This window comes from Camelus dromedarius, chromosome 3, assembly GCF_036321535.1.
Source record: "Camelus dromedarius isolate mCamDro1 chromosome 3, mCamDro1.pat, whole genome shotgun sequence".
Lineage (NCBI taxonomy): Eukaryota > Metazoa > Chordata > Mammalia > Artiodactyla > Camelidae > Camelus > Camelus dromedarius.
In genome coordinates, this window is record NC_087438.1 from 86,511,667 (window position 1) to 86,583,755 (window position 72,089).

Sequence of the window (72,089 nt, forward strand, 5' to 3'; positions counted from 1 at the left end):
CAAGGTGAAGAATAGATGAAGGGAGCTGATACTCAATTATCTGTGAATCTGTCATTGAGGCTTTATGATCTAGCGGGAGGAGCCTGGACTTCTGCTATGGCAATACTTTAGATTAAAAAATCACTCATCACATTCACATGGCGCAGTCTTTATATAATGTAGCTAAGTTCTCAATTTCTGAAGGATTAAACATGACTATTGTGGCATAGCAATATAAGGAAAAGTATTTTTTTCTGTTTTTTTGGGGGGTTTTGCTGGGGGAGAGTAATTAGGTTTATTTATTTACATATTAAAAAAATTTTTTAGTGCAGGTGCTGGGGATTGAACCCAAGATCTCATGCCTGCTAAGCATGCGCCCTACCACTGAGCTATACCCTTCCCCCTGTTATAAAGAACTTCTATTATAAACTATTTGCAAACAGGGGAAGGTAAGAATTGTTGAATAATTAACAGCACTTGTCATTGACAGGAGGCTACTGTGGGTTCCACCCTTTACAGACAACCTCTAGAAACTTCATATGGAGCCTGCGAAAATGGATATTATTACTTTCATTTTTCAGAGGAAGAAACTGAGGTTACACACCAGTTAGTGACTGAGTCAGGAATCAAACCCGGGCACAGACTCTGTGAACCTCAGCTCTAAGGCTTTGTCCTCCTAATGAAGGGAACTGGAGACAGGGAGGGGGCAGGGAAAACCTTTCCATTCTCTTTTTTCCTCCTGCAACCCTTTAAAAAGAGAGACAGGACAAAAGAGGAATGCGCGTTCGATATGCGCGATTCTTCGCAGCGCTCTGACGAAGTACCTCAAAAGCTAAGCTCCCATCAATCCTGGAGAGATAGGATCGGCGGAGCATAGTGATGGAGTGAATGGTTTAAAAGAACAGCGGCGACCAAAGGATTTTTTATGCAGAGAAACCCCAAATCTGAGGCAAAGCCCTCTTGTTCATTTGATCTCACTAAAGGTAGGGAGGGCTGCCTGTCAAGGTAATGCATGACTACACTATTTGGAAAAACTACAGTTCTAATTAGATGAGCAAATAAATGTTCATTTCAATTTATTAATATAGCTGTAGGCCTTGTTACAATTTATCTCTTGGTTCTGAGACCAATCCATCTTGAGCTGGGAAGCATTGCGGTGAAGTAGCGGGTTTTAATAATGGATACAGGCGGTGAATTATTCAGGCAGATGGGAGCCAGCCTTGATGCCTTCACTCACTTCTTTAATTAACTGTGAGATGCTGACGAGTCTGGGCTGTCGAGGCTTTCTAAGTTTATCTCCATCAGAACTGCGAATTTTTCTGGAGCCACAGATATGTTGTGTTCCGGCTCATCTTTACCCGAGAAAAAAGGAACACCAGTTCTCCTATCACCATTTTGTCTCCTTAGAGTCTGAATTTTTTGTCTGCTTCAATATTTTTTTCAGGCAACTTTTTGAGGAATGAACATTATTCTTTCTTTTTAAATAAATTTTATTTATTTTTATTTTTTTAATGGAGGTACTGGGGATTGAATCCAGGACTTCATGTGAACATTTTTCTTGATAAAACCAACACCTTTGTTCAGCTGCACCTCTGGATAAGACTTCAACGAAAGAAGATCCAAAATATTTCAATCCTGACTTAAATTTGGGAACTAACTAATAAACTAAACAAAATCCAGATCTGGTCACTTAAGCCCACTGGCTTGGTTTAAAGCCATTTATTTAAGTGGCTTAGAAATCAATGAAGTGCTAGAAAAGAGTTTTGAGTCTCCATTGTACATAGCGTCAAACAAACAAAACTCAAACTCCTATGAGAGGCCGACTGTATTATTTTCATGGAACAGGGGATATTAGTTATGCTGATATGTAATGTGTCCTCGTGTTTCCTGCACATAGAAGTCTCTCAGGGCTTGGCTCTAAACAAATGACAGGACATGGCCTTGTCCAGTGAATTTGCTCCTTTGCTTAACACAGATTTTCTGAGGGGAAATGCATCTAGCTTGTAGACTTTGCCCCAGTATAAATCAATAGTTTTGCTGTGAACACATTAATAACATGCTTAGATAACTGACTGCCCTTATGTGGGCAATTTACTTTGCTGTTACCTGTTACCACAAAAATTTTTTTAAATGCACATAAACTGTTATACGGCAATTTATTAATGCTGTGACAAGAGAGTTCCTCTTTCAATTGTGTCATGTCAGATGGGGAGGTCTGAGCTCACCACTTCTTGGGAGAAATTGAATCACGATTTCTATAAATCAAAAGTCATGTTAAAAGCACTGTGAAGTAAACAATGATGTATATGAATTAGCAGCACAACCAGAGTCAATACAAATCAAAGTGGCTTTATGAAGGTATTGATGTTTTCAGCTCTTCTAAGGTTGAATACATTAAAGCATTTATCCCCCAGGGCATTGTTGATCTAAATGAATCTATTCACTTTGAAACCAGACCATGGTTGTGCTAAAGACACAACTACACACACTGACCAAAGGTGGTTCTGACCCAAACCGAGTGACTTCATCTATGCCCCGATGCTCACGGTAAACTGATGTTAAATGAGTGATACCCAGGGCAAAGACACGAATAAAAAGTGGCTACATCAGTGTGTGTGGTTTCTTTATATATTAATTTCAAAGCCTACAGTTTCTGGAATGCAATATAAATGCTTTTTCTAAGGATTTGGCTCAATAGCACTCATCTGGATATGAATCCTCTCTCAGGATTTAACTTAAACTCTGCTTTTAAGAGACTGATTCTGTACCTTCAAGTTGCATCAATACATTCTGTTACTGGATATTGACTAATTCATTTCCATCGTGCCATCGGCATATCTTGCTTGTCTCAAAGGCAAGTTTATTTTTATACCAAAATGCCACATTTAAAAAATCAGATAATACACATATCCTGTTAGGATTTACTAGATTAGCTAAAGAACATAAAACATCAGATTCTAATTAGACAACTCCAGAGAAAAAACATAGGATGCATATTTCCCCAAAATATCAGGCATCTTTTGGCATATTCAAAGTAAAGTCATCTATTTTGGCCTCTCTGTGGTTTGGAAGAGGATTCTTTGCACAGTGGATACACACTGGAATTCATCTTGCTTTTCTTAGAATATTAGAGCATCTAACTACGTCTCCAAAAGGACCAGCCTCAAATTATCTCACCAAGGGCACTTACAGAGACCAGCAGTTAGAAAGAAGCCTGAGAAATGAAACATAAACGGGTAAGTGGGTGGAAGTCATTTATCTTTTAAGGTCCACAAAGAAGGGGGAACTGTAAATTAAAACGTCGACAATGGGTTCAACACCTCTCTCTCAGGCCCTCCCCACCCTTTGTCATGGAACAGCATTCAAGTGTGGGAATGTTTCTCTTAAACATGTGTAAATCACACATTTAGTCATGCTCCTCGAAGGAGCACCTACCAATGGATCCAGGGGGAGGGGAAGCCAAGGATATTAAATACTAGTCCAGCAGTTTGTTAATGAAACATTTACAACAAGCATTTTGTGTGGCTGTAATAAAAAGGGTGGGGTTCTTTCATCACACTCTTTCATTACTTAGCACGATCTTTAAGAGGATTAATGCTGGGGGAGGGCGGGGTGAGAGAGTGGGGAGAGTGTGCTTATCAGTTGAGTCTCAGGATTGGTAATGCTGAGTTCTTAAGAGATTGCCCCTGGATGTGGGATTACTGAAGTGCAAATTCTTCCAGAATTTCAAGAGACTGGAAAGCAGTTTGTTTGCTCCCCTTCAATGAGAAGAGCTACTGACTTTGTGATGAAATGATCTGGGACTCAGTTTATTCATACCACTTCCTTCTCCTTCTGTCATTTCCAACAGAGAGACTTATTTAATTTATTTAGGCTATTGATGCCCAGTGCATCAATATATGCACTCATGCCACTGTTTCTATGATTAAGCAACAGCTGAGGATGCAAGTTTAATAGCAACCCACTGACCTTTATGATGTTCACATCAAATATCATAACAACAAAAGAAAGTTACCAAGAAGACAGACCCACATTTTAGAAGCTGTGTGTTCTCTACACCTCATTTTCTGCAAGGTTTCCAAACAGCTCAGATAAACTACATCTTTTGGAGGACGCTGAAGCTAGTAAGTGGCCCTTTTATTTTTCCGGGGAGTTAGAGGCAGCTTTTGTTGGCAGTCTTGTGAAAGAGTACAGTACGGATGGCTCATGCTGCCTGAGGTCCCGTGGCTTGGCACTATTTTTAGCACAAGGAAGATGTTAGTTGAAACAGTGTACAATGGACTAATCAGCCGTAATAGAACTCACACTGTTTCTTACTTCACATTGTACTTCTTATGTGCCTTGAATGTAAACAGCTCTTTGCTCTGACAAAGATGGCAGTTTGCCATGGTGGGATTCAGCCTTCCCTAAAGCTCAGCAAACACTGAATAGAAACAAGCCTGAGGACTCTGAAAAAGCAATTGTTTGAATGGATGTCACTTGCAGCCTTCGACAAAATTATTTTTGTTACTTCCATCCGTTTCTCCCCACCTCCCTCCTCAAATTAGCAGGCATTCACAAATGCCAGCTATCTGTGTATGAAAAATTATTTCTATTATTTTTCCACCCACATTTCAAGAAGCAAAAAAATCACATTTTACATAAAGCCTTGAATGATGATGACACCCTATACAGTTTACACTCATTGTGAAAAATGTGGAACATAATGTAATAATATAAAGCTTGATCCGGTAAGTAGATTGAAGTCCCTTTCAAGCATGATAAAAAGGATTCTATTTAAAATTACATCCAACACCAAAAAGAAGTTTATTGTTTTGTACCATCTGTATCTACCATTCGCAGATTCAATAGTTTGCTCCCAAAACATATTTAGAGCAATTTACTATAAAGCAAATTGTTGTTGGCTAGCCTGCCTACACTGTTATCATTCCATGATTTTCCAGCCATGTTGGCTTATTTAAAAGTATTTTGAATTTTTATCATAGTAATACACGTTCAAGATAGAAACAATCAAATAAGGGAAGAGGGTTTTTAAGAAAAGCATCCCTTTCCCATGTAGCCTTTTCCACGTTTAGGCCCATTTCCAGCAGCAATTTTTTAACCTTTTTGATTTTTTAGTTCTTCTGGGAATTACCTTTAAAAGTCTAAATAAGTAATAGGCTTATAATGGTTTTTCCTGTCTCAGTCAATGAATGATTCAACAAATATTCATTGTGTGGTGGGAATGTAAATTGGTACAGCCACTGTGGAAAACAGTATGGAAATTTCTCAAAAATTCTGAAAATAGGGCTACCATATGACCAAGCAATTCCACTCCTGGGTGTATAGGTAAAACATCTAAAACACTAATTGGAAAAGATATATGCACCCCAATACTCAGAGCAGCATTATTTACAATAGCCAAGCTCTACAAGCAACTTAAGTGTCCATGAGTTGATGAATGAAGATGTGGGGGGTGTGTGTGTGTGTGTGTGTGTGTGTGTGTGTGTGTGTGTATATATATATATATGGAATATAAGGAATGGAATACTACTCAGCCAAAACCCCCCCAACATTTTGCCATTTGTAGCAATATAATGGACTAGGAGGGCATTGTGCTAAGTGAAATAAGTCAAAGAAGGACAAATACTGTATGGTATCACTTATATGTGGAATCTAAAAAATACAACAAATTGGTGAATATAACAAAAAAGAAGCAGACTCACAGATACAGAGAAGAAACTAGTGGTTACCAATAGGGGGAAGAAGAGGGGAAGGGCAAGATAGAGGTAGCGGAGTAAGAGGTAGAAACTGTTACTTATAAGCTACAAGGATATACTGAACAACATGGAAATTTAGTCAATATTTTATAATAATTATATATGATAGAACCTTTAAAAATTGTTGTTTCCGCCTTGGGCAGAAATGGCCAGGCTTTAAACTACTGCCTTGCTCTCTCACTGGCTGAAAATCATCCTGAAAATAGTGAGCCTTTAGCTCAAAAGCTGAGGTAAAACCTGAAAGGCCTAACACCTGGAGGCTGCGGCTAAGCATACACCTGGTCACTGGGCAGAGTCCCTTCTGGAAAGGCCATCTGAGTAACACACAAGCACAAACGAAAATATCAAAACATTTTTTTTAACTTCACAAAAACATAATCCTCAATATGCAAAGATATAAAACATGAAAGTTATGAAAAAACCCATGACTTGTAAATATCGTAACTTCATAAAAGGCTAACACCCTATCTTAACATTAATCAGTCTTTTGTAAAAAGAATCTGTAGTGTATGTATTATATATATATTTAACAACTAGCTAAACACTTAAGATCCCAGTGAATACTCAGAGCAAAGTTCTCAAATCGAAAAAGTACAATTAACTAAGAGGTATGAAAAAATATTCAGCTGACCTCACAAGTTGTGAAATGAATGCATATTAAAGCAATACGTTTTGACGGACTATTAGATTTCCAATTTTTTAAGTAAATGATTTAGTTTTGGCAAATGAGCTTTAAGTTAGACAACTGCACATGCCTGGCAGGAGTACAAATTCCTATTTCTGTATATCAGTTTGGCATCAGGTTTCAGGAGTTGTAAAAACAAATCCTTTAAACTCAGGAATTCTACTTCAAGAGTTTATCACCCTCTGCTGTGGTGCCTCAGAGGCTGTTTCAAGAGAAAGCTGAACATCTCTTTCCCAATGATGGGCTGCCAGAAACTAATTGAAGTGGACAACGCATGCAAACTTTGAACCTTCTATGAGAAATGTTTAGCTCCAGAAGCTGCCGCCTATGCTCTGGGTGAAGAAAGGAAGGGCTATATGGTCTGAATTGGTGGTAGGAACAGGTTTCTCCACAAGGCTGGGTGTTGTGACCCACAGCCAGTGCACCTGCTCCTGAGTAAGGGGCACTTCTGTAATAGATTAAGGAGCATAAGAGAAAGAAAGAACAAATCTGCTCAGGGGATGCCTAGTATATGCCAATCTGAGTGTTCTCAATTTGGTTACTGTTTAAAAAAAAAAGGGGGGGGGAGAAAGATATTTTTGGCTGCACTTGTATTACTGTGCTTGAACGCCTAGTACCCCAAAGAGCTGGCTGAATCCACAAATTTTTCAATCTGTATAAAGAAGATGATGTTCCCAGTATGCTGTGGAAAGCCCCTGAACAGAGAAGGTGAGAAACCTTGGTGCCCAAGATTCAGTGTTACATTATTCCACCTGTCCTGCAAGACCAAAGTCAGCTTGCTGCTCTAAAGAAACAGTGTACTAATTAAAAAAAAGGAAGAGGCCACAGGATATGCTAACCACTGGCCAAGAGGATGAAGGACACCAAAGGAAAATGTCAGGAACAAATTGCCAAGAGATAGAGGCTGTCTTGTCTGAGAGCTTCTAACTTGAAGTCTGAGGCCAATCAAAAATCAGATTTTCTACAAGTAAGAAATAAGATCAGACATTGTTTTTTAAAGTTTACCTTAAGTAAATAATCAGAAATGTGGATGAAGATTTATACATAAAGATTCATCTTAGCAAGATTTGTTGTATCAAAAGCCAGAAGCAACCCAAGGGCTCAAAGTTAGCAAAAGTTTTATATCAACTACATCCTATCTATACGATAGTGTGTTGTGTAGCCATTTAAATGAAAATCTCTGATGAGTCTTTAACGTCAAAAAATAATGTTGATGGTGGACATACTAAGTGGAAATAAAAACAATCACATTTATAGCATTACTTCAAATATGTAAAAATCCATAAAAAGATGTGTAGAAGAAAATATGTCGGGAATATAAACATTGATTTGATCATCTTCAGTTGGGTGATTTTATTTTCTTCCTTTTACTTTCCATTTTTACAAAATAAACATTCTTAGAGTCATTGCAAGAGACAACTGCTAAATGTGTTACTCATCCTTAGAGAAAGGGTTCTGTGCACCTCTCCGTGTGCCCCCTGCGAGCACTTACTGCAGGTGCTCAAGTTTTCTGTGTATGTATCTGCTGTGCCATTCTGACTTTCGCTATCTGGAGCTGGGTCAGATTTCACGGGTGGAGGGTGGAGTGCTCCACCACACTCCCCTCACTTCAGACACCAGTTGCAGGCTCTTAGGCCACTCATACTTCTGACCCACTGACTACAAATTTGGGGCTTCCCACTACCTCCCCAGGTTCTATAATCTGCAAGAATGACTCACAGAATTCAGGAAAGCATTATACTTAGGATTGTAACTTTATAATAAAGCCTACAAACTGGAACCAGCCAAATGAAGAGACACAGCGGGTGAGGTCTGAGAGGATCCCAAACAAAAACGTTCCCTGTCCTCATGATGCGTGATCCACCTGGCACATTGTTAAGTATCAATCACCTGGAAGCTCACGGGAGCTTCAGATGTCCAGAGTTTTTATTGGGGTTTCACGACCCAGTCTTGATTGACTGAATCACTAGCCATGAGATTAAACTCAATCTTAAATCCCCTTCCCCTTCTTGCAAGTTGGGAAGTTGGGCTTATAAATGCATGGCTCAAAGCCTCAACCTCCTCATCACATGGCTAGTTTCTCAAGCCTGCATCCTGAAATTACCCAAGGGCTCACCAGGAGTCACCTCATTGGCATAATTCCCAGTGTGGCCCAAGGGGCCCACCATGAATAACAAAGACACTCCTTTCCTTCTGGAAATTCCAAGGATTTAGCGACTCCCTCCTAGGAATTGGGGACAAAGGCTAGTCAAATTCTTTATTACACAACAATATCTGTCTCAACCATTGGCTGTGCCCTCCTATGTGGAGGATGCCTAACCCTGAGACTGGTCCCCAGCAGATTTTTCTTTTAAATCTGGCAGTTTAAGGAGGTTTGCCTAAAACCCATTAGTGACTTAGAGAAGCCCCTCACTGTGAGGTCATTTTTCCAGGAATTAGTAATGCACTGGTATTTTGGATATAATTTAATCCATTGCTGAGAACTGTAATACAACAACAACCATAAGACAGTTTTTTTTTCTTTCACCATTTTTCCCCCTCTTTGGTGATATCTATCTATAGAAACACACTAGCTAGTTTTGAATTAACTAGGAAATTAATAGAGAATGTATACGCTTTGTGCAGGGAAAGGCAACTAACAGAAGTGCAGGATTGGCAATTTCTAGGCTGTGTTTATGAGCATTTAAGACCATTAATATTAAGTAAGTTATAGAAGTAAGTGCTAGTATTTTCTTTTCTGTTCTGAATCTAAGGATTGTCTGGGGATTGGCATTTAGAACACCAAAATGGTTTGGGGGAATCTGACAACTTGGCTGATTACATTTATGCTTGCTCTTTTATTCCAAAAGCTATTTCCTTCTGATGGGTTATATAGTCAATGCAGAATATTGATTATTTAACTTAGTTCTTCAAGTCTTTGAAAATTTCTATTACACAATTTCCTAGATTAAAATTAGGACTGCTGCCCAGTTTGTTTGTTTGTTTGTTTTTAACTTCATAAGTCTACGTATTCAAAATTAGTCCCTTAAAATTGAGTCAACTTTTTATCGAGACAAAATAATCCACAACATAATTTTAAATGTTTTACCCAAAGACAACGGCAAAAGTTCCAGGCATCACAGTTCACTAAGCTTTTCCTCTAAGCACACAGAGGTGCCTTCCTGGCAGTCCTAGGGCAGTCTCCCTGAGCACTGCTTCACTTTCTCCAGGCCCTTCCCTGGTCTGAACCCTTAGTTTTTCTCTCCCTTTCTGTGCAGACTTCATTCCAAGCTTGTGGGAGAAGACAGGACTTGCTGTAAATTAGGATGAACAGAGGGCCTCCTGTGTTTATTGATCTTGTTGTGGTCTCCTGTGACTATGAAACTGAGCAGGACCCTGTGGGGCCCTCCTGGGTACAAATCCTTTCTGTGTCTCCCATTTCTTGTTTATAGGAAATAGGCTTCATTCAGCCTCCTTGACCTTCCCTGCGTTCCAAAGGGCACATTCAAACATTGCTCATCAGGGAGAGGATGGAATGCAGACACAAAGGAGCAGTTAGGAAAGAACAGTGCAGCCCTGGGGCAGGGTCCTGGTTCCTCCACAAGAAATAGACATAACAACATCTTTGAGTTCTTCTGTAGTAACTAAGGCCCCCACCCAGGTGGAGGATGGTGACTTCAGGCTGAGCACAAGATTCCTGGAACATCACTACCAATCAATCAGAAGAAAGTCTGTATACAGTGGAAGATAACAAAGACCCTGACCCCTCCTTAAATGATTCTCCCTTTAAAAACTTTCATGGTTGAGCAGAATCTTTGGAGTTGATTTTGGACATAATTCTGCCTTCTCTCAGGTTGCCAGCATCCTGAATAAAGCAACTTTCCCTTTCCAACCAATACTCATCTCTCGAGTATTGGCTTTTGAGCAGCAAGCAGCCAAATCTGAGTCTGGTAACAATTATACTCACAGTAATTCCTAGGTGTCATCCAGTACCCAGTATATATTTAAATTTTTCTACTAAAGCCAATGGTTGATTTTCCTTTATTTAAAACTGGGGAGACCAAGTATCACTAATTATCAGAGAAATGCAAATCAAAGCTACAATGACGTATCACCTCACACCAGTCAGCATGGATATCACTCAAAAGACCACAAACAATAAACGCTGGAGAGGGTGTGGAGAAAAGGGAACCCTCCTACACTGTTGGTGGACTTGTAATTTGGTGCAGCCATTGTGGAAAACAGTATGGAGATTCCTTAAAAGACTAAAAACAGACTTACCATATGATCCAGCGATCCCACTCCTGGGCATATATCCAGAGGGAACCTTAATTCAGAAAGACATCTGCATCCCAATGTTCATAGCAGCACTATTTACAATAGCCAGGACATGGAAAAAACCTAAATGTCCATTGACAGAAGACTGGATAAAGAAGTTGTGGTATCTTTATATGATGGAACACTACTCAGCCATAAAAAATGACAAAATAATGCCATTTGTAGCAACATGGATGGCCCTGGAGACTGTCATTCTAAGTGAAGTAAGCCAGAAAGAGAAAGACAAATACCATATGATATCACTTATATGTGGAATCTAAAAAAAAAAACAAAAACAAAAACAAATGAACTTATTCACAAAACAGAAACAGACTCATAGACATAGAAAACAAACTTACAGTGACTGGGGGGGAAGGGGGTGGGAAGGGATAAGCTGGTAGTTCGAGATCTGTAGATACTAATAGATATAAAATAGATAAACAAGTTTAAATGGTATAGCACAGGGAACTATATTCAGTATCTTGTAGTAGCTAATGGTTATTTATTCAATAAATGTATCTGGGTATTATTATTTAAAAAAAAACAAACTGGGGAGAGTAACAGAATGTTTGTATGTAACAAGATGATGTGGCTGAGAAGGGAAAATTAATGATGCAGGATTGAGTGGAGATCTTTGCAGGGGTGATGTCCCTGACCAGGACCCTGCACCATGCTCAGCATCCAGGGGGACCATCATGTGGTTTTCTCCGTGACTGGTTTCCTGACAGGGTGCATCAAGGGCACCTGTCTGTGCAGGCTTCAGGGGATGAGACTGAAGGAAGAGCAGCCTACCAAAGTGGTCTGAAGATTATTTTAAACTGAAAACCTCTGAATAGACAGCAGTCACAGAAAGACATTATCTAAATAAACAAAACCTCCTGAAAATACAGCTGCTCACTGACCCCCCTCTGAAGGAGTTTTCTGTTTGAAAGAAGGGTGACATACACTACTAGGAAACAGGAATTCAGCTGCCATACTCCCCATCCTCCACCAGGAGGAAGTTCCCAGCCAGGAAGGAGATAGATTGCCCATTTCCATTAGCACCAAAAAGCCCAATAGAAGCTTCCAGATCTTCCCACTGCTCTTTGTTAAGCTGGTATATAAACCTTCATCTCTAGCCATCTTGTGAGTTAGTCATCACTAAGCAACTCCTATGTGCTCTTTTTAAAGAAACTTCGTCTTTTCTCCAGTTAATCTGTTTATTTTCAGGCCTCTGAATATCTGTATCTAAGTTGGTAGAGAAAAACTTTTTCCTCCCAACAAGAACCTGGGTACATGTGGAGAGTTGGCCTTAGTTAAGAGCATGGACCCTTAATCTCTGGTAACAGGAGAGAAAGCAGAGGGACTGGTGTACATTCAGTCTCTCATTCTCAAACTGGAAGTGTATCTACTCTCACTGACTCTTGTCCTCACTTCCCATTCATTACTTGACCTCTTCCAGTACGGCTGCCAGGCTCAACACATAATCATTCAATCACTCATCAAATTTTTCTTTAATCCTACTATATACTCTAGGCCCTAAAGCTACAGCATTGAACAAAACCTAAGAATCCCTACCTCTGTGGAGCTAGCTTTCTGGTGGGGGGAAACCAGATATAATACAACCTACACAATACATTCAGTGGTAATAAATATGATGGATAAAAATAAACATACACACACACACAGAAGACAGGAAAGGAGTAATGGAGTATTCACTGCCTCACTGAGAAGGAGATATATGAATAAAGACCTGAGGAGGTAAGGAGAGCACTATGGATATAGTGGGAAGTCTGTTCCAGGAAGAAGGAGCAGATAAGCAGTGGAAGTGTGCTTGGTGCATGCAAGGAACAGCTAAGAGATAAGGAGTGAATAAGCAAGGGGAGGAGGCATAGCAAGAGATAAAACTAATCAGGTCACACAGGGCCAGATTGTGTGGGAGCTTGTAATTCGAAGTGCTTTGGCTTTATTCTGACTAAACCGAGGATACACTGGAGGGATGCAAGCAGACAAAATGGACTGTAGGGGAGCAAGGATGGAAGCAAGATGAGCAGTAACAATGTTGGTGCTGTAATCTTGCCAAGAGATAATGGGCACTGCTTTGGAAAGCAATCTGGCAGTTCCTCAAAGCATTAAACAGAGTTACCCTATGATCCAGCAATTGCACTCCTAGGTACACACCCAAGAGAAAGGAAAACATATGTTCAAACAAGACATGAATACTCACAGCATCATTATTCCTAAGAGCCAAAAGGTGGAAATAACCTGATGTCAATCAACTGATGAATGTATAAACAAGGTTTGGTATATCCATACAATGGAATATTATTCAGTCATAAAAAAGAATGAAGTACTGATATGATTCTGGGGTTTAGGAAAGAGCTGGACTAGAGTTTAGATTTGGGAGTTATCAGCATAGGAATGGTAAGTAACTGGTTAGAGTCATCTGCTATCTCCAGGCAGCCAAATCTTCATCTTGACTTCTCAATAGCACTGGACATTACTGACCATGGTCTTCATCTAAAATGGCCCCTTCTCTTGCTTTCAGTAGAGAAATTCTGCTGTTTTCTTCCTTCCTCTCTTGTCTCTCCCAATCTGTGTAATTTGCAGGCTCATCTTCCCCCCTGATCTTCAATTCAGAGCCCCTCATGATACTAGGTACTCTCTACTCTAGATCTTACCCATATTCTAATTTCATTTATCTCCTATACACAAACTCACAAGTGCACTTCAGATCCTTTACATAACCACTAAATATATATCAAAAGCATCTCAAATTCAGCTTGTGCAATACTAAACTCATCATCTCTACCTCCATTCCCAATCCCAAACTGGTCCTCTTCCAACATCCCTTACTTCAGTAAATGATTTACATATTCATCTAAACTACAAACCAGAAGCCTTCTTTGGTATCTTCTTCCTCAGCATATCTAATCCAGCAACAAATTCTCAGAATTTCATCTCCTAAAATATTCTCTAAATGTCTCTACTTCTCTGTGTTTTTACTGGTGAGCAAGGCAAATACATTTCCACTGTATAATTTTTCACAAAACAATCAATACTAATAATCAGCATTTTACCATTCTTAAGCCCTGGAGGCAGGCTAATTACAGAATATTGTGGATTTTTTAAAATGGTGACAGTGGGGGTATGGGTTCCTTGTTCAAGTTGAGGATTTTCCCTCCTCAATGTTCTCTACAACTTTCCTTTTTGGTTTTTCTAATTCTTGTCTCTTTTAAATCCACATCATCCTACCAGTTATCACCAGACTAATTCTCTTAACATGTAGTTGTTAGTTTCCCAGCTCAAAAAATCAAAACTACATTTTGCCTAGGAATTTAAGAACAAACTCCTAATACAGCATTATAGGTGCATCGCCAAGTCCAAACATTCTTCTTCTCTATGTTCCAGTGTTAGGGGTTGAATAGTGTTCTCTTCCAATTCATGTCCTTCCTGAAACCTCAAAATGTGACCTGATTTGGAAATGGAGTCTTTGCAGGTATAATCAAGTTAAGGTGAAGTCACCAGGATAGGCTCTAACCCAAATGACCAGTGTCCTAATAAGAGAGATTTGGAAACAGACCTATAGAGAAAACACCATGTGACAACAGAGGCAGAGACTGGAAGGATGCAGGTCCCAGCCAAGAAATGACAAAGGTTGATGGGTTTCACTGGAAGCTGGGGAGAGGGAACGTAGGAGTCTCCTTCATGAGTTACAGAGGGAACAGGGCTTTTCAATGTCTTAATTTTGGACATCCATCTTCCTGAACCATGAGACAATAAATTTCTGTTATTTCAAGCCACCCATTCACCCAGTGTGTGGTATTTTGTTATTGTAATCCTGGAACCTAATACATCCACTTACATTGGAAAATTCATGGTTCTCCTGAACCTGCATTCTGTGCTTTAAAAAAATTCAGGTGTAATTCATACAACATTTACCCTTTTAAAGTATACAATTCAGTGGTTTTTAAAATATTTTTCACAAGGTTGTACAACCAACTCCAGTACCTAACTTCAGGACATTTTCCTCGGCCCTATAATAAATCCCATTCTGTTAGAAGTATAGTTCCCCAATCCCTCCACCTCCCCGTTCACAAATCTTTCTCTGTGGATTTGCCTATTCTAGACTGCACTAATTTATTTGTTTCCATGCCTTTTCCTCATGCGCTCTTCCCACTACCCCTATTTGCGTTTTGTAACTATTTATGTCATTCACTCACGCACTAAATTCTTCCTACCTGAGGACAGGGAACGTGTATCCCTGGTCCTAGTACAGGACCTGGTACACAGTAAGCATCTGCAACATGCATCCTGAATGAAAATATGAATCAATGAATGCCCATCTTAAAGACCACCCTCTTTCTATCATCTGTCTTTTCTCATTTGGTTCAAATCTATGGTTCTAACCCATGTGGTTCTCCTGGAATTAGATTGGTTTTGATATGTGAAATATAAACACACGATAACACATGCTACAATATTCAGCGGATAAAAATTACTGAAGAAACTACTCTGCCCCTAGCATGGAACAAGACTCTCTCTACTAGGCAAAATAATTATGGTCATAAAGTAGACATAAATGAAAGTTTGAGTTTTCGTGTTTTTCAAGGCCATCTGCACCATTTACATTAAAGATGTTACAGTCTGAATGAGGCTGTCCAAGACTAGAAATAATGTGACATACAAGAGATCAGCACGTGGATTCTTGGTCTGAGTATAAATTGCTGATAGAAGATAAATGATGCTGCATGAAATTGTGACTTGAAAAGCAAGTAAACCATGAATCATTCCCATGTACAAGGTTGTAATCAGAACAATGGAGAACTGATATGTGAATTGTTGTCATTTACTCTGCTGTTGGCAAAACACTGGCCAATTCATGGCTATGCATATAGCTTAAATGTTGCAACATGAACACAATTCATATTATCTGGAACAGTGAACACTGTTTCCAATTAATTTTTTTTACCATATGTTTAGAAAAAAAAGATACCTTAATTAGCTAAAGTGAGGACATCACATTGTGCTTCTCTGTAGAAAGATACCATATGAATAGATATATAACTGTCGGTGTAGTATTGTATTGCACTTTAAGATATATAGACTATATTTTCCATATTAAAAAATATTGAAAACATCTGACGACTTAAGTATTATTATTACCCACATTTACAAATGAGGAAGTGTCTCTGGTAAAATGAATTGATTTGCTTGTGAATCTATCAAGGTAGTATAGGAGGCAAGACACAAACCCGTCTTTACCTTTGAACGTCAAACATGCTATGTTCACAATCCAAATGTTAGGCATGGCACAAATAGGCCAAGTTGCTCTATTTAATAACAATGATGATGATGATGTAATAGAAAATAGTAACGAGTAAATCTATGGCTCGATTTGTCTCTGTTAGAATGTAAGCACTACGAGGAGAGAGATTCAGTTTAGTTCACTGCTGCATCCCCAGTACCTAGCCCGGTCCCTGGCACATAATGGGCCCTCAAACAAAACGTCTTTATAAATCAAAGAATAATACAACACATTTTCAAAGATATTTCACACATTATTTCACTGTTGTCATATTCTAAGTTTTTTCACTCTGCTCCAATATTCTTTTTATTACTCCCCGTTGTATAAAAGATGACTCAAAAATCTTAAAAATCAGTGCTGAGAGATTAAAAATAGGATATACTAGTCATCGAGACCAGGCCCATAATAGGATCCCAGCTGATCTTACTTTGAGGATAATGAGTACTAACTTGAATAGGTTGGCTTCTCCATGGATGGCAGGTGTTGAAAGGCATGTAGAGAAATTCACCACTGAGGAACACAAACATCTGCCAAGATTAAAAAACAAAAAATATCTCTACATTGAAATTCTGAAACGTGGGAGAAGGTTGGCTTCCCTTCATAAGGGTGGGTAGTATTCAAGGTCATAGCCTGTTAGAGCTACTAAAATGTCTTTCTTTACTATTATCCTGGTTTTTACATTTATTATGGAGAATCAAAAAGTGATTAATCGAGTTTTAAAATGAATATTTTGTTTAGGGATAGAAAGAGAAGAAGGCCCTAGGCTCTGAGGAGTCTCTTTCCAAGGGGCCTCCTTGTTTTGAGAGGAGGTGCTGAGTTAAGTGGGATGTAGCTCTGTTTCACTTTCTTTAGCCTAGGAAGTTGGGAAAGGGATTCTGCTGCCAAAACAAGTTTGAAAACCACTTGTATTTGAAGTATAACAGCCCCAACTTTCTTTTCTTTAAGACAGTTTTACTTATGTTTTCCTCTCCACCCAGAAGCAATAGCCAATCAAAGGTAATGCAAGGTATTCTTAACGTCAGGGGTGCGTATCCAGCTGTCCCAGTTCACGGCGGCGCAATTAAGAAGCGGGAAGGAAGAGACAAGAAAGGCTCGCAACAAGCACAGGCTCCCTGATGCTACACCACTATTCTTGGAACTATTAAGCTGTTTACTCACAGGTAAGGCTCCAGTGTTCATCAGTACCCGCTACCTGGGAGGCTAAGAAATTCAGCTCTGGTTTGTCAGCCCCGAACAGTAACACAACTCCCGCGGAAGGGCGGGAGGCACGGGGAGCCGGATGCCGCTCCTCGCGGTAAGTTTACCGGAAGTAAAACAGAACAGGGCGTGATTGGCTAGGACAGAGCTCCTCCTCACCAGCCCCACCCCCTCAGATTTTGTAGAGGAGGCACCTGTGCATCCTGAGGAACTCACGAATAACTTTATGAGCTGCACCTGACTCATTTGCGGCAGAGACACAGCCTAGTAAAAAACATTCAAAACACTCTTGCAAATTAAGTATTATCATTAGCCCACATTTACAAAGGAGGGATTAAGCTATGTTTTAAAGATTAAACTATGTTTCATACTGCTTTTTAAATTTTTTTGTTTTGTCTTTTTTTGAGGGGAGGTAATTAGGTTTTATTTATTCATTTTAGTGGAGGTACTGAGGATTGAACCCAGGACCTCGTGTATGCTAAGAACACACTATACCACTTTGTTACACCCTCCCCGCAACACTGCACTTTGAAAAAAAAGATGGACCTATGTGGTACACTTCTAAGGAAATATTTGAAAAATCTTTGTAGAGAAAAGCCTCAGTTACCTGGAAAAATCTCACTGTTTGAAATAGAGAATCCCTGAGGGAGTCCAATAAAGGAGGTGTTACTTTACTTAGATGTAACCATATGTTTCATTACAGGAAGACACACTTGTGGAAAATCAACAAAATGTCCATAGATACTTCCATTTCATAAAGCATAGATGGTAGTGTGGGTTTCTGTAATCTTTTCCTTTAAGTCTAAATTATTTTGAATAAATGTTTTTTAAAACCAGTTTGTAAAAAGTGAGTCTGTTCTTTAAGTTCAGTGTTTTGTAAATAAATACATTATTTTAAAAATGCACTTCTACTAGAAAAATTAATGGTATTACCTACTGTTTTGCAAAGAAATATGTTTAAAAATAATTGCCCCACCTTTAAAAACTAAACAATTAGTAAGCGCTCAGGCTTTTCAGCCACCTATTATATGAAACTGCTTTATTATCATTAATATTACTTGTGATCTAAATTCACCTAAAAATTTCTGATCTCAATTCACCAGAGAAGTAATTCATCCAATAACACGAGTGAAGAGAACTGATCAGGTACACACACACACACACACACCTTGTGACACCACCCAAAACCCATAGCAGGTAAAACGCCAGCCCAGAAATACAACCACTATTAAGAAACAAATGTTCTTTTAAAGAAGTATTTCCTTTGCTTCCATCCTACTTTTCTTTAGAAAAAAAAATCTCTTATTTCATTGTGAAAATGAAGTCAAATGAGGTAGCCTTGAAAAAAAGAAAGCTTCTATATACTCCATATGAAGGAACTAAATCAGGACACATGAAAAAAGGGTAGACGTACTGTGATATAATGCAATTGGAAAAAGACTGGCTTTTTCCTTTGCTTTTGATGGAGAACTCTGAAAGAGTGCCAGTAAGAACAAGCTCCTCTAGCTGACATTTCATTTCTTAGCAGCGAGATAGATTAGTGCTTGCTTCTCTGCAGCTCATGCATTACTAGCCCTAGTACTTCAGAAATGAAAAATCATGTCCTCAATTTATTCTTTATTGCATAAATGTTATACAAAGAGAATGGAAATTTGCATTTGGCTCTTCATTCCTGTTAAAATATTGTGGTCTGGATAACAGGTTAAGAAATACCACAGTAGCCTTGTCCTTTCATATTTCGCCTATATAAAACAGCTTAATGGATATCTGGATAAGGTGAAGAGAAATGAGAGTAGAATTATGTTAAATTGGGGCATCTCTAAATAGCTTACAAAAATTTTTATCACCTTTTCAGGGCATGACTAAAGAGACCCACCTGTAAATCTTTTTAAATAGCTGAATCAAAGGGAACCAGAACCGTCTTCAAATCATCAGCAACACAAATCAACCAAAAGGTAACTGAACTACAGAATTCAAAAGAAAGGCAAAGTCTAAAGGAATACACAGTGAAGGATTGAGAGACTCCTAACAAAATGCTTGAAAGCCACTCTTAAGAGTCACTCCATAGGGAAAAAAAAAAAAAAGAAAAAGAAAAAAGAGTCACATCTGATCTATTCTCTTCCAGGGAAGAGAAAGCAATTTTCAACCAAGCAAATCCAAGGAGCAAACTCAGACTTTCATTTGTGGAGCCCACCTTATTCTGCCTTATTCTGTCCCTGTCCCATGAGGTTTCACACTTTGGTTAAACTTAAGCTTTTGTTCTTCAGATCTATATTTTTTGTCTTAGTTAAACCTGAGTGTTTGAGTTGGGATGGGGTGGGGGTGGAGGGGGACCTGGGTGAGGAAAGATGTTAAGCCTTTGCTGCTTCTCTCCAATTGTGTGTTTACCCCCAAGTAATCTTCAGTGCTTTGGAGAAATATTGTCTGAAAAAATTAAATAGAATTAAAATAATTCTGGCTGGTAGACTTGTATACATATGACAGGTCATAAAATTGTTATAAATATATTTGGAGGGTGAAATAAATTCTGGGCAAGTGCAAATGTTTTCGACTTAAAGAGTCAATATTAGAATCTTGAATTATGAATCATTTCTTTAGACTATTTGATCTGATCTGGGTTTTATCCTTAGATAAATTTTTGGATAATAATTTTACACAACTGCCTAAAATTCCTTTCCAGCCATACAAAACTTCCGTAAATAGTACCTCTCTGACCCCCTAGGAATCTTCAAGATGCACTCTCAACCCCTTCTCTCTCCACAGACACTCTGGCCCCCAGTGCACCCCCACAACTGAACATGGGCGATGCACTGGCGACTGTGTTGAACATATAAAACCACAAAGCCTAGCAGCATCTTTCAAGGTGTAAGTTTGAATTTCTGCCCTCTGGGGCCTTGTGGACTGCTTCTGGAAGCTTGCTGAGTTAAACTGAGTCTAACACTAAGAGGAAGAAATTGTTTGTGGTGCTAAGGAAGAGAAAGTGAAACACTTGAGGGTTTAATTTAAAGCAATATGACATTGGATTACTGCCAATGGAAATTTTTCAGAAAGCCCATCTTTTGTGAGAAAGTGAACTCCCAAATAGTTACAGGACGAGAACAATTTTTTGGGGGAAAAAAAAAAACTAAAAACCAAGTAATTGTTTTAAACAGTTCTCCACCCCCCCACCATGAGGTAAGATCTTTGTACTTTCCAAAACTTTCCTAAAATACAATGTAGAGAAATAATAAAATACAAAGAAATGCAATAAAGCTGAAAGTTAAGTCTTTGTCTTAGATAAGTTACTGCCATTTACATAATTCCTCAGACCTTGGACTTTAAGAAAATTGTAACAATGAGGTGTAAGCCTGAGGGAAATGAAACACGGCCTGCATCTCCTTTCTGCTCTGCTGCTGTTGACTTAGGGAGTTCAGGTAGTCAGACAGAGAAAGTGAACGTGCTTTTTCACAAAACAGAAACAGACTCATAGACAGAGAGAACAAACTTACGGTTACCAGAGGAGGAAGAGGGTGGGGAGAGATAAATTGGGAGTTTGAAATTTGCAGATACTAGCTACTATATATAAAACAGATAAACAACAAGTTACTCTGTGTAGCACAGGGAACTATAGTCAATATCTTATAGTAACCTATAATGAAAAAGAATATGAAAAGGAATATATGGATGTACACGTATGACTTAACTATTATGCTGTACACCGGAAACTGACACATTTTAAATATTACAGTACTTCAATACCCCCCCCAAAAGTACAAAACAGACAAAAAAATCCAAGGGTTTGTGTTTTTCTGAATCAGCGGGGGAGCAGTAAAACAAAGCTGGGATGTGCAGAATTACTAATGTGTTGATCAAAGGAGTGAGGTGGAACTTAAAATGAATTTAGAAACTATTTGTTTTTCAAAAAAAAGTAAAAGCTGCTTTTGCATATCTGAGCTATAAACTTGCCCAAAGGCAAAATACTTTCTGATGATTCTTCCTAAATACATTATTAGAAACAATTTGAATGTTTAGAGACCAGTGGGCAGACAGGGTAGGTTTGGGTGGCACAGTGAATTTATTATTGTTGACACTGTTATTTGCGATAATGTTTGTTTATGAAGGCCTTTAGGCAGGTTCTGCATTTCCCAGTTGACTGCTCCCCACTGCCTTATACATAATTGTTTTCATATGTTTATCCTCATTAGCCTTTAAGTTAGCAATTTTAGAAGAAGCCCGTTGTTGTTAGATAATAATAATAAAAGCTATCTTTTAAATGAATGCCTACAATATGGCAGGCACTTAACATTCACCATTGACCTTTACAGCAGTCCCCAAAAATGGCTGTTATTCTCCCACTTTAAAACTAGGAGCCTCATGAGTGGGAAAGCTGAAATTTGAACACAGGTAAGTCAGGCTCCTACACACCTCTTTCCATTTAGCCTCAACTTTGTTGTGATTCAGAACTAATGATGTGCATTGATTATGAATTTATGCCACTTCAAATAATACTCAAGATATATGACTTCCAGACCCTGTTAAGTTCCAATAGAAAAGAGTGCAAAAACCTTCTAATTCAACTGAAATTCAGAACAGAAAGAGTGATGCATTTGTTCTGCATAAGATCAGACTAGAAAGAACAGATTTTTCTCTTTTTCCTTTTGGCAATATGGCCCCAGGGCCCAAAGCGGTCAACCATTGTCATAATTCATTTGGCAGTCCTGTCAAAGATAGCTCGGTCATTGAGTCTAACAAAATATTTTTTAACAGTCAGGGTACATATTTGATTTGGATCCAGGGACAAATGGCTCTCCAAAGGCTTCCTGGCAGGTTGATGATGCGATGCATCAGCAGGATGTATCAGTGCTTAATAGTACTGAACCATGGAGTACATTGTAAAAGCTCACATACATTCTCAAATATCACAGTATATAACAAATTTCATTGTCTTTGACTCAATGATATTTAGAATACATGAAATATCAGGCTTTCTGCTCTGGGATTTAGTCATAGTCCAAGGTTGTCGTCTTCTGTTCAAATGTAAAAAGCTTAACTTGAAATATAGGTCATTTATCTTGGGCTTGGTTTGAAGTGGCATATATTCAATCATGTTGTAATGGATAATAGCTTATAATTTAACCATGTGTGGCTGGAGGAAGTTACAGCCACACATCATTTATCCAGAATCACTCAGAATGGAGATGTTACACATAAGGACATTTTCCTGAATACCTTAGGAGTATTTTTAAAGTCACAAAATCTGTTTTTCTTTTTACCTATTCAGGCTTGATTTGAACAAGGTCATCATCACAATCTGACTTCTTGATAACTTTAAAGTTTTTATATTATTGGCTTTTTTATTGAAAAACAAAGAAAAAAAAAAAGAGAGCGAGCGCGCTAAAGAAAGTCTCAGGGATTTCTGTCTGGATCCACATCCAACTTCAGCACTGCAGAGACAGGGGCTGTTTTTTGCGTTGCTTTCTTGCCAGTTATGTCTTCTCTTCTTCCTCTTCCTCTTCTTCTTCCTTCCCTTCCTCCTCTACATCTTCTAAAGACAATTTTTAAAAAAGACTTAACTTTCTAAAAAAATTTTTTGCTTGTTTTTTTAGGGGGAGGAGGCAATTAGGTTCATTTATTTATTTATTTAAATGGAGGTACTGTGGATTGAACCCAGAGCCTTGTGCATGCTAAAGCACATGCTGTACCACTGAGCTATACCCTCCCCCTAAAGCCGGTGTTTAAATCAGACTGTTTTCTTATTGTTGAGTTTCAAAAGTTCTTTGTATATTTTGGACGAATCCTTTATCTGGTCAGTATTTTGCGAATATTATTTCCCAGTCTGTAGCTTGTCTTCTCATTCTTTTGACATTGTCTTTTGCAGAGCATTAGTTTTAAATTATAAGTCTTGATGTTAGGTACCGTCAGTCCTTCAAGTTTGTTCTCCTCCAATATTGTATTGAATATTCCAGGTCTTTCATCTCTCCATAAAACTTTAGAATCAGTTTCTTGATATCCATAAAATAAATTGCTGGGATTTTGATTAAGATTGTATTGAATCTACAGATCAAATTGGGAATAACTGACATCTTGACAATATTGTATTCATATCCACAAACATGGATTATCTCTCCACCTAGTCCTTCTTTGATTTTTGTTCAGTTTTATAGTTTTTCTCATATATATCTTGTACAGATTTTGTTAGATTTATCTCAAGTACATTTTTGGGAGTGCTAATGTAAACAGTATGGCATTTTAAATGTCAAATTATACTTTTTCACTACTGCCAGGAAAGGGATTGACTTTTGTATATTAAACTTGTATCCTACAATCTTGCTATAATTGCTTATTAGTTCCAGGAGTATTTTCTGTCATTTCTTTTGGATTTTCTACATAGCTTATCATGTTTTCTGTGAATGTGTTTTATGTATTCTTGCCTTATTAGATTAATTGAAGAGGTTCCCATTAGCGTAAATAAGAATAATAAATAGAATGGATTAAAGCATATCAAACCTAGAAGTGTATACTGATCTTAAACAAAACAAACAAAACAAAACAAAATCCCATTGCTCTCCTTTGGAAGATGCCAAGGAAATAACTATTTTTAAAAAGTTGTGAATACAGAGAAATGTTCCAATATTTATACTGCCTTTCCTATATATGTATTCTGCAGGATATCAAAATAGCTTGCAAGAGGAAGCTACTGTTGATATAAGTACTGCAGCTAGTAAATGTACAAGCTATTCTAGAAATATATCCCATTTCACAATACCTTATGAAATAATGGATTTAGACAATGATTATCAATGGCTGCTAGCAATTCCAAAGGATGAATAACTCAACATAATATGCTTCATAATGGAAGTACACAATACAACCTAATAAGCACTGTTACTAAAAATTAGTACCTGAAATGACCAAGCAACTAGATCTAACTACAGGAAATACACGGGACAGAAGAATGTATTAAATATTATGACTACAAGGATGCAATTAGCAAAGTTCATACTGAGAAACTCTACAGGACAAATGATTTCGTTTTTTCCCCCTCTAAATAAGTTGAAAGAGAGAGAGAGAGAATCTATAGTTTAAAATAGACTGAAGAAATATTTCAACAATTAAATTTTGTAAACCTCATTTGGATCCTTTAAAAAGGCATTTAAAACATTTGACAATCAGGACAATTTGAACACTGACTGGATATTTTAAAATATTGCTAAATTATGATTGTTTTTAGTATCTAAAATTCTTACTGAACCAAACTTGGATCCTCTCACCTGCACGCAGTAAAGCCAATATACTGATACAGGGCTGTGGTGAAGAAAATCACAGCATTTATTATAGGCACCGTATGTACAAAGAGTCTGGGACACTTAATGCTCAAAAACCCCAAATTCCCTGATGGGTTTCAGCAAAGCATTTTTAAAGGCAAGGTGTGGGAGGGGCATCCGAGGGTGTGTGATCAGCTTGTGCACAATTCTCTGATTGGCTGATGGTGAAGCAACAGGGAGGTGTCACAGGGACTACATGCTCATGGTCATCAAGTAGGCTTCAAGTAGGTCAAGTTAATGCCTTCCATTTGGTGGGGGTTTTAGCCTCCGTAAAACAACTCAGGAAAGTGCATCAGATACTGTTATCTGGGTACTTCAGAGAGGAGTTACAGCAGAGGACATGGGGGGCGGGGTCTGTCTCAGGAAAGCCCCAAGGGTCCTGCCTGGTTACAATGTTGGTGTGATTTTAAAAAACAAAATAGTTCTAGTCTTTCAGAGATAAACTCTGAAATATTTAAGGATATAATATGAAGTCTGGTATTTGTTTTACAATAATCTAGTGGGCAAGGCAGAGTGTAGATAAATCAAAATTAACAGTTATTGAAAGTAGATGATAGTTATGTGGGATTCATTATTATTCTTTCTGATTTTGTGTATGTTTGAAATTCCCATAATAAAATGTTAACAATAACAACAATACAAAGCAAAAAAAATCCTTAAAGCCCAGATACATTCAGTTACTTGTCTAACACCATACATGTAATTAGGAACAGTTCAAACCTGAAATTGGACTCTTGACTTCCAATCAAATACTCTTTCCCTTATAACAAGCTATTTTGCAGGGAAGCCAAACTTCTGGGGTACCAGATATCTGCTCAAAGCTTGACAAGCCAATGGGTGAACTAGAAAATACACTATGGGGCTATCCAACACTGGTACAAAAGCTCATCAGTAAGCAGCCAAGTGGCAAATTGGGATTGACTGGGAATGCAGAGCAGCTGTTGACTTTTGAAGTACTGCCCAGAGTTCTTGACGTTCCCCCATTTGGTCTTTAAGGGAGCCATTTCAAAATCAGACCAGCCTTAAAAATGCCCACAGTTGAAAGGCTGCTTGGTCTATACCTAGACTTTTCTTAATTGCTTCACAAGAATTCACTTTTGCTAAAAGCTCTATAGTCAGACCAACATGGAGTTGTGAGGCGACAGCTGAGGTTACAGTGCCTGGGTACCAAGGATTAGAGGGTAGTTAGAGTACAATGTCATTTTCACATTGATAAAGATTGCTGTTTTATGAAAGACTAAAACTCAGATACCATTGCTTTAGGTTTTGCACTGTTGAGACACTGGGCTGGTGACTAGATCTGTGGGGAGATGGAGAAATAATGAAGATCAAATGGAAAATCAGAAAGTGATCAAGAGGTGGTCAGCAGTACAAAACCAGGAAAGGGCATTTAAAGCCTGCAAAGGAGGCAAAAAATGACCAATGTTACTGACCAGACCTTGGGTCTGCTCACCCAGTATGCAGCAACACCAATCTACTGACACCTGGTAATGGTCAAGGAAAGTAGTGTTTATTGCAGAACACCAAGTAAGGAAATGGGAGACAAGCCTCAGATCCACTCCCACTTGGTTTTGAGTTAGTTTTTTTTTTTTGTTTTGTTTTGTTTTGTTTTTTAAGGGGAAGAACAAAGAAGCTGGAATTAATCATTCTCTTATGACATTTCTGTGACACTTCTTAATCCCAGTTTTGCGAGTCAGGATGCCTCTGGTTTATGGTTCTCTGGCCAGGTGGTACATGGCTTGAAGGTCTGTTAGCTCATCTTGCCCTGGATAAACAACCTGAGCTGGTATGTTAATGATACCTATAATAGCAATTTTAGTGCATTAATGGTGTTATTGACAACAGCAATTTTAGCCATCAGACTGTTTGATTAGTGTTCAGTTAGCACAAGACTGAGATCAGAGGGGGCAAGACAGGGAATAAAGTTTTGGATAGAGAAATAAATCACAAAGTTGATAAGGGAACTCATTTTTAGGGGGTCTCAGTTTCACCATATTTAAATGCATCTCTTAGGCAGACATTCCCTGCCATTATACAACATCGTTATTTCTGGGTTTTACTACAATGTATTCAGAGATTGAGGATCTCCTTGGAGGTCATTTATGGGAACGAAAGGCAGCCTGAAATTTTTCTGCTGCCAGTGCTTATACTCTCACCTCTCACCTTTCCCTAATCAATATTCAGCACAGGTACATTTCAGGAAGTTGCTCTATTGGACATCTGTTGCTTTTCCCTGTTCAGTGTCCATTCCCATTTTTCTAATAGCACACATGCTTTCTTTGAAAACCTGTCACTTCCTCATCATGTGTGGTCTTAGTGGAACTGTTAATCAAACGGGCACCTGACCCAAGTATCACTAATGTGACTCTTTTTAGTGTAAGTCTGGCTAGTGAGGTTGTTATTTATCCCAACAGTGGCTTCCTAAAGAGAGTGGCTATTGAGTCATGCTCCCTAGACCCCTAAAACTTACTCTGCATCCTGTCCTTTCAAAGGCCAGGAGCTTATCTTCACTTCTGGGACTTTTACCTTTTCATCTAACAGTCTCTTTTTGCTTAAGTTGGAGTTGGTTTATATTGCCTATAACCCAACCTAAATGCCATATTGTCCACATATGATAACCAGCCACTGAAAGAGAACAGATCAAAGATACTGAATACTCATTTAGTATGTGACAGGTCAGTAGTTTGAAGCACATTTAATTCAGGTTATTTGCATACACTAAAATCAAATCTTCTATGCTCCTTAACTTGTTCTTAGAGAAAGATCAATTGTGTACTGAAATTTTGGTGTACTTTTGGTTTTCTATTTCCCTTGAAAAAAATTAAAGTTAGGGTATTTTTATCAGCTCATAATGTAATACATTGATATCATGTTCATATTTTTATTGCTCTGCCTTCAGAAGAATTAGATGCAATAGACAGCATGAATCTGACATAGAACACACTTTCTTAAAGCTGAAGAAAATTCATGATGGTAAGAATTCACACACTGTTTAAATGGTTTTCATTTGTGTCAGTGTAAGTGATGAATTCTTCTTTTGATTAACTAGCCACTAGACAAAAGGGTGAAACAAGACCATGTCTTGGAAACTCTGACAGAGGGGAATAATGGGGTTTTTACTTGATGCAACAGGACTTTCTCATCTACAGGTCATACACAAAGCCTTGAAGATGAATGATCATCATTAGCTCCCAGGTAGGAACAAGTCAGCTCCAACCTGACTGAATCTTAACTTCCTCTCTGTGTGGATGTCACTACCTTTATTCCACTACCAGCCCCCTGCCATTCCTAGGCTCTGCTGCAGATCACACTGACCCTGGTGGTGCTTCTGGCAGTGTCCCAGCACATCACCATTGCTGTTTTCAGGGAATCTGAATGGTGGTGCTTACCAGGTTTTAACCTTCACAACTTTAGGCACTCTGGTCTCTGTGCTTGACCCTGAGTTCCTTGACATTTGTGTATCCTTTTGGATCTATGGGTCTTTATTTAGTCCTCACAGCTACCTCTTCTCATTTTCTTATCCTACAACCACATAGAGCCATCTTTTCCCCAGCATATCCAGGGGATCTCTGAGGGCTATGTTAGGATGGATTTAAATTTAGTTTCACGCTCCACTTGGGTCTACTTCTCTGTTTGTTAGAGCTGTTTTTGCATCTGGTCCACAACGCAGAACTTCTTTCATCATTATGTTTCTTTTTCCCCTTCCTGAGGGATGCCATTGTTTCTTCTGCAGTTGGGGATCCAATGCCCTCACTTATACCCCATCGATACATGTCTGAATTGCCGAGTTCAAGACCTTTCCCTCGAATCTGCTGAGACTCAGGCAAATCAGAGCTAGATAGGGAGTCAAAAGTTGCCTAACTTTACAAGCTATCCTAAGCCTCATCAAGCCAGGTGGTTTGCAAAATCCTTGTGGGAGTCTGACCAGTTGGATTTTTTTACGTTTCATTTCACTTCACCTCAGTTCTTAGGGCAGAATCTCTGATCTAGAGATACACAATTTATTCAAATGAATGAGGAAAACAGCAGTATCACAGCCCAAAGAATCTTTGACAGCGTCTCCTCTCCCAGCATACTTTTTGTGACCCAGCCTGCAATGTCTTCTCCCTGACACCTCCTGAGCTCTCTTGAACACTCCAGTACCACCCGAACCTCCTCCTTCTGGTGGACTTTTGGACAAGTGCTTTTCCTCTGTTTGCCTCTGGTATCAAGTGGGTGTGTTTATATGATCTCTTACTCTTCGACCCTGTTCTTTCTCTTCATTTTTCAGAACATTCGAGAAAAGCTGCTGGGAACAGTAACAGCCTGTGTCCCTCTATCCCTTGCTTTCCCTTGTCAGACCAGATAACACTGCAGTTTGTCCAGACACCTCAGATCCAAGCCAGAATGAACTGCGTCTACTTCACCTTCTTACAGGGAACTGGTCGGTTTCCCAGAGGCAAAACGTGTGTACAACTGCATACCTCACACAGGTGTCTTACTTTTTTTTTCCAGTGAAAACCTAAAGGAGATAGTTACTGAACAACCATCATTCATTATCTGACATTCTTTCTCTTTTCAGAGAAGAGATATATTACTGAAAAGAGTCAAACAGATAAGCCAGAGATTACTTGAAATGACTCTCCCAGTTTATGTTGGCTAAGTCTTTACAATCAGATACAGAGGTTATCAACCAAGAAAGTGAACAGTGAATCAGTAGCTTCCAAAGAAGTTTAAACAATAAAAAAAAAAATCATAAGGTGTTCCCTAAATAAACTGGGGATTCTCGTTTGGCTAATTTGTTACAAATTCCCTAAAGTGAGAAATTTCACTGTACAAAACAAGTCCCAGGTAAGTGTTTCCCACTCACCACCTCATTTTGCCCGTTACTACAGGAAGTGGCACATGTTATTGTTAATTTGTTGATGTTAAATTAGCACTTACGTGCCTTTTTCTTTGTAACCGCAACAGAAATGATTATCACATGGAATGTTAGGTCACTGTTATTTGAACTGTGTGTTTAAACTCAGGAATATTTTATCTTCAACTCTAGTCCTACTCGGTGCCCTATTCTTGTTCACAGGTTTTCTCCTGATTTGTATTGCTTGGCTGTTGTGTTTTGACCACGTAAGGAACTTGTGTAAATTAAATAAATCTGTAGAGTCAAAAAGAGTGCTTTCCAAAGTCAGTTCTAGATTTTTCCATGTTAATATTTATATAACTTTTTAAAATTTCAGTCCTCAAAGTATTGATCCAGGAAAGAATCCCAGGAGTTTCTTCTGAGACATGCCACGTCAACACCCGACTCCTCATCAAGTTATCCACTTAGCTGGTGGCCCACGATAACGCGATGTGAAATCATCAGGATGATTTTTCACTCCGGGTCTTCCACATACATGTATATTTTGTGAACAGGGAAAGAGTTCATTTCCTTTCCATCCGTTCCTCAATTGTAATATGCCCCCCACCTCACCCCCCAATACCTATGCTTGATTTTCAAGAGTCATTACTACAAATGTTTCATTTTTGTGGGGAAAATTGATTTTCACAAAGAGTGATGGCTCAAAAAATAATGTATGAATTACCATAAAGCATTCCTCCTTAACTCTGCTCAGGTTAACAACTAGTTAGTGATTAGTCTTCCTAAAAAGGTTAAATCCCACTGGCACGTCTCAACCTAGGAGAGGTGGGACAAATCAGCCCTGTGTGTGTGTGTGTTTGCACGTGCAAGTGCGCAGAGCAACAAGAAAGTACCATATCAGTGTATTTCAAAATTCCAGTTCCTTTAATATATTCACAAAGGGTGCAAGGTCTTTCTCAGAAACTGGAACAATTACCAAAAAAAACCCCCCAAACACGAGTGGCTTTCACTCTTTTCTATAATCAGTATCTTTTCATTTTGATCAGGTGAACACGTTATTCTCACAACAGCAAACATTAAGAAAAATATTTAATAAAATATACTTTAGAACAACAGCAACAACCTACTGAGCACACTTTGTAATTCAGTCCTCATTGCTCCCTCTAATCCTATTTCTCTTTCCTTATGATTTTTAAAAGCTGTTAGGAACAGTGGTAAATACAAGTTTCCTGGAAGATGAGTTTTTTTTTTTTTTTTTTAAAGAAACAAAGAGTCTGGGATGGAGAGAGCGTTCAGAGGACCCTCTTTCATACTGCTGCTCAGAAAAGGCTGAGCCAGGTAAGTGAGGTGAGTTCAGACCCCAGACCAGACTTCAAGGCGAGTTGGGGGGGGGGTAAAGAGGGGGTTGGGGGGAGAAGGATTCTAGTTACAGCTCTCACAGTGGGTGGAATGTTTGTTTAGAAAGCAGCAGGGATTATCTGCTAAACTGGGTAAACTGCTTGTCATTTTTATAATGTAAATGAAACCAGTAGTAAACCGAAAAGCTGACATCCTCTCACCGGACAGATAAAGCCAAATGATTATTTTTAGAATCATTTACAGAAGAAAGCAAACATTTTATTCTTAGTTTCCAACACTCACCACCTCCTCTTAGCCTTTTGAAATGTTTATTGGGGCTGAGTGAGAGAAAAGCAAAGGAAGGGGGCAGGAGTGGGAGGGAAGGAGTGGATTCATCCCTCATTCTGCCTTCGGGCTTCCGATGGAGGGACCAAGCACTTGCAATTGGCGACACAATGAGGGTTTACCCAGAAGTAAGAAAGGGTTGGTTGTCTCCAGGCCATAGGAGCTTCTGCATCACGCATTTTTTATTCCAAAGTGATTCTGCCTTCTGTTTCCCTACAATGACCTGACCCAAAAGGTATTTAATTTTTAAATGGGCATCCAAATAATTCAAAACAAAACAAGCTTTTAACAAAAACCCCCACCTTACTGAAAATCCCTGGAAGGCTTTTAATGAGAGCAGCATGTGACTGACGTGGTAAATTAGGCCTGCTGGAGCAAAATCAAGACAAAATATGGATTCATTGTTTTTTTGAAAGGCAGCCATCTTTCCAAGAGAATGTGTACACCACGTTTTATTAAGAAATTATATCTTTCCTCATGTTTTCCATTTCTTTCACTGGCAGTGGCAAGTGAGTTGAACAGATGTGATGAAAGAATTAATACCAGTCTTGGGAACATGGAAACGAAATATTTCTTTTGAAACACCTACCTTGAAATTCCATTAGTTCAATCAGACCCTGGAAGAGCCTGGATGAGGGAAACGATTTACACAGCGCAGGCTGCTTGTCCAGACTCAGAACCCCTTTGTACTATGAAACACGTGAAGATGAATTTAATAGTCCTCCAACGAATTGGCACGGAGCTGGAAATCCCGCTCTGACTGAGATAAGTGCGTCTGTTTCAGTACGAATAAATTCGCCTCGGTAAGAATTTTTCTTTTCTTTTTTTTCCCCCAGCTTCATTCAGACCTGCGGCACATTTGTCTCTGTGTAAAACCAACTCTCCCCTCTGAACAAGCAGCATAACCAGTCAAAGAACAAGGATATAGGATTAGCACATTATGAAGAATAAAGAGAAGCTTTCAGCTCTCTGTCATGCATGATATTTATCACATTTTTCACGACCGGCTCTAATAACAGCGCAGAGATAAAATAGGTTTGATGCATCTCTCCTGTAAGGAGAATTTTCCAACGGCAACTCTGAGAAGTCCAGGAGATGAAACACGGACTTCTCCCTTCTTGCACTTTTTATTAGCCTAAAAATGGGAGGTGTGTGTGCAGGGGGAGCGACTACTTCTACCAAAGTAGGCTTGAATTTTCTGTCGGTTATGCTAATGTATTCATAGAAAAAGCTGGTGCTGAGGGCGGTTCTCCAATTAAGACAAATGAGGCACATTGAATTTCTCCCCCAGGGCACAGCAGGGGTGCTGGCAAAATCTACTTTATTCTTTTCTGTCAGGGCTGAACTGGAAACAAAAGCATGAAAATTCAACACATCCACTTACAGAATAATAAAGGCTGTTGTTTAAAGCGTGAAGAGTTTTGGCACCCTTCTGGGGCCTTATGCAAATCTCTCTCCCTCCATTGCTACCACACTATCGGTCTTGGAAATTAAAGATGTACTTGGTCGGTTAACAGCTGAGAGGAGGCGAGCAGGCTGAAACGCAATTAGATTTGTATTAAGCAAATAAATCAGGACTGACGGATATTGGCTAAACTAAAATGCATTATGGGCTGACAGTAATTCCAATTTGATTGACAAATATATGTGGTGTGTTATTAACCTAAATGAAAGAGAAGAATTTTTTTTTTAAAGACTTTATTCTAGTAAACAAGCCTCTCCGCCTCTAAACTTACACAAAACCATAAACAGAGACCACCGGCTTCGGGCTGTTTACGCAGGAAGGCAGGAAATCTATTTCCTGATCTACGTGAACTGTCTAAGACAAAATTATTCTGCAGAAAGACATTTGTTTTCATTGATTTATTTGGTGTAATGTAACGGATAAACGCATTATTTATCTGTGGGATTGATGCACACTAAACACTATTTTTATCACGGTGAGTAACACAAGAGCATAGACGTGTATACGCATCATTCTTTCTTTTGGAACTCTGCAGGACGCGATGCTTTTCTACACCAGGGTATATACACGAGGGAACTTCACATGAGGTTCAAGTTTTAAGTGAAGATCTCCATCAAATCCTCCAAGGCTTTAGAAAACAAAATCTTAACATAAAGCATAAATGTGTTGGTCTGTGCGGTTACATGAAGGAGGGATTTTCCTGCGTGAGATTTTGGGAGTTCCTTTTAAACTTGTTTCCTTGTGCTTGCTGTTTACACTATGAGAATTGAGAGAGATGTTAAGTCATTATATTGAACATACTGCTAAATAAATTTTCATACTAATTTAATAATTTTGCTTTTCTTGTCAGCATCTGCTCCTTTCCCCACCTCTTCCTTTCATCCGAGGGAACACCTTTTCCTTCTGGCTACCAGATTCAAGCTTCATTCTTATCTTTCAATTATCTCTCCTTCCATCTTTTCCTACCTGGCTCTTGTGGCCAAGTCCTGCTGCGTTGTGCGCTGCATCAGCACCAGAAATGGTTTCTTTCTCCGCTTAGAAACCTGCCCAAACCTTTGCCCCACGTGGGCTGCTTCCTGCCGCAGCTCTTGCCGGCACTTGTTCATCACTCTTCCGGTCCTCCCCGTTCCTCCGACGAACACATCAAAGACACTCAGCCGAAATACTTTTTTCTTTGGCACCCAATCCCCAATTTTCCTCCCCATCACCACCAATAACATTCCTCATTGATACTGAGAGCAAAGTTAGACCGTTACAGAATGAGACATCACCAGTCCCCGTCAGGTTTCACAGTTTCTTCCATCCCAGATTAAATTCTCTATTTTTAGCTTTGCAAGCACTTGCCATCTCAGACCTCTCCACTGCTATTCTAACTTATCTCTTCTTACTTCCCTACAGAGCTGGTCATCAGATGGGCTTCTTGTCTCTTCTCTTTTGTCTAGTTTTTGCTCTCTTTCCTGACACCTCTTCTGAAATTTATTCAAGAGATGAAAGTTTTTAACAACTTCACTATCCATCCAAACACACACACAATCGGCTAATAAACATCCCTATCACTTATTGTGAGTTTAGAACAACTTTATTCCATAGTATTTATTTAATGCTTTTTCAGGTTTCAGACTCTTGTAGTTAACATTCTTAATTAGTTGATAATTGGTAAAAGTGAGATTAAATATAATTTTCTCGAAGGACTTTGTATATGCCTATTAGATTATCCATTTTGTTATTTTTCCATTTAAGAGCAATAATATCACAGAACTCTGACATGTGCCAGGAACCCATTGTGTGGACCTTCACGAATCTCAAGATTTTTTTTTCTTCATTTTTTAATTGTAGTAAAATATGCATAACATAAAATTTACCACATTATCCATTTTTAGGTGGAGAATTCAGTAGCATTAAGTATATTCACAATGTTGTGCAACCCTCAGCGCTATCCATTTCAGAGCCTTTCCCTCATTCCAAATTAAAACTCTGGACCCATTAGACAGTTACTCCCCATTCCTCCCTATCCCCACTATTCTACCTTCTCTGCCTGACTCTGACCACCCTAGGTACCTCATATAAGTGGAACCATACCACACTTGTCCTTCTGCAACTGGCTTATTTTACTTACCATAACCATAACATGTTTAAGGCTTATCTCTGTTTTTAACATCAGAATTCCATTCCTTTTCAAGGCCGAATAATATTCCACTATATGTATATACTGTATTTTGTTTATCCATTCATCTGCTGAACATTTGGGCTGTATCCACCTTTTGGTTATTATGACTACTGCTGCTGTGAACATGAGTGTACAAAGATCAGAGTCTCTGCTTTCAATTCTTTTGGGTATTGAATTTCGAGATTTGATAACACAAATGCAGCATATGACTTTCCTCATAAAACTTTTATCTTGCTTCTTAGACCCTTTCATGGCTTCTTCCTTGCCATAACCTTCACAGCAGTGCATTTCTCTTTGAGGTCATTCTCTGTCAAGAAATACAGCTTCATATCCACTCACGAGGCAAAGCTAAGTCAAAATCAACAAGACGATACTGATGCTCCCTTTCCACCCCTCTAAATGTGCACGGAGTCTGGGAAAAGGAAAATTATCGAATCCCAGATCGGTGATCAACTGCCCAATTTAAACCAAATTAGATCCTAGAGGATATAATTTTCACACCTCAAATTCATATTCAGATTATTTTTCTGCCTCTAATAAGGTGCCAAGGAAAAAGCAAAAGCAGCACAGAAAACCAGACTTGAGAGGGAGAGGCTGACACCTGGGTAATCAGAAGGCTCTGTTCCTTAAAGCCCAGTCAAATACTGTTGAGCTATCACTCAGTACTAACGGAAACAATTTTCTCTTGCATTGCTCTAAAACTAACTACTAAATAATGTTAGGATATCTTTGAGGCAATAATATGTAATCACATATAGTTCTTTTGAAGGCAATGTGGTTAAGATTAAAAAAAAAAAAAAAGCCCAAAGGCAGAGAGCTTTTAACTACTAGCCATTTGGCAATATTACTTTCTCTCTCCTGCCCTACTCCCCTCCCCCAGAACCCTTAGTGCAAATCTTCTTTCTGGATTTAGCATTGGAGAGAGATTCTGCATCACTTGAAGAGAAGTTCTCACTGTTCTTCATTAGTTCTGTTAACTTCACTATATTTTAAACTATAAGTGATCATAGCAATATATCTTTTGAACCAGCTCCTGGAGTAATGGAAGTAAAAGCAAAAAATTAACAAATGGGATCTAAGTAAACTTAAAAGCTTTGGCACAGCTAAAGATACTATCATCAAAATGAAAAGACAACCTACAGAATGGGAGAAAATATTTGCAAATGATGAGACCAACAAGGGACTAATTTCCAAAATATACAAACAGCTCATATAGCTTAATATATAAAACAAAACAAAACAAAAAAACAAGCAATCCAATCAAAAAATGGGCAGAAGACCTAAACAGACATCTCTTCAAAGAAGACATACAGATGGCAAATAAGCACATGAAAAGTTGCTCAACATCACTATTTGTTAGAGAAATGCAAATCAAAACTACAATGAAATATCACTTCATACCAGTTAGAGTGGCCATCATTAAAAAATCTATAAATGATAAATGATGGAGAGAGTGTAGAGAAAAAGGAACTCTCCTACACTATAGGTGGGAATGTAAATTGGTGCAGCCACTCTGGAGGGCAGTTTGGAAGTTCCTTAAAAAACTAAAAACAGATTTACCATATGATCCAGCAATCCCACTACTGGGCATATATCCAGAGGAAATTATAATTCAAAAAGATACATGTACCCCAATGTTCACAGCAGCACTATTTACAATAGCCAAGACATGGAAACAACCCAAATGTCAATTGACAGATAACTGGATAAAGAAGATGTGGTATATATATACAATGGAATACTCTTCAGCCATAATAAAGAATAAAATAATGCCATTTGCAGCAACATGAATGTATCTGGAGATTGTCATTCTAAGTGAAGTAAGCCAGAAAGAGAAAAAAAAAATGCCATATGATATTGCTTATATGCAGAATCTAAAAAAAAAAAAAAAAAGACAAATGAACTTATGTACAAAACAGACAGATTCACAGACAATTGCACCTCTTGGGGAGTAAAGGAAATGTTAGCTGTCTTGATTGTGGTAGTAGTTTCATTGGTGTATACATCTATCAAAATTCATCAAATTGTACATTTGCAAGATGTGTAGTTTAGTGTACAGAAACCATATCACAATAAAGGTGCTAAAAAAAAAATACAAAAAAAAAAAAAAAAAAAAGAATGTAAGTCCACCTGAGAAGAGACTGAATTCTGAATTGCTAGGCTGCATATCCACTTGCTGTGGAAGATTATTTCAGTGCACCAGTCAGAGAGCTCAGATTTCCTCCACAGTAGATCGTCTTGACCTGACAGGCAGGTAAGGATCAGACTGGGTGGGAGAGGGACAGTAAGAGAAGCAGAGAGATTTCTCTCGGGGGCAATACTACTACTATCTCCTTCGCTTATCTTGGAGGTATAGAGCAGGGAGCGAACTGGTGAGAGTCTTCAAGGGACACACTGGGGTTACAGTGTTTTCCTCCATGGTTGGCAGTCCTGGTCCAAGCCAGTATGCACAATTCCTAAAGTACCCTGGGGTGGAAGTATCCACAGAGCAGTTTTTACCTAGGGTGGTCTAGGCAAAGCTTTTCTTTATTCAATTAGGTCTAGCCCTGATTTGAGATACTACTAGCCCACAGACCGGTCTAAAAGATCTAGGTGCTGTGACTTCTCTTTAGATGAGGGTCCTCTCTCTCTCCACACAGCTCATATGGCATCTCTCCCAGATTCTCTGTGGTCCAAGGCCTCTGAATTGAGGGCTTGTTCTTTCTTAGTTCTTAGCATCACGTTCCTTTATTTCACTTCCCCAAATGTACTTCAAATGTAGGCATTTAAAAAAGCTAATGCCCTCTCTGTGTCCCTTGAGGGATTTTCAGAGATGGGCTTATATTCTTATCTCATTCATATACATCAAGTTTATCTATCTATATCTCACCTATCTACATCTGTCTATCATCTATCTCAACTTTCTTATAAAGGGAGCTGGAACACGCTTGGGACCAGCCCTGACAGTCGGTCAGTTAATCAAAAAGTTGCCAGGGAAGGAATACATCAAAAATGAAACATACATACTTTAGACATCTATCTAGCAATCTTTTTACAGAGGGATAAGGATGTTTCCACTGACTGGGAAATTCTGCATGGTTTTTCTTGCACATACTCATAATGCATGGTCTATAGTTTCCAGTTTTGGCTTCTTTCAAGGGAAGTAACAGTTTACAGTCAACTGAGAAGCAGTGTGCAGGTAGAATCATTCTAGATGAGTGGTTCTCAAATGCTGGCATCTGAATCCCCTGGAGGGTTTGTTAAAACACAGATTGCTGAGCTCCACCTGCAGGGTTTTGGACTCAGCAGTTCTGAGATTGGGTCTCCCAACTGGCATTTCTAACAAGTTTCCAAGTGATGCTTATATTGCTGGTCAAGAGACCACTCTTTGAGAACCGCTATTGTAGATTTTCATCACACTTCACAGAAAGTAAATACGACATATTTTATATAGAGAGGGAAGAATGGCAATTAGTAGCAGAGTTGGTTAATAGAAAGTAGGTTGAGAGTGAATATAAATATATATCTGTTTTATATACTTGGTAAACAGCAATCCATATTCATATGCATTTTTTCCAGAGCACTACTAAATCTGACACAGGATGTTAATGATGTGCTCTGAATAGCTGGCATTTGCAAGAGATAGGAGGGAGTCTCTCTGGAAATGGGAATGTTCTTAAAAACCTTTCCTTTTCACAATTGAGCAAGTTAACTTCTCAGTGCTTCTTTATCTGTCAATTAGGCATGATTGCAAATACATCACAGGGCTCTCCTGAAGACAAAGGCAATAATATACAGTAGTTTTTCTCAAATATTTTCATCACTATCTTTCATGGCAGATTGGGGAGAAGTTGGGGGAAACCCACAAGTACACATTAGAGAAAAACTTTATTGAGGTCTCCTCTTTCATATCTTAAAAATGAATACCTATTTTGCCTTTTTCATCTATAATAGATCTGTTTGCTTTAATATAAAAATATTTTACCCACTTTGACATTAACCATGTTTATCTTTGATTTCTGCTATCAAGGACAAGTACCTCAGTTTGAGAAACTTAGGAAAATGCTTTGCAAATAGTAGTGTATCACATCCAATTTTCTTATTATTGGAGTTTGCTTCATTTTGGCAAGCATGTGAAGCATTCATTAGCATATCCACTGACTTTGATGTCTCATTTACAGATTCCTTACGCTGATATTTGGGTTTTACGTGATCAGACATATGATAAGATCTTTTTTCCCACCCAGATGTTGTCTACAATCTTAAAATTTTACTTCCAAATTGAGATTCAGAGATGCAACCAAGGTCAAAGCCATTTTAAGAGTACAGTTGGCCCATGGACTTACTTATCTCTTAATAGCGAAAAATTAGGGGACAGTGAATGAATATAGCAGCTAATGGTTTCTGTGTTGTATCATTCTACAATCTTTAGCATAGTCAAAAATTTCAAATGTGTGTCTTATATTCACACAAACTTACTATTTTACTGTCATTTCTAACTAAAACAACCTGAAAAAAATTCCAATGTACGCACAATCCATTCAATTATTATTACTTGAACATCTCTTATGCTAATACTGAGGTAGTCTCACTGAAGGATGTAGAGATAAGTAAGACACAATCCTTGATTCTTGAGAATCTCAAGAGTTTTCCATTCGAGCAACTGAACAGAGACCTCTTGGACTCTTCCCACTTACAGATAACAATCCACTTATAACTAATAACTTTGATAGCATGGCTAAAATAACTAACTGGAGTCAGACAACACTGATGAGATTCAATGCTCAGCCACTCCCTAGCTATATGTTGGTGGGAAGATTACTTAAATTTTTCTACTTACCAGTTTTTCAATTTGTCAAATGGAGATAATTATATTTGCTATGCAGGGTTTTGTGAAGACTGGAAATAATATGTTTAAAGCATGAAAAACAGGGACTAGCATTTCGATTGCCTATCTCTGCTTGCTCCTATGTCCTTATCTACTAGCTAGGGTTCATGAGTTGGTCTGACATGGAACCTGGTGGACACGTGAGGATAGCTGCTTTGGTTCAGGCCCAGATCACAGTTCTGGGATCTGTGACTGGGAGGGCAGGGGACACAGTGAGTTGTGAAAGAAGAACCACCTGTGGCTGCTCTTGTCAGAGAAGGGCAATGACCACTGCCCTCATTTACAAGGCCATGTGCTGCCCTGCCCCCCAGTGAGAGCCAAAGAGGGAAGACAAGAGTTCACCTGTAATTGAGTGGAAATTAAGTTTAATGTCACAGGTTTGATATTAGAGATGGAAATCTGAAGTAAGTTTTTTTCTCTCATAGAATTTCTACTTTGGATATTAGAAATGTTTCTCTACTAGAGAAACAAAACAATTAGACTGCATTCCCTTTCTCTTTTAATTTTTAAAAGACTCCAAAAGTAGGTGGGTAATGGGTGTGTGCTTAGAGTTTACACATAAATTTTGGGGAAACGAAAGTCAACCTGGAAGTGCTAACACTATATTTAAAGACAAATAAATTATGCATCGACCCATAAAAATTATAATCCTAATGGCAACTCCTCAGAATTATACAGCCAAACCAAAGGTTCATGGGTATATAAATTAGATAATGTTCCGAAAAGATAAGAGCCTACCATATACTCTGACTGCATCCACAGCTCTTTTTTACTCTTTAGAGACAAATTAGAAGCTTTAAGTGTGCCTGTATGTATTTGTGTGTGATATATATAGATATACGCACACTGTCAGTGTTCAGAACACATTACCCCAAAATATGCCATCTTGGCAATTTTAAACCAAAGGAAGCTGAGAAATAACAGATGCAGGAAGAACTCTCTGACCCCCGCCTTTTCCCCTGAGGCAGGTCATAGGACACTCATGTGACAGGTTATGTACTCCCCCTTATATCTGGAAGAAAGGAGCATCCTTACCTCTGAAGATGGCAGGATACCAGGAGGAATCCAGATAAACAGTCCTTGTTAAGTTTCCCCTAGTTTACTACCCTTAACTCATACACATTTTCCTATTACATTTTCCCACAATTTCTGACTCTTCATCAAATCTAGTGTAAAAACACTTAGGCTTTTGCTTCATCACATAATAGAGAGGTGAACAAAATGTAGATTTTCCCCTTAGAATTATTTAAAAATATTTTCTTATCTGTGTTCATCGACCATAACCTCTGATCCTTGAATTTCCCAAAGATATAGCTGAGAAAAATAATTGCATATGACAAAATTTTCACAATTTATCAGGCATCACAATGTTAAAATGAAAACTTACAATTCGTGACGCCCGATCTTTCTCTGTTGTGCTCTATCTCTGATATTCCTGAAGTGCATATCCATTTCCCAAATAGGAGATTTTTTTTCTATTACAAAGAAGAAGAACAACAAAGCCACTTAGGCTTAATTGTTTCTTTAGGTCTTCATTTCCTTATAAAGGCTCCTGTGTCATGTAAAACTTATATTAAATAAATTTGTATGCTTTCCTCCTATTAATCTGTCTTTGTCAGTTTAATTTTCAGGCCTAGCCTTAAAGGGGAGAGAAAAAGGTTTTCTTCCCCTATGTCATGTACGTACGTACGTATGTGCGTAACAACTCAACTTACATACTAATTCAATGCTTTCTCTTCCATGTTATTGGGACCAAAAATCTCATCAAGAAACCTTCATAATTTTAATAGCATCTGAAAGTAGAGCAAGTGCTTTGGTACATATCATTCATATGTTGCTTTCATCGTCTCTACATTTTGAAAGCCTAATGTGCATAACCACAATACACTTTGACTTACAGCAATTCATACCCAAAGTTCTTTGCCTAGAGTACCCTGTATTATTATTTGTGGACCTAAAAGGAGGGAGGTCACAAATTACATTTCTCAGTCTGCCTCTCTTCTTGTGCCCTGGCATGTAAAATCATCCCTCCCTCCTTTTCTCCTTCTGCATTTGCCTGGCCTTAATCTCTCTGGGACCTCTAACTGTTGGACTCAGATGCAGTTCCTGTTCTAAGACATCACTAATAAAATACACAGGATTGGCCATTCTATGAACCTGATTATACTACGTGGAATATATTATTTACCATTAATTAAATATGGCATTTATGGCCCCTCCCCTTTTTCTAAAAAGTTTGTCATCAAGGTCTTGATGGGAATATAACATTAAATAATCCTATGAAACAATCACATTTGATTTACAGGATTTTTTTCTCCAAGAACATAGTTTACCAATATACTTTTAGTTCAGAGTTGCCTATGTAGGCTGCTAATTAATGCATTTCTGTTATTTACCAGCATCTAGTATTGAAATGTAGATCCCCCCCAAAATCTAAATTCTTTTTCATGATAATCTGCAATCTTGTAGGCAACATACTAAAGCTGGTTATTTACAAATAAAGAGAGAAGTTACTTGCCAAATTTACAGCTTCTCCTGTAAGAAATTAACATACATGCCCCAAAATGGGTCTCCATGTTGATGCTGGCATAAAATTTGCTGGCAGAGCATTGGAACTTAAATGCAGATATACATCAATAATAGATCATTAAAATCTAATTTAAAACAAAACTCCAGAATGCTCATTCTATCAGTGAACTTTTCTTCATCCCTTGCTTTTTAGCAAGAAAATTGTTTTGACAAGGTTTCTAGAAGCAGCAGGTTGTTCACATTGGACAACCTGGGGTGGTGCTATTAGATTTTTGTCAAATGCAAAACTCACTCAGTCCTCTCCAAAACAAAGTACCAGTATAGCTGGTTCTTTAGATGTTTTTATGCCAAAAAAAAAAAAGCCAGCACTCACATAAAAACAAACAGCTTGTTGTGGATTTCACAATAAGGAATTACTAAATCCCAGAAGCTCTTTCTAAGGTTTAAATATAGGGCCTGCACAAATAATAGTAGTCAAAGTTCTTCAAATAGAATATTTATTCTGAATGACTGACGCCTGCTCAGATTCAGTTTAAAATGCTCCCACGCCATCAGAAAATGAAATGTCTACCCCAAAAAGGAAATCTCCATTTTTTCCCACATGAAACTGAAATTATTCAAGGTAGCTAATAGACAGGGAAATGTCCAGATGGCTAACCTTTTTTATTTTCTCAATTGGGCACTACGCATGTCCATGGAATGTATCTGTACAAACAGAGTATTTTACATTCAGGAAGTGGTATTTCAGAACAAGCTTTTGCAAAACAATATGCCATTATCTGTGGTTTGGGGTAAAGCCGAGGCAAAAATCTGGATCTCTTTTATTTCATAAATGAACTCTATAATAAACAAAACTAAGCTGATAAAGCAGATTTATAATATGGCCGTTGTATGGGATTCAACACGACTGCAAAATACCACATTTGACAAAATTAATGCTGCTGAAAATACTTGCTGCCAGCAGCTCTTATAATTACAAGGCAAGGCAATCGGTAATGAATTCTTTTTTAACTCAGGGATCTCAAATCTCGGGACTGAATGTTGCCCATTATTGGAGTTCAAAGGCAACTATCTCTAGAATTGTTCTTTTAATGCTTGTTGGATGGTTTTAGTTGTTCTTTTCTTGTAGGCACACAATTGTTGTCTTGATCTTTGTGATAAAAAGAGCTTTGCTGGATCTTTGTAGGGAACTCAGTTGGCTTGGTAACCTGCCTGTAGTCAGAATTCCAAAGTGGGGAAACAAAGGCTTAGGAATTATAGGTTGAGAACTGTTTGTTCAGGACTGTGGGAATCTTACCCTGGCCTGTGTAACCAATGGACTCTCTTCATTAGATCCACAGTCAGCCATAAACTCCCCAATTCCTTGCCCTTTTGTCTTTCCCAAACTAGAGCTTTAACCACAATAAAAACGAATGTGGCAACTTCTTTTGTAAATCAATTCTTACCAAAATTCCCAGCATGCTCTAATTCTTCCCCTTCATGTCATAATTTCAAAAGAATGACATTAACTTATTCAATGTTACATTTATTTCCATAATAAGGATGTGTCAAGGGGCAAGACTTCACTTAAAGGCAAAAAAAAAGAAAAAACAAAAGGCTGTGTTTAGGCCTATTTGAATAGTGATGAGTTGTCTTTCTCTCTGTCCAGATACGCTCCTTTTTCCCAAGTTAATTAAATAAGCAAATATGGTCCAGTATGACTTTTATAACTGCTTAGTTTAAAAAACTCAGTCAAATTGAACTATAATCCAAGAAAAATTAATTTCACTGAAAAACACCATTGAATAGAAAACATAGCAATTTTACTTTTTTTTAAAAACTGAGTGCAAAAGTATTCTTAAACCAACTGACACTATGCCATCTGATTACACAATTGTGACTTGGAAATGCCAGGAATTTTCCTTTGTGTGTGTAAAGAATGCAAGTTGAATTCAGCAGTGTTCATATAAATACTTTAATTATACCGAAGCTTTATCAGTGGGGAGTCATGGGAAGTCTGTGAAACACTGGATAAACATTTTAAAAAGCAAGAACCATTCAAGGTACACAAAAGAAAGGACAGTCATAACAACAGCAGCAACCACAACCACAACAAACAAGGGACACTGGCAGCTCAGTACTTTTTAGGAGCCTAGGATTGAACTGTTTTTCTTTTCTTTTTATTTCCCACCATTGTTTTGAGTAAAATACCTTTAAAAATGAGAAAGACAAAGCCCAAGACGCTGAAGGGACTGAAGAATTCGAAGCAGTGTCCCGTGAGAAAAAAGTAAAATGAAACCTGGGAAACGGTGGTTCAGATACACTGAAACTCGGAGGATTTAGGCGTAGCTGTTAGATCTGAAAACTAAGAACAAGGACAAACCTAAATTCCCTTTAGAAACATTTTAATAAAGTTTGTTCAAATTTGAGGGTACCCCTTCCCAATGTGATGTCACATACTCAGGGCCGTAGACCACTTTATTTCCTGCATAGTCTTAGGTGACTTCAAAATTTCCTTCTGAAATGTGTAGGCCCCTTAGCACGACGGAATAAAAGTTCAGTGTGGTGGTGGCTCCAGTGCTATGACTTACAGCCACTGACGAGTGACTGAGCAATTCATGGCTTCATACGAGAAGGAAAATAAATATGAGAAAGCAATTAGGCCACTTACCTTTAGTGAAGCTTACAGTTTAGTTTCCTCTTTGCCCTGAGTGAGATGGAGCGCAGAAGTCAATCTAAACTTTATCATTACAAAGGTGAACGAACGATCACTGCCACATTTACCTTCTTTTCCTTGGTCTTCCTTCCTTCCTCGGTCTTCCTTCCTTCCTTCCTCGGTCTTCCTTCCTTCCTTCCTCCTTCTTCTAATACTTTTTTTTAAAAAACCATTTTCTTGTATATATAATTGTTAAATGCCGATTTGGTTACTTTCTGAAAATAGACAGAAATCAGATAAATATAAATACATACTAATATATACTTGTGAAAACAACGTTAAATGCACTTCTCAAGCAATGCCAGGCAACAGGTGGGCAGTGGGGTGGACACGGTGTAGGGGAACTGAGCTTTCTGTGGGTACTGGGTACTCTGGGGGCTTTTGTTTGTTTTCTTTTTGACTAGATAATGGTCTTTGCACACTAGCATTCTGTGACTCCATAAAATGAGTAGCTCCAAATTAGCATGCAAACCTTTATTTTCAGATTCTCTCTTTCAGCAGGTAAATAAAACACATTTTCAAGTGTAGGGTGCGGCTTAACTCGTGACTCCCTGTACTGGCTAATTGTCAAAGTCCTTATAAACTTGTAAAGGATTGATTTCCAGGTGTCAGCTCAAATACACTGAATCAGGACATTTTGTATTATGGTCTGGAAATTTGTGTTTTTAATAAAAACATTAACAACAATTCCCCAGAGAAATCTAATGAATGGCTGAAATAATCCAACTAGATTCCCTGGAATAATAAAGGGAAAATCCTCCTTTAAACCAGAGCCAGAGAGCCTACATTTTCTATAACCTGATCATAGTGACTTTATAAAAATGTATCGCTCTTGGCATAAGGATAATTCTCATTTAGATACATAACTGCCTAAGCATACTTCTCCTTTTTGTTTTGTATTCATCTAGTTCCCCCCACCCGCCATTTTTCCTGTTTTATATATTAACTTATTCTCATGTTTGTCTCCCACCAAAAAAATCTAGGAAACTCTTTTTTCTTGTCAGCTTAAAAGACCTGGTTCCAACTCTTCCACAGATTCTGCAAGTTAATGATATTCTTTAAATTTTTTCCTTTTTACTTAACTCAGTCAAAGTAGGTTTCTCTAGTTTGCAAACAAGCACCCAGTACAGACTTAGTAACAGACAGACACAAACAACAGGTTGTCTTTCTTTATGCTTCACAGGACATGATAAAAATAGTTTTCCGGGAACACTTCTGTGTTATGACAAACTTGTGTCTTTGAATTAAGGAAAAGTTTTTCAAGAGTGAAAAATGGACTGGGTGAATTTTGTGAAGTTATTTCCTATTCTTGCTGGGTTGAGCAGAAATTCTCTGGAGGCCTCACTTTTAAAATATTCAGCAAAAAAGGGAGCACTCCTCCTGTGCAACTACTACTCTACTGCAAGCTATCATAACCTCTCAGTAGACTGCCAGAGCTTTCTTAATTGAGCTCCAATAAATCCTGGCCCCATCTCCCAAAGCAGCCAATATGAAATCTTTATTGTATCATTCCACTCCTAAGCTCAAACACTTGTAAGGGAAGAAAAATTTCCTCTACCCAATGTAGGTTCTCCTGCTCAGGCCCTATATATCAGACTGGCCAAAACAGATTTAATAAGAGAAAAACAAACAAGTTTATTAACATGCGCATCATACATGTATGTACAGGAGCACTTAGTGCTGAGTAACTCAAAGGGTTGGTTAGAATTTGGGCTTATATTCCGTTTTAGGCTAAACAAAGGAAAAGGGGCTTTGGGCTTCTGGGCAGGAGAGGCAAGTTATGGGAAGGTGACCAGGAAAAGTATGGTAATCAAGGGTTGTTTGGTAAAGTTTGTTATGCAAATTTAAGTGTGTGCTTTCTCCACTGATAAGAATTGTTCCTGGTGTGAGAGAGGGAGCTAGCCTTACAAATGGAAATTTCCTTTATTAATGTAAATTTCCTTTACAAAAGGAAAACTTATGTCCAGATTTTAGAGCTTTTCCTGTGTCCGCTGGTTCTCAATAGCTCAAAATAATCCATAGGTCAAAGAGGCATATCTTGGGGTGGCATATTCTGGTACCCTACGTCTCACCCTCCCCTTGCTTCCCATAATGCTTAGAAATACAGTCTTTATCATGGCCTGTAAGGCCATCCAGTCATTGTCATTCCATCATTCAGTCTGCCTACCTGAATTGCTCCACTCCTTCTGGCCCCGTGCCCACTCTGTTCTGTCACACAGACCTCCTTGCGGGCCCTTCGTACGCTAACCCTGCTGCTTAGAGTTTTGCATATGCTCTTCTCCCGGCTTAGAGAGCTCTTCTCCTAGAGATCTGTATAACTCTGACTCTCATTTCCTTCAGATCTCTGCTGAAATAACTCTGTATCAGTCAAACCTTTCCTAAACATTCTTTTTACAACAGTACCTTCCCTTACCTCAGGCCCACTCTCTCTGCCATATTTTGCTTTATTTTCCTCCATAGAATGAAATACCATCTGGCATTTATATTGATAATTTGCTTATCTACTTATTCATTTTCTTTTTTTCCCCATTAGAATATAAGACAAAGGTGTGTCTGTTTTGTTAACTGCACTATCTTCAGCACCCAGAACATACTCAGAACATAGGTATGGCAGGGAAGAAGTAACATCTGTTGAATGAATGAATTATTAATCCTAAATATGTGCAGAAGTCTAATGAAGTGTGTTTATTCATTCATTTTAACACTCATTTTAGTTTTCATAGGTGGAGACCAATAGGTCTGATGCTGAATCAGGACTCTCAGAGAAAATCTTTATATTTAGGGGCAGTTTGTATGATTGCAAGAGATAAATCAACTACCGGAACAAGTCAAAGAAATATGCAATCACATCTGAAGAAAGTAAAATACACAGATATTGGGCGTTCAATGCCACACCACTGCAATAAAGCTAATATTACAATAAAGCAAGTCACATATTTCTTTGGTTTCCCAGTGCATATAACAGTTGTTTACACCGTACTGTAGTCTATTAACTGTGCAGTAGAACTGTCTTAAAAAATGTAAATACTTTAATGCTAAAAATTGCTAATCACCACCTGAGACTTCAGTGAGTTGTAATCATTTAGCAACAGTAACATCAAAGATCAATGATCACAGATCACCATATCAAATATAATAATAAAGAAAATTTAGAAACACTATGCAAATTACCAAGTGTGACAGAGAGACATGAAGTGAGCAAATGCTGTTGGAAAAATGGTGCTGATAAGACTTTCTCAATGCAGGGTTGCTACAAAACTTCAACTTGTAAAAAACACAGTATCTGCAAAATGAAATAAAGCAAGGTGCAATAAAGCAAGGTATATCTGCATGAAAGTTTAAAAAATGGGCAAAGAAAAAGTATTTTGTAGGGTAAATAATTTCTGATGGTCTACTGAGTGATGAGACACAGACAGATACTCTTCTATACAATATTCACTAAAGCTAATGGGAGGAGGGTGTGGGCGTGCCTATTTGTAAGAATGATGTGGACAAGGTCCAATAAGGCCTTCCACTTTTTCAAGGATTTCTCTCTCTGTGACCTGACATCACAAATGCTTTAATGTGGTTGGGATTAGTGAGAAGGCATGCAACAACTGAGGAAACTGTAAGAACTCAGAATGTCAAGGGAGAAGATATTAAGGGCAAAATGTGAGTAATCAACCAAAATCCTTGACAATGACCATAGCAGCCACTTGTGCTAAATAGATTTACCCACCACCACCAACCATGAAGGACAGATATAACCAGTAGTCCTTAGGAAAGAGCATAGCCCCACAGACTACTGGCCGCTGCAGGGTATTTAACTGACAATAGACCCTCAATGGCCCTTTGCTCTTTTACTCCTTGTCGCTGTAGGTATTTTCTGTCCCTCTCTGGTGAGAAGGAGCTGACTAACATGGGACTCTGGGGTGGGAACACATCCTTTCCTCGTCGCTTTGGAGAAGTGTTGCTGGTGCAGCGGTTATTTCTATGAAAATGCCCAGTTCACAAAAGACTTTAAGTATAACTGGCAACTAGATTCTTATAGCCTAAAAAAAGGGGAAAATGTTTTGTTAGTGAAAAAACAGAGTGAAGTCTTTTGCGGGAACACACGGCGCATTTTCTCAGTATGCTTCTTGACAGAGCCCTTTAGTCTGTAGATTTCTGAGGCTTAAGTTACAAATTCAAGGGTTATATAGACCCAAGCTTGGGGTTAAAATGTTCATATTTGAATAGCAAGTTGGTTTCCACATTACTGTTAGAAGCTTCACTTGCTTTGTAGAGGCCTGGAGTGGAGAACATGAGGAGAAGCAGGGGTAGAAATACAGAGTTTAGGCTTGTGTGGGCTATTAATTTCTAGTTTAGTCCTAGATTATACCTTTACCTCCTCCTCTGCTGGATGGTTTACAAACTGTTATGAGGTCCAAGCATGACCAAGATCATGAACCAAATATCACACCGGAAAGAAATAAAAACCAAATAAAAATGCTCCATGCTAAATGCTCTCCAGAGGGTCACCTTTCCAATCCAGTTACTGTTACCAGAAAATACCTACATCAAAGGCTAATTTGTTTGTGACTACGGTCCACTGCTTATCTGCACAATTTATTAGTCACATAAAATATTTTGTAATTTTGTACTACAGTGGCTTTGTCAGATTTCTCCACATATCTTATATAATGCTTTGACGGGCTCTATCTATTTAAATTTAAATCTACATATATTCTTTGTGGTTTCGAGATTGGGTGTATACATTGCACTGTATGTGTAGATGGTTAAACCTAACCTAAACCTAAGTGTCACATGTCTAAGAAATGTGTTGTTCTTCCTATATTCTCTATGAGTAATCAGACAAAAATGCATTGGTATTTATATTTAGGCACATATTAAGCTCCCTCTTTTAATTCAGAATTGGAGTATAAATGAATCTCTTCTTTCTTTTATATAAATGCATATATTTCTACACAGAAATCCCTCAGCTAATTCATGACACTTGACATTAATCACATACACAAATCAACAAAGACTCTGCTTTCATATAGAAACTAATTTAGAACATATTTCTAAATTACTGCTTGTTATTGCCGTCAATTTAAATAGCTAGCTAATGACAATATCTGTTCATAATCAAAGCAGTCAAAAATACCAAGTTTGGTAATTAGACCATGTAATTCCTTAACAACTCAATTTTATAATGGAAAAGTACAATGCTTTTAGTCAATTCTCTTCAAAAACTCCTCTATATTCAAAATTAGGAATTCCACTGTGTATTCTTGTGACATTTAAAGCTCGAAATGGAGTGGTTAGGTTAGAAAGCACAGTTCCCTTCTGGATTCTATGTGAAACTGCTTGTAAGTCACATTATATTCTAAATCCATTTCCCTTCAAACCATTCTGAGGGTATAACATTTACTCTTTGTCACTAATGTTCTTTTCTGTAAGACACACTGATATGAATTGTCACACGGTGAAACAATTAATCTTTTGGGGCAATTTTAATGATTCTCTAATTATATGAAACTATAGAAAATCATCTTTTCCCCTTTATCAGCTCAGATACTTGGGGACATTTCAATGCTAAGACAAGAAAAAGAAGGGAGATTCTCTACATTTCTGTTTTAAGAATATCATATTAACAGAAATCTATAAGCCAAACACAGATAGTGTCACAAATGCAAACTGACACATGGCATAAAGGGTGGTGATGCAAAAATCCAGCCAGAAAAGCCCTGAAATAGGCTGATTCCATTGCTCCTAGCTGCTTGCTTTTCAATTCTTTATCTCACCTATTGGGTTTGAATAAATTTCATCTCCCACACTACAAGTAATGAGCAGGCAATGACTTATGAAGCACAGAGACCAAGTTAAGACAGAATTAGAACACAATTTTAATGAGACGGAGCTGAGAAAGTAGAAGTGCTATTCATTTGACAGACTTGGCAAAATGTCCAATATTATTTCAGATGTTCTTCCCTTTCTATAAAGAAACTTGACAAAATATTAAAATAAAAATTTTAAAAAGGGGGCTCCGAAGAATTCATTGGGGGCAGATTTTTAATGTGATTAGAAGTTAGTTATTAGAGAAGTCATTTAAGAAGTGCAGCAATTGTGACTTTAAATGTAAACGTGTTAAGTACAAATACTCCTGTGAAAACAAAGAACGTGCTTTGGTTTCTCTGGAAGAAAGAAAAGCATGTTAACACTCTGACGACATGCATCTCTTTGAAACGAGGTCCAGAAATTGTTGGGAAAATGGAGAATAGACAAATAATTTCTGTTATCACTTACTTGGAAATTTACAAAATAAAATCTATGGCCTTGAAATGCACTGAAAATAAGCTGGTGTGTAAACAAGATAAACTCAGGCATGGAGTTCTTTTTGTTTAGATGCTCAATGTCCAGTGTTCAGTACGGGAGAAAGCACCTAGTTGAGGTGGTGGGGACAGTCCCCAGGGAAGTGTAAATAAAGGGAAGTGTTCCCTGGCTAATAAGAAAGGTTTGCACCAAAATGAAACCATTTATTTTAATATTAAAAAAATTATAGGGTACTTACCCTATGAAACACCTAGAGGCCACAAAATAACAAGAAAACTGAAAAAGCTAAGAACCCCAACCTACCAAAAACAACATAAAGAATTTAAGCATGTTTTCCCACTCAGCTTCTATCAAGGATGCCCCCTCTCCCTTACAAGGCCTGTGCCATCTCAGCAGGCCGAGATGGAGTCTGGGTCAAATTAAGACACACAGCAAAGCTCCTCACATTTTGCATCTTAAATCCATCCCCTCAAACATCCCCTCAAAGGTAAAGGAGTCTTTTTTCCCTCTCTGCTCCTACCTACTCCACACTGGTTTTTTTTCTTTTTTTTTTTTTTTTTTAGTGATTACTTCCTGTCGATTTTTCTAGTGCATAAAACATCTGTGATTTGCTGCAGGCACTCAGTATTTAGACGGAGATCCTCACAGCAGGTGCCACTTACAAAAAAAAAAAAGGCCCCTGCCAGTGTGAACACACCAGTGTTATCCCATGACCCAGGGGTCACGCTGCTTTCTTTAGCCAAGGAAGCCTTCTTCCATCAACAACTGATGAAACAGTGTTTTGTCTGATAGGCTCAACTTTCTCTCAAGTGATAAGCTAATCTCTATATATCTTTTAAAGAGAAGATGTGGGCTTTCAAAATGATGTGCAGAAAATCAAATTCTGATTTGCATCCTACAGGTGAAAAAAAAAGACCAAGAGAAAATATAGTAATTTTCTAACGCTGATGAATCATCTCCCTTGGTGCCCCCAGGCTTCCATGCCCCAAATCTACTTCCTTGACTTTGAAGTCTGGGTCCTCTAGAGCTGTGAAATTTCCTGGATAACAAACAATGCTGAGGAAACTGTTGTGAGAAAATAAATGTGATAATCATGGGACCTATAAATGTAGTTTACGTTTAACACCCAATAACAGGGACCAAAAAGAGGTGTGTTACATTTTCTCATAAATGTCCCCATTCTTTAAACAGCATGTTAGAAATTCAGTTAAAGGCATTTAATGGAGCTAATTACAGTTTGTGAATCTCTCCAGCTTTCTCCTTGCTGTTCTCCTGAGAGTTCCTTTGTAGTATTATCCACTAAAATACCTGATGGAGTTGGCTTTAGCATGGCTTGCTATAGAGATATTCCACATCCAGCACACCCTCCTTCAGTATATCTATTGTAACTGATTGTGAACATCAGATCCAAGAAATCCAAAGAAAGTTCAAGGCAATACCAGGAGTTTTCAAAGAGCTTTCCTAAGTATAGCCAACAAATCATGTGTTTGGTGTGTTAAAGGTAATCCTTGTGGGTGGTCTCATTAAACTGGTAGACAAATTATATAATATATAAGATAAATATTATAATATGTGATGTTATAAATAAAATAATATAATATTGGAAGATGAATTTCCAATTCATGGAAGAAGATGAAAGAATAAAGTTTTAATTGTCTAGTATGCTATGCATGTATGATATATATGGGGAGAGGTAACACTGTCAGTTTATGCCCATTCAAGATTCTTTAAGAAATTTTAATTTTCACAAGCAACACAGTCCTATTTCACAATCCCACTCTTACTTATCCTCCCTGCCTACCTTCCCATACACATCTGGTTCCTAATTAAGGACCATATTTAGTCCTTAGTCATAGGATATGACATATTCTTGATCTGTCACTTGGCCAGTTGCATTTAATGATAGGGCAAAAGTTAAAATGCTAGGTACTGCTTCATGTCCCTAAAATTTTAGGAATTTTGTTCACAAAAGGCAGAGATGGATCTTAGGCAGAGGGGATTTGGGGGATGAAGTATACCATTTCATTCTCATTGCCCTGGGCTGAAGATACAACATCCCGTCCATTCTTTCTCCACTGATTCTCTCCTCCATTTTGGTGTTTACCTGTTTCCCTCCATGGAACTCTCTGTATACCTCCACTGAGGCAGGTGTATCGCACATTTATTACCTGTCATCATTTTCCACTAGCTTGTTGAGGTCAGGGGCCTGATCTTGCTCATGTGTCTGTGTCTAAGCATTACGGTATTGAAGGTCAATCGCTGAAAGGATGGATACGAGATAATGGCTAACCTGTGACAGTGGGAGGTATATGGTCACTCAAGAAGGCAGACTCAGATTCCTAGGAACCAGGGACCATAAAGAGACATAGTGTGTGAGAATCGTCACAGAGTATGAGAGCTGACAGGATACACTAGTTATGCCTCTAACCCTCAATTTCACTCCTGACCTTCCAAAATGGTGTAACAGAGAAATTAGGATTGGACTGAATCAGATTCCCTGAACTGGCATTCCACTTCTAATGATATCAGTACTATCTGGGCAAATTCCTTGACCTCTCAAATCCACTCAAATCCAATTTCTTCCATTGGAAATACTGGCATAAGAGTACCTACCTCAGGGGATTAAGTGAAAAAGCATCCTGGGCAAGATCAACAAATCTCAGTTCCCTCTCGTTTACTTTTATCCAAGGAGTTTCTTTTCCCTGTTGTATAGCTGACATTTAGAGACGTGGTGTTGTTGTCAATGTCTAAGCAATGATCATGTCCAGGATCAATAGGCCTTGTTCAGGAATAGTGTTTTTCACAGGTTCCCCAGCCAGGCTTTTCACAGTGAGAGGTTTTTCTGAGAGGTCATCTCAGTTATTCTGCACGAATCAAGATTATTCAAGGAGACAAAGGCATTGATCATCTTCTCTTTGCTTCTTGTTTTCCTTGAGCCCTATAGCAGCTTTGCCAATGTTCTCTATAAATGCTTTGTGTAACTTAAAGCTGGCTTTTAGCAAGTAGATAGTGAATTTCACCAAGCCCATTTTCCTTGATCCAGAAGAAAATATTTTTCCTAATTATATTTTAAAACTTAGAAAAAATTTAATTGTGGTAAAAAAATGTAGAATGTAAAATTTATCATCTTAACCACGTTAAGTGTATCGTTTAATAGTGGTGAGTATATTTACATTATTGTATAACACATCTCCAGAACTTTTTCATCTTGTAAACCTGCAACTCTATGCCCATTAAACAATAACCCCCCATTTTCCCTCTCCTAGAACCTCTGATTATGTTTTTAATTGTTGGTTTCTGTCTAGTTTCAGATGCGGTGATACAGAAACACATATTTGGTAACTATTAGAGTATCTTTACAAAAAGTCATTTCTCATTGTTAAAACACCTATGTTCACAAATGTGGTACACAAAATGCTCCTTTTCTGCCACGCATAACAATAATATAAGTAATGATCCATGAAATATGGATAAATATAGATCTCACCCGTAAGATGCTGGATGAATATGTTTGTAACCCTGGGCTCTGCTTTGGTTAAGAATGGAAGATAGTATAATGTGAAAGGGTGGTTTTTCTAGAAGACGGTGATGTTCTCGGATTTTCTTGGAGACTAGATTACATGCTCTTTAGCCACACAAAATGATTCTTGAAACAGTGTCTGGATAACTGAGAGCAAAGTGATTTTTTGGGCATCTGATCTACCACTTTTCTGCCTCACTTGGCATATTTAGATTCAGCCTGTATTAGTATTTGAAGAAGGCTTATTTTCTTTGAATGAGTTACACTTAGAAAATTAATTGTTAAACATGTACCATGGGGAAACCATAAAATTTGAAAACAGAACTTAACAACAAAGAAGGGGAATTTTACTTCAAATTCTTAGTTCTTATTATGTGTGGCCATCTTCCATTTCCATTTTCAGATTTATCTGCTAACTTTCCGTGCTGACTTCAGCTAGAAATTCAAATCTTAATACCACATCTGCCAAGACTGGCAATATTTTCTCTTCCTAAATGGTCACTAAATGTTTTCCTTCATCCTCACTCCCATATATAAATAAAACACTTTTAAATATCAAAAGTATTATCTTAAAGAGGTTCCATTATAATCTATCCCTGAAAATGATAAAAAAAAAAAATCACGTAGAAATACTACACCATGTACCGGGAAAGAATATCAATTCCATTATATACACATATTTCTTTTAAAAAACCCTCTACTTATGTATCCTTACTGACACATTTTGTCATAATACACATAACTAAAATGCCCTTAAGTTTATTGCTATGCCAGATTTTAAAACCATGACAGAAAACAGGATTCACTGTTGTATTTCTTAGAGTCAAATCATTCTGACAAGCTAAGGTCACTTCAGTTCAAATCCCAAAATGTTCCCATCCCTTCAGAGGCTGGGATGTTATTACTATTTTTGCCAAGAAGGACTTGTGAATGATGTAGTCATTCTCAGTGAGAAAACGAAAGGTGTATTCCACTGCGGGCTGTGAAAGGAGATGATGTATCTTCTACAGAGTCGGTTGGGGCCCCTCGGCCAGCTTCTTCATGGTGTGAATTCCTGATTGAAGTGCCAGCTGTGATTCGGGGTCTCAGAGAGACCTTGGCAATGGCAAAGCAAGACCCTGTGTTCAGAACTGACGAAACTCAGTTGACGAGAGAAGCGACAGCTATTCCTTCGGAATGCTTATCATGGGGAACGTCATTGATAAAAAAGAAACAGTTGGGGAGAGAGGGGATTAGGAAGCTTCTGTGTGATATGACCTGACAGACCTGAAATCATATTATAATGACACAGAAATAGGAGTTTACTTCAATGCACATAAGATGAATAACTTGGTCATTATAGACAAAATAAGTAGTTGGAAAAATATTTCTTTCTGAAGTTAGCCTCCTCAATATAACTGGATTTAATCTGGCTCATCAAATTAATAGAAAAATCTGTGAACAACTCTAGGCCTGATAAGAGTAATGAGATTCCAGAGAGTCCTAAATTATACCCAACTGTCCTCCTGTAGCTCCAAGTTAGAGTGAAAGGCAGGCATTTCTTCCCCTGGGAGAATGGCTTGTTTCTTTATTATTCTTAGCTTCCAAACACTTTTAAACAAAATTTTCTCCCTCTTGCTAACCCCAGCCATGAAGAAAGATGTGTATAAGGCAGTTATTGTTTTGCAGCAAATGTGCTGATCTGTCCATTGGTGTCCTTGGAGACTTTCACTCGCAGACGTGGAGCTGGCATCATGACTGCAGGGTTCTGAACGGACCTCCCCAGTGGTGCCTGAGCTGGATCCTCGGAAATCAGAGATGCCCTAATGATTGACCATGAGACAGCAGTCTGCCCAGGCCCGGGCTGGCTGTGCCCAGAGGCCTAGAAAGCGTTATGAAGAGTGTGTCACGTGGTGCCAAGCCATTAACAGAACAGCAGCGCTCCATCTCTGCCTGAGGACCGCGCGGAGGGCAGCATATTATCCTCAGCCATTAAGCTCAGTCACAAAGAGACAGCCCCCAGAGGGCTCTGAGGCAAGGTAGGGAAGCTTTTACCGAAATGCAGACCCAGCTGCATGTGAAAATCTGTCTCGCTAAATTCACTGCACTCCAGACCTTCCTTTTAACCTCAGAATTACCTCCCTTGATACTGGTCAGAAAGTGAGACAGTATTTATTTTGTGACACCAGGCAGAGAAGATGAATTTCCAAATAGTTGTTTAGATAAAGGTAAGCAGCAAAGTTTGTGATGTTATAATCAGGTATTTTCCAGACAATTTTGAATGAGGCAGGGTATTAAAAACAATCTGTTTACACCAGCTCACACTGTTTTGGAACATGAGTAAGTCTCTATAGGGAATAGATTGATTTATTTCTTTTCTTTCTTTCTTTTTTTTTGCTGACCTACATGGTAGAACTCTTATTTGCTTCATTTTTATGCCACAAACCTTCCAGAAAGCTGAGATGTCATCATGAGCATTCTCTGCCTCTAAGCCTCTGATGATTCTAGTTATCTCAGAAGGGTAGAGCTCTGGCCTCTTGCTTCTGATTTGCTGGCAATAGACCTTCGGCTAACAGTATATCTGCTCAGCTGAAGATGGAGAGCTAATCTAGAGGGACTCGAAATGGCTCTGTCATTTTCTAGATGACAGCTTCTATTTTCCACTGGCTTCTGGCACGTGTGCTCTCATCCATCTATGTCAGGAAGACACTTGCTTATCTGGTTGCAAGAAACGCTTTGGTTGAAAATATGTAACTGCAGTTCATCAGTCTTGTGAGCAAGTTGTTGATTTTGCTAAACTCAGTTTAAACTCTGCTGTGGTTTTGTGATATGACATCTATTTTGATTAGCTATTGTCATGATTATTTATAGAGTCTTAGAAGGACACCAAAGTTTACAAAAAGGCAAGTTAAGCAGCCAGTTGAGTGGTGCCAAACAGAAGTTTCAGGACTACGGTGTACACCTATTAACTTCATTCCTCATTTTTGGGCACCTCTTAATTAAGAAATTAGTTACTGAAGAAGAGATAGAAGTTGAATCAGGACTATAAAAAACAAAATTCAATGGAAGTCATGTATGTTTTACAACACATGATGGCAAGTATTTAAAAAAAAATTATTATGTAAAACCAGTCATCGAATTACAACTCACGAAGTACTATCAAATACCAAAGAATATCATCAGAAAATATCCTTTTTAAAATTGAAGTACAGTTGACTTACAATGTTGTATTCATTTCTAGTGTATAGCATAATTTTTCATTTATACATACATATATATTCTTTTTTCATTATAGGCTATTACAAGATAATGAATATGGTTCCCTGTGCTATAGAGTAGGACCTTGCTGTTTATCTATTTTATGCATAGTAGTCAGTATCTGCAAACCCCAAACTCCCAGTTTATCCCTCCCCATTAGAAAATATCCTTAATTAATTTGTAGAAATAACATTTTTATTTAAACTGGAAAATATTTATTTTGCAACATTCTTTTGGTTTTGACCAGTCTGCTCCTGTCCTTCTGGTTCAGTCAAGATGACCACTCAGAACTTGGGCAAACCCTGTCCAATTGGTCCAAGCTGATCCTAGCCTTTCTGGAAGCCTCTGAGGAGCTCACATTAACCACAACCAGCTAGACGTGTTTCAAACCCTTTTGTCATATACTGACTCACAGTCAACAAGATTGTTAACGGTGCCTATAGCAAGGACATACCACATAGTCCTTTGACAGTGGAGCCTGGGTGTCAAAATCAAGCGCTGTTGCCAACTGACCTTTCTCCTACTTGCCAGTCTGAACCACATCTTCTTTCTTTTTTTCTCTTCTCTCCCTTCCCTTCATACTAACATCGACTCATGGCTCTTCCACCAGCTGCTAGGAGTCTACCATGAGCTCTTATTAATGGGCATGGATGGAGGAGCTGGGAAGAGTCAAGGGACATTGACTTAGCCAAGCAGTTGTCTCCTTTATTTCAGCCTTTTAAAACTGAGTGGCTATCAACATCACCAGAGAAATTCTTGGTAAGAGCTGTTTTAAGATTTGCTGCTCGCCCAAGAAGCCCTGGTCTTGTAGGAGATAGGTGAAGCCAAGGGCTGAGGCCAGTACCAGAGGGCTTTCCTGAGAGGCTCTAATCATGGATGGGAAGTTCAAAGTGGCTCTTGGGTGTTCAAAGAGCCCTGGCACTCTTTCCTTGCATCCATTTCAAGCTGATGAAATGGATTCTGAAAAAAGGATGAGGGCCTGAACATGTTAGTATTAAGAAGAAAGTTCGGTGCCATTAGACATGTAGATAAAACCAGAAAAGTGATCACAATGACTAAAGAGACAAAATGACTACGCATCTCTCCTAAACAGAGGCACTGTATTTCTTGAGAGGATAAAGTATAAAAAAATTAAAAAAGAGAAAATGGAAAATCTTAGATATATTTTCTTTATTGCCTGAAAGGGAGATAATACCAATTTTCTGACAAGGAATTATATTTCAAAAAAAAGAGAAAGCTTGATAAAAAGCTTCTAGTTAATTAGGTTTGATACTAAAATAAGTTATTTATTCTCTTAAAACTCTCATGGGTAAGTGTTTATTTTTTGAAAACCAAATTTTATGTTGATTATTTTGCAACTTATGAGATATATACACAAAAATAAAAAAAATCAAATGCTTCCTTTTCTCCTTGGATCTCTGTCTGACTCCTTTAAAACTTCATAGAAAGCAGAACAAAACCAAATAAAATGTATATGAACTTCAGCCCCACTGATCTGAATAAGACTTTTAAACAATGAATACTTTGGAATTTTATACTAGTCTTACTTGATTATTTTTTTATGTCATTTTTTCAGCTATATCAGTAAAAAAATTAACTGCCTATGAAATTTTGACAGTTACGCCTGATATCTTCAGAGTGGTAAAGGTCAATACTTTCGATTAAAAAGATCATCTTGCAATATGGATCTTTACAAAGGAACTATAACAATGTTTAACCTCTACAACTTTAACATATCTAATGAAGAAAGACCTTCACTATCTTCAGATGAGGACTAATATCTAGAATATGTGAAAAGTGTCAGCAGTCGTATTACAACTGTATTCCAAGAACAGAATCAGAAGAAATGGAGCTAATCTGAAAGGGAAAAGATTTAAGGAAATGAGCAATTTTCCCAACAATGAGTTAAGAAACACTGCTAACTAAGGCATGTTTAAGCACCACAAGGGATCTTCTCTAGAGACCAGCATTTTTTTTTTTTTTTGTTTAAGTATATTGTCAGTTTACAATGTTGTGTCAAGTTCTGGTGTACAGCATAATAGTTCAGTCACACATACACATGCATATATTCATTTTCATATTCTTTTTCATTATGGTTTACTACAAGATATAGAATATAGTTCCCTGTGCTATACAGAAGAAATTGATTGTATGTCTATTTTATATTTAGTAGTTAGTATCTGCAAATCTTGAACTCCCAATTTATCCCCTCCCACCCCTTCTCCTTCTTGCTAACCATAAATTTGTTTTATACATCTGTGAGTCTTTCAGTTTTGTAAATAAGTTCATTTGTGGTTTTTTTTTTTTTTAATTCCATATATGAGTGATCTCATATGGTATTTTTCTTTCTCTTTCTGGATTATTTCACTTAGAATGATGACCTCCAAGTCCATCTGTGTTGCTGCAAATGGCATTATTTCTTTTTTATGGCTGAGTAGTATTCCACTGTATAAATATACCATAACTTCTTTATTCAGCCATCTACCAAAGGACATTTAGGTTGTTCCATGTCTTGGCTATTGTAAATAGTGCTGCTATGAACATTAGGGTGAAAGTATCTTTTCAAATTAGAGTTCCCTCCAGATATATGCCCAGGAGTGAGATTGCTGGATCATATGGTAAGTCTATTTTTAGTTTTTTGAGGAATCTCCATACTGTTTTCCATAATGACTGCACTAAACTATATTCTCACCAACAGAGTAAGTGGGTTCCATTTTTCCACACCCTCCCCAGCATTTATTGTTTAGTCTCTTCAGCAAGTGGTGTTGGGAAAACTGGAAGCTGCACATAAATTAATAAAGTTAGAACACTCCCTCACACCATACACAAAAGTAAACTCAAAATGGCTTAAAGACTCAAACATAAGACAAGACACTAGATCTTCTAGAAGAAAACACAGGCAAAACATTTTCTGACATAAATCTTAGCAATGTTCTCCTGGGGCAGTCTATCCAGGCAATAGAAATAAAAGCAAAAATAAACAAATGGGACTTAATTAAACTGCACAGCAAAGGAAACCATAAGCAAAACAAAAGAACAACCTACAGAAAGGGAGAAAACATTTGCAAATGATACGACTGACAAGGGCTTAATTTCCAGAATATATAAGCAGCTCATACAGCTTAATAATAAAAACACAAACAACCCAATCCAAAAATGGGCAGAAGACCTAAACAAGCAATTCTCCAATGAAGACATACAAATGGCAAGTAGGCACATGAAAAAATACTCAATATTGCTAATTATCAGAGAAATGCAAATCAAAACTACAATGAGGTATCACTTCACACCAGTCAGAATGGCCATCATTAAGAAGTCCATGAATGATAAAGAGAAGCTTTTACACAGGTTTGGCATGCAGCTGCATCTTTCCCTACAAGTATGGAAGTGAAGTGGACCACATGTCCTCCCAGGGTACATGGAGAAGATTCAGAGTTGGACGTGAGACAAGAGGGAAGGGGGCAGGGTATAACCATTGTAGAAATTACATGGCAGTGGAGGACAGGACAAACTGCTTAGAACCAAGATGGTGGAAGATTCAACTTGCAGTAGACCTTGAGCCTCACGGCACACACACAGGCACCATGACAGTTCATAGGCTGATCAGAAAAGGTCAAAAAGTGGGCGGGGTCCCAACTTTTGGAAGTCCCCATCCCTTCCCTAAAATAGTTGGAATAATCGTCCTACTTGTTAGCATATGAAGTTACTGAGCTCATAAAAACTAACAACCCTGCACCATGTGGTCGCTCTCTCACTTGCCTTCTGAGACAGCCTGCATTTTATCCATGGTGTATGTATCTACTTTTCCTTTAACCACCCCACACCTCTTGGCCTCTCACCCTCTCACCTTATGATATGGCCTGCACTCTATCTATGGAGCGTGTATATCACAAAATAAACTTGCCTTCACTTTATTATGCCCTGCTCTTGAATTCTTTCCTAAGCAAGGCAAGAACCTACTTTTCAGCAGCAGAAGGGAGACTCAGAGCCTGAAGTTTGGGCTACAGAGAAAGAAATCAATGTCACTCTAGAGTCTTGCATGAATGCAGTGACAGCTTCAGTGCAATGCTGAGCCTGTGCTGGGTCTCCTCACTCCTAGCCACATCTGTACAAAGACCTGTCATTATTTAGGGGAACTTTCTAACTTCCTTTCTTCCTTTCTTTTTTTTTTTTCCCTCCTTCCCATTCTTCCTTCCTTCCTTTACTCCTTTCTTCCTTTTAAAAAGATCTTATAAAGCAAAATAGTATACCTTACAAAGTCTAATATTTCATACCTAGAATATGCAGTAATATTTGAAGTATCTAGAAATCTCAAATAATGAAAAAGAAGTAGGAAAATGTTTTGACTGTGACCTTCATGTAAGATATAAGCTGCAGCTATCCTATCTGGAAATGTAAAGGCCCAGGGAAAATGAATAGATAAAATGCACATAAATATGGAGGGGGCACAAATCCCATTTGTTTTCATTATTTTGAGTTCTACTGTAGCAAAGAGAATGTAGTAGATTCAGTGAACTAGCAAAGTACCATGGAATATCAGTGTCATTGGCTAGCAATGTGTCTAACAAGTGCTGTGAAGTCCACGTCTCCTGTCTGTAAACTGGAGCCACACTTCACCTGCCAGGGCTGTTGTGATGATTCCACACTAGGTGACTTGGCACAGCATGTGCCCTGCAGCCAGCATCTCCCAGCCTCAGCGGCTTTGTGGCTGAACTTCAGTCCAACACGGCCACCAGCGTGCAAGAAAACGAATCACAGGACACTGCTTACTTTAGGAAAATCCCACATTCATTCTGTTCTGTCATCACAGTAGTCAGTGGGACTCAGGAAAACCTCAATACTAAAAAGCTGCATCAAATGCACTCCTCGAGCTCACATGCCCTGAGATTTTATTTGCCTGAGTTCCCATCCTTTCCCTTCAGATAGAAGGTGTCCCAGTTGTGATGTACTGTCTTTCCTTTCATCTTGTATTGTCTTCTTTCCGTATCTGGCAGGCACTGAATGCCTATCATGAAGTTAAGAATTTACCATCCCTCTTCCTAGATAATAAAAGCTAGGATTGCTGAAAGTAATGGAGAGGCATACGTAGTCAGCTGGGATTGTTTTGTGAGACTAAGCACTTCAGATTTTTAAGTTCTGGGTTTTAAGAATACATTGTTTAGTGTAAGTTTCAGCCTTAGTTGCTTTTTTCCTAGCCAACCCCAGTACTTAGTTGCCTTTTGGTACAACGTAGCCAGTGTTTTAATTATAATTACTTTCATCAGCAAGGCTTTTATTCTCATTTAAGTCTGTCTGGGGGAGCTGGTCCCCCAGTTCCTCTAAGGAAAATTCTGATCCCGCTGCTTCTGCTAGATGTTGCCAATACTCTGTTCCCTCTACACACACAATATTCTGCCCCCAATAGGCCTCTCCCTGCCACCATGGAGTACCCATTCTTCTCTGTGCAATTCTTTGCGCACAATTTACTTTCTGTCTCACTTGTATATGCCCTAGTTATATGTTCCTGAGTAAAGAAAGCTTTCTCAGGGCACACATCCAAACCACATTCTCACATTGGCTGCAGATGAAGCATCCTTCCCAAGAAGTGTGGTTATAATCCAGTGCTCTGAATCAGGCCTGGTGTGAGCTGCATACTTCATTGTTTGCCCGATTGGCTGTCATCAAATGCCTCATTTACCAAACTCACTATTTTACAAAAAGCTACTTCTTATATCTATTTATTAAGCTTTAGGAAATTCCCATGGAAAGGAATGGTTTTAACAGTTTTCAAAGATTTCTGTGATATTTTATTTGACTGTTGAGAAGTTCTAATGTTGTTTAGTTTTATTTTGGCGGCAAACATTCTACTGTGGCCAGGAAAAGCTTATGAATGTCTGGATTTTTCTGTACTTTTGGTCTATGGCTTTTGGAAAGGCCCATTGTTAGTGTGTTTTGAATTACAACTATTGTGTATATCTTGATGTCAAGTATTTTATAAACGATCAAGTGGATTTCGCTAAAACATATACAACAGAGTCCATTGCTTTTTGTATCTCTCAGAATTCACAGATATTTTTATCGAGCTCAATTCAAAGATTGCATTGTGTATGTTTCAAAAATTTGAGAAGCCTTAGCATTTGAAATGTGAATCATATACAGAATCGGCATCCACGTTTGAGGGATTAACAAACCTACTGCATATCACCTGGATGAATGGCTGTGGTTAAAAACAAGCTTAAATTAAATCTAAACCTAAATATAAACTGAAGCTTCAAAACAAAGCCTTAAAGACTATTGAAATTTCCCTAACAACTTTGCTATAAACTTCAAGCAGATAGTAAAAAACAAGTATTTGGGAAATCTGTAATTTGGCTAGTTTTTCTTTTGGCTAACTTTCAGCAAACTGGCCTTGAGTGAATTGATTTTTGGTGAACTGGTCTTTGAAAAAGAAGCTTTCGGTAAAAGAGAACTTGAACATTTTGACATGTTGGTCATTTGGTCGATTGGCTTTCAGAAAATTGATTTTCAGAGAATTAGGTTCTTCCATAATTCCCCAGAAATACATGATAAATGGAGCGAGAATAAGATAGTAGATGGTAACACCAATTAGGAGTAGGATAAGACATCTCTCGGGTCTAGGAGTTGTGACTCTAGACTGAATCGGAAGACAAAAGCATTGAGTACCTCATCTTGTAAGATTAAAGAACTGCCAGCAATTGGGCTTATTAGAGAGCAGGACCAAGTCAGAACTGGTCCTACCATCTATTGCCAATATCCCCTCTCTTACCCTCTACTCGCCCAGATTGATAGGGTCCAGTCTTGATGCATTTTGGAGAAGTGTGGTGTTCTTAGATGAAGGCTGTTCCCTCCCTAAAGCCAAAGGAAGGGGGAGTTGACTCTCAGAGTACAGTTCTTAAATATTTGGGTGCACACAGAGGGAAGGCTGGTATTTGTTCCCCCTTTGGATGCCTTGTTGGCCGTTGAACTTACTGACATAATCTTGTGCCAACTGGTCTAAAGAGAAGAGAAATGAAGAGACACAGCGTGGTAGGGAACCACCAAGAGGACAGAGGTTAGGTTGGGCCCACAGGTTCTCAGTTCCTGAGGTAGGAGTACTGGGTCCTGCACAAGCCAACATGTGCAAGACTTGACTGTGTTGTGAAGATGAGACCAGAGACACCATCTTGATGGGATTTCTGACATGCAGAGAGCAAAGACATGGGAGAGATGTAATTAGCACAACTCTGCCTGGGGCTCACTGGAGGACTGTGACTGCCTAGTGTTGGCCTCACCATGCATGGTCATTGAGCCCATAGAGAACAGCAGGTGCAGCTAACCAAGGAGCAGGCTGTGCTCTTGCCCATCTTCTTCCAGCCTCAGCACAGCAGATGAGCTTGCAACTAAAAGGAAGGATGTGGGTGCAGACTGGATGCCTCCATACCTCCCACCCCTTCTCCAACCTGCTGGAATCACAGGTTCCATGTAACAATGAAGGTGGAGATGTGACGGACTGCATGGAGTCTGAGATTAGAGTTTTAAGGATGAATAGACGTTGACACAATTTTTTTGGAACTAACATTTAAGGAAGTTATAGAAACCTGGTCTAAAAAGGAGATCTTTACTATAGCACAGCTGAGGGCCATTACTAGAAGAAATAAAACCTTTTCAGGTTTAAATTTCAACGAACTGGACTCTCCAATAATCAGATTGTGAAAGTCCATGGAATGAATCAGCTCCAAACTGGTAGAACCAGAATTAAAGTGTTTTCGAAGGGGATGGAGATGAGGAACTGGGTTCAACAGAAATTTTGGAGAAAGGGTTTGTAAGATTTGGCAACAGAATAAATATAGAAAATGAGAGCGTAGGACAACTTGTGGGTTTCTGGTTTAGAGTGCCTTGTGTTGAAGTTACCTCAAAGACTGAAAATACAGGTGAAGAAAATAAGACATTTAGGACTGGAGTTGGCAGTGCCTGTGGAGAATCTTAAAGGAGACGGTAAGAGGAGAAAGTGAACAAATAATTTTTTTCTTGTCCTACACTTTAGAAATAAAAGATATCTTTAGGAATGTCCAACTGTACATTAAATATATAGTATTCAATTAGAAATATATGGATAATGTATATACAATATACACACATATGTACATCTAATATATGTATAAAGCAACATAAATATTAAATCATAAGATATAAAATGGTCATGTAGGTGTTAAGTAGAAATGACTGTTAAGAATGGAATGTCCTGAATCAGGAGAGATCATGTAAAAGATGTTTCAGTTTTGAACATATTTTTCTACTTTGTTGAAAGTCTCTCTTTTATTATCACTCTCCCCCTCAACTTAGAGACAAGAATTTGATACTGTTTTGTTTTTTAAAATGTCACTATTTTTTGTTTAGAAGAACAATACCTATTCATAGTACAAAATCTGGAAAATACAGAAGAGAATGAAGATGTTGCTTCTCATTATAGAGGCATTTTATTATGTCTGAGTAAAAACATCGTTTTGTATCCAGATTATAAGATTGAAAACAGGATGAAATGAGCGAGGGAAAACTGCCAATTTGTACAGAACATTCCAAGTACAGAGTAAGAAGAATCTGTGAGTCTGCAGTGTGCACGCCCCTGTGTTGGAGGTGGTGTTGGTGGCAGTTCTATCAAGCTAACAATGACAGTTTTTGTGCTGTTAATGTGAAAATAGAAAGTGTGAGTGTGTCCCAGATACATGACAGCATACTATTTTTGTTCAGTGGAAACAGATGTTATGAAGAAACTGAATCAGAAGTAATCTTGATGGAAACATTTTCACTATGTTATACACTGTGTAAAGATGCAAATTTCTTTTCTCTTTTTAGCTGTAACCTCAACTCCTCTGGGGAAATAGGAACGTAATATATGTATATATTCTAAAGCAATAAATAACATAAATCAAAGAAAGTAAATTTTAAAGATAAAAATCTGGGGTTCTGGATGCTGCCAGTACAAGCAATCTTATTCTAGCCAAGTTGTCTGTCTTTTCTTTCATTCAAAGACTGGAACAGAGAAACAAAGGTAGAATCAGAAGTCAAGAGTCAACTAAGGTGACAGAAGAATCTTAAGTCACGAAACTGACTGTGGCTTTTCCTCAATATCCTCGGTATAATTTCCAGGGGAGTTGTGATTTTCATCTTTCTCATTTAGGAATATTCAGACAAATGTGAGCTCTATCTGTAATGTTTTTCACCCATTATTAAATCAGTAGTTTTTCAAGTCTTCAAGTCTTAAGCCCTCATGCTTAGGATTTCAATGTAGTTCAAATCAGTTCAGTAATGTATCAGTCATGATTCAGTCAGAAAAGCAGAACCACCAAGATGAACTGATACATGCATGGATTTCCTCTTGCCCTTCCTTCCTCCTCTCCCTTCCTTCCTTCCTTTTTCTCTCTTATTTTCCCCTTCCTTCCTTCTCACCTACACACCTATCTGTATATCTACCACTATCTACTTAATGTTTTTGCTTTTATTGTTGTTTTGATATTTAATTCACTTGCAGTGCATTTTGGTATTAGAAATAGTTAGGAGTGGATCCAGACTTAAAATACTAAGTTTTTTAAATATTAAGATTTCCATTCCCTCTTTCCCCAGTTATAGAAGTCAGTACTTTAGAGGTATCCTGCCCATCGCCTTCAAAATCAGAACTTCGGGGCTCTATAGTAGGTGTGGTCCCACCTTTCATTTCTTTTTATGTGAAAAGGCTCACGTTACTCATCTTCTCTTAACGTCTTTTCGTTTTTCACCTTTCTTAGATGAGGTTCCTGGAGACAGAGTCTGAGGTGGAGAACTGCCTGCAGAAGGTATACTGGGGAGAGCCGTTATGGCTACACCTGTAACGAAGTGAGTAAAGCAGCACTGGGCACCGAGAAAGTGACTGCAAGCAAGGTCTCCAGTGTCCCTGCAGGGAGCCCTGGAACTGGGGCAACCCTGCAGAACTATCCCAGCTGAGGCATGGGGCTGGGCCTCTGCAACCTCACATTATTTCCTGAAGAGAGAAACCTCGAGTGAGGCAGCTCCCTGTGGTGAGAGACAGTGTCCAGCAAGGCTGTGAGCTGTGGTCTATCGGCAGGTGATACTCCCAGCAACTGGGGGTTTGTGGTTGGTCCTGAAGTGGGACTCTGGTGGGGTGTCACAGTATCCACTTAGTGCCGGGCAGAAAGCAGCTGGCCAGGTATTGCATTGTCATTCTTATCCTCTGTGCTGATGTACTTGAAAAACTTCCACTCTGACTGGATTCTAGGATTACGATAAGTACTGATGTAGCTACTTGGTTATTTTTGGCTATGTTAAGGTTTCCAGTCAGTTTCAAGCTCTTTCTTCATCTGTTTGTCTATGTCTGGAGAAAATTTGAAAGTTTGAATATTTTATTTCCTCCGACCAATCATTTTTACAGATGAATGTATCTCAAAGCAGTTATTCCAGGCTGGAGATCAGGGGCCAAATGCAAAGTCAGTTGACAAAACTTGTCAGATACTGATGTAAGATTATTTATGAGCATATAGAGTATCTTCTGGGGGAAGCTGGGTGCTTGATAAAGTGGTATAAGGCATAAGGAAAGGACATTCTCCCTAAAGAGCCTGAAATTTTGAAAATTAGAAAGTATAACTGAACTTGTTCAGCTGCAAGTGACAGAAAAACAAAACCAAACAGGTGTTGTGATGGTTAATTCTTTGTGTCATATTGACTGGGCCAAGGAGTGCCCAAACCCAACACTATTTCTGGCTGTGTCTGTGAGGGTGTTTCGGGATGAGATTAGCACTCGAATCAGTGGACTCAGTAATGTCGTAGGTGGCCTTTCTCAATATGGGTGCCATCATTCAATCTGTCAGGCCTAAACAGAACAAAAAGGCTGAGGAGGAGAAAATTGCCCTTCTTGCTTCTTGCCTGCCTGCTTGAACTAGAATGTGTTTTTTTCCCACCTCTGGACTGGGACATATACCATTGGCTCCCCTGATTCTCAGGTCTTTGGATTCAGACCGGAATCACATCTCTCTGGCTTTCCTGGGGCTCAAGCTTGCAGTCTGGAGATCACGGGATTTCTCAGCTCCCATAATGATGGCAGCTCACTCCTCGTAATAAATCTCTTTATCTATCTATCTATCTATCTATCTATCTATCTATCTATCTATCTATCTATAAGTTCTGTTTCTCTGGAGAATCCTGACTAATACATCTAGGAGGAATGGGAATTTATTGGTTAATGTAACTGAAAAGTCTGTGGCTGGCTGGAGCCAGGAATTCAAATGATGTCACCTGGATCTCGCACTGCTCTATCTTTTGCTTGGCTCTTACCTCAGTGAGCGTTAACCTCAGACAAACCCCCATGACTGGGGTTTCAGCCAGCAGCCCCAGACTTATTTCCTCGTCATGAAAAGCACAAGATCCAGGGCTCTTTCAGAAAACATCTGGGCCTGAATCTCACTGGCTAAATGATGGAATACAATGATTAATTGGTTTAGGACTTGTGTTCACCATTGAAGCATGTGACGCACCTGCATGGCCTAAGAGTCAGAAAAGTGGGATTTTATCGAGGCAAATTGGGGTGCAATTGGCAAAAAAAAAGAGGGAAGGGATGCTAGGCAGCAAAAAGAACAAATGACTGGAGCCTGGCTCTATATTTATAGTTTCATTTAGTGGATATTTTTTGAATTCCTACCCTATCCTGGGGACTTGTATTAGATGCTGGAACACAGAGGAGAAAAAGATAAAGTCATTGTTTTTAAAGACTTTGTATTCTAGTGGGGAGGAAATGGAGAATAAACAGGTAAAGATAAAAGCTGTTGTCCTAGTCATCAATTTATTGTCTCTACAAATCCTCCCTTCTTTGTCCTGCTTTGTAATATTAAAGCTGGATCCTGTAAACATTTCTTCTTTTCCAGCTGGCAGAATGTGAAACTTCAGTAACAGAAGTCACAGGGCAACGTGATAATGGCAGGACAATATTTCCTTTCCAACTTCCCGTCCTCCATTTTTATTATTCTGTGAAGAAGCCCAGCAGTTCCTGCAGATAAATTCCAGCCACACCCTTAGGTCACACTGTCCCCACCAGGGCCACTTTCCGAGCCATCCAGCAATGGCAGGCAACACAGGCCCAGTAACACCCTCCGGCAAGAGATTTCTTCTAAAGACCAATAATAGTCCATATCCATTGGTAAGTCTTCTTGGTCTCAGCCGGACTGTATGCTCCTGTGGAAGCCATACCCTTTCTGCGAAGATCTGACTCTCATCCCTGGGAAGGGGGTCCTCTTAGCCATTAGCTTTCTAGGTGTGCATCCTTCTTCAGCCTAGACGTAGGAGCTACCTTTCTGCATACATCTAGACCCCTCAGGGTCCTCTTCTACCCCTTTTATTAGTTAACTACCTCCTACTAGTTAACCATTCTTTATATTAAAATTCCCTTGTTTAAATCTATGGTGTGGTTTCTGTCTCCTGACTGGGCACTGATTAATCTATAGGTCATGCAGTGATAAGTGTCAGAAAGAAAAATGAGCCCTGCAGGGAGAAGAGGAATTGCTTTGGATAAGGTCATCAAGGAAGGATTCTGAGGCCTGAAGAGAGCTGGGGTGTGCAACCTACAGAGCAGAGTGTTCTAGGTGAACAAACGGTACATGCAAAGACCTCAAGGTAGAGATGAGCTTGGCACGTTCAATGAAGAGCAAAGCCTGGTGTGACCAGGTTTGAGTGAATGAGGGGGAAAGTGGTACAAAACAAGGTCAGAGAGGCAGTCAGGAGCCAGATCATGGAGGGCCTATAGTCTCATAGTGAAGAGTTTGGATTCTATTTTGCAAGCAATGTGAAGCCACTGGAGAATTTTGAGCAGAGGAGTAATATGACCTGAGTTATGTTTTTAAGAATCCGCTCCGGCTTCTGTGCAAAAGAATCAACTGCAGTAGATAATGGAGCTGTTAAAATAATTCATGCAAAATGACGGAGGTTTGGTGTAGGTGAAGAAGTAGAGGTGGTGGGAAGTGGTTATTTTCTGGATATATTTGAAGGTAGAGCTATCGAGGTGTCCTGGTAGATTGAGGAATGAAGTTGCCATTAATTGAGATGGAAAATATGAGAAGTAGCATGTGTGGGTTTCTCCAGGTCAAGTATTTAGTCTGGGAGAGTTTTAACATACATGAAGTGTGAGAAGTCTACTAAAATTCTACACAGAGCTGTTGAGTGGGGAATTTGGCACAAAGCTTGGAATTCAAAGAAAAGTGAGAGATCAGAGATGTGTACTTGGTTACCATTAGCATATGGATAGTAATTTTACTGGATGAAATTCCTAATGTAAATATGGATGTACAGTGATGTAAATAGGTAGGATAAGTCTGAGGATGGAGCCCTGGATTAGTGGAATATTTAGAGGTTCTCAATATGAAGAAGAACCAGCAGAGAAATGAGTGGAAGAGCCCAATGGGCAAGGAGGACAACCAGAAGAAAGTGTTATTCTGAACTTGAAGAAAGTATTTCAAGAAGGAAAAAGAAGGTAAAAAAGATGGTGTGTCAATGGTTTTCGACAGAGTAAGATGGAACTTGAGGTTTGATTAAAGGACCTAGCAATATGAGGTCAATGGTGACCTTGACAAGAACTGTTTCGGTAGACTAGTAAGGACAAAAATCTGATTGGATTAGGTTCAAAAGAGAGGTGAGGAAAGAAAATGCAGCTATTTCATAGGGCTATTGCTATAAAGGGAAAGGGAGAAGTCAGGCAATTATTGGATAGGTAATGTCTGATCAAGAGCATCTGTGCAACTATGCTTTCAAGTTAGTGGGCCACTCAAAGGGAAAACTGAAGATGCAGGAGAGAGAGAGAACAAATGCTAGCTAGAACCATATACTTGCATCCATGAGAGGGGTAAATCCTGTACACAATTAGTCCACATGACCCTTGGTAGGAGCACAGACAGTTCATCTTCTGAAACAGCAGGTTGTATAGAACAAAAAGAGTACATTTAGTGGTGGGAACACATTAATGCTCTTTTGACAACTTCTATTTCCTTAGAAAAATAAGAGCAAGGCTTTTAGTTGAGGTTGGAGCATGGGGAGTAGTCGTTTGAGGTTTGTGGAGAGAATATTTTGTGAAAAATACTGTCTGGGAGAACAAGTTGACAAGAGAAATATATAGAATTCAGGGCAATGAATATATACAGATGAGAGCACATTCTTAGTAAAATAAAATCTCAGTGAAGCCAGAAATACTCTTTCCCCTGTGCTGCCTATGTCACCCCTAAAATGTGCCACTCACAAAACAGACTTCACAATGAAATCCAAACCATAGGCAT

At 38.5% G+C, this 72,089-nt stretch overlaps 1 pseudogene; it reads left to right on the plus strand.

Moving 5' to 3' along the window:
• The first annotated feature begins 2,437 nt into the window (after window positions 1-2,437).
• Window positions 2,438-20,037, plus strand: LOC116149765 (small ribosomal subunit protein eS6-like; annotated as a pseudogene).
• The last annotated feature ends 52,052 nt before the right edge of the window (window positions 20,038-72,089 follow it).